The 72,089-nt window shown below is 37.1% G+C and overlaps 1 protein-coding gene and 1 non-coding gene across 2 annotated transcripts; both read right to left on the minus strand.

The window, feature by feature from the left end:
- Positions 1–3,171: 3,171 nt before the first annotated feature.
- On the minus strand, positions 3,172–40,836 carry FAM241A (family with sequence similarity 241 member A). The gene is made up of 2 exons (XM_055342531.1): positions 40,486–40,836; positions 3,172–5,373 (listed from the first exon to the last, which is right to left on the minus strand). The coding sequence occupies exons 1-2, from the start codon at positions 40,663–40,665 to the stop codon at positions 5,128–5,130; spliced, it is 426 nt and encodes a 141-aa protein (XP_055198506.1). The 5' UTR covers positions 40,666–40,836; the 3' UTR covers positions 3,172–5,127.
- Positions 40,837–53,383: 12,547 nt separating this feature from the next.
- On the minus strand, positions 53,384–53,487 carry LOC129521275 (U6 spliceosomal RNA). The gene has a single exon (XR_008666789.1). It is a non-coding gene; the product is annotated as a U6 spliceosomal RNA (small nuclear RNA).
- Between the last annotated feature and the right edge of the window lie 18,602 nt (positions 53,488–72,089).

Consider the following 72,089-nt stretch of genomic DNA (forward strand, 5'->3'; position numbering starts at 1 on the left):
CTTAGCTTTCTGCTGCAGCATTAGGGATGATTCACGCTCAGGTACGTTGTTGCTTTAGCAATTTCCGAACTGGATGTGGCAGTAATTAGCTGATACAGAGAACATGATATCGGGAGTCAGAAGAGAGACTCAGGATGCAGGGTTGTGAAAGAGTATTATTTATTGGAAAAATAACAAAGTACTTTATATACATGTTATTTAACATATATGATCTGGGCGACTAAAACATTTTAGAGCGGATTTATTCTGCAGCGTGAAATACCCAAGCTTAGATACTTGAGAGTTCCTGATCACAACTTCTGAGTTTTTTTTTTTAAAATTAAAATTTAGTAGATAAAAGTCCATATTGAAAAATACTGGAAAAATATGAAATTTAGGTAGCATCAGTGACCATATGCATTCTAAAATATTCCTTCTGAAGAAATAGTGATTCCACTAAGTACAACACTGAAAATACATAGTCTCCTAAAAATATGCAAGTGTATAGTAGTAATACTGCATATGCAAATAATAGCAATATTCTTCCATCAAAAGTGAATAAACCTCATAAATGATAATTTATACATCAATTCACTTTCTTTATGCACTATAAGCATACTTTTGGAGTGAAAGAATTCTAAAATACAACCAATGCTAAATTTTTGTTAATGCACCACAGGAAGTACATGAATAAATGAAGTTGATTTATTAATTTGCCAAATATTTTGAGCATGTATTATGTGCCAGGCATTGTGTTAGACAATGCAATTTATGAACCAGATAGAAATGTTCCCTGCCCTTGTGGAGCCTATTGTCTAAAGGAAGAAGCTGCCAAGGGTGCCTGGTTGGCTTTGGTAGGTTGGGTGGTGGACTCTTGGTTTCCGCTAGGGTAGTGATCTTGGGTTGGAAGGATAGAGCCCTGCCTTGGGCTCATGCTCAGTGCTAAGCCTGCTTGGGATTCTTTTCTCCCTCTCCCTTTGCCCCTCCTCACTCCTGTGCATGTGTGTGCAGGTGCCCTCTCGCTCAAATAAATGAATAAATCTTTTTTAAAAAAGGAAGAAACTGACAAATAAGCTATTACAATACAGCATGATAAGTGCTGATAGGGGAAGTGCTGGGTTCTCTGAAAACACACGAAATATCAAACTGGACTTAATCAGAGAAATTTTCCTGGGGGACATTATGTCTAAAGGTCTTAAAGTTGTGGATATGTTAGTCAGTTTGGGGGTGGGGTTAAAGAGAGAAGCTAAAGCAGGTACAGAGTTCTGGAAGTGAGTAAGCACATCTCTCACAAGGAACTGAAAAAAAAATTCAGTAAAGCTGTGTTGGAAAGGGACAGTAGTAGTACAGAGAGATGAAGCATGCAAGAACCAGAGGGACCTTGTAAAATATATTAAGGAGTAAGGTCTTTATCATAATGGAAACAGGAAGCCATTGGAAAGATTTAGGCCAAGGAGATCAGAATCATGATTTAGAAAGAGTATTCTGATTATAGAGTGAAAAATGAAGGCAGGGGAGATCAATTAAGATCCTGTGATAGCAATCTAGGGAGATGATGGTGGTATGAACTAAGTTAGTGATACTGGGAATCACTGGGAGAGGCATAAAGATTAAAGACGTTTTTTAGGAAGTAAAATAGACAGGACTGACTTGTCAACTGGTTATATGTGGGCAGTGTAGGAGACAATTGTTATTTGCTGAGATTGGAAAAATAGGAAGAAAAAGAAGGTTTGGGAGAAGGATGCTGAGTTCCTTTTTATTTTATGTATACCAGATCTGAGGTACTAAGGGATAGGCAGGTACAAATGTTGGGCAAGCATTGAATGTGTGGATTTTATATTCTCAACTGAAGATACAGATTGCAATGGTAGCTGAAGCCATTGGGGTGGTGACATTGTCCAAGGCAATGTGTAGGGTGATGAGAGAATAGGCTATGTTTTCCTTATATTCTCCTTGGCCAGGTCTATTACTGGAAATATTAACAGGTATGAAAGTCTTATTGTTTTCTCTTTTCTGACCTTCTGAAGCCATGAATTGCCAATAAAAACATTTAAAATAACCTGAAATCAGTAAACATTTATAAAATAACTGGTAATATACTCTACAAACCATATAAACAGCCCTTGATTGCTCAATACCTAGCTTTGACTATTTTGAGCTTTCTATTTTACAACAAACCTTTATGCTGTAATATGCCTTCCATCAGTTCTGTAACTGTTTATTTCCTGATCATCTGGATAGCCTTTAATGAATGTGCAGCTCAGTGACAGCCCAGAGAGATTTTCTCTGATCAAAACATGTGATTATAGAGATGTGTTTGTGTTGGTTAGAAGACAACCATAATTCATAATTACCACATGGAAAAGATCCAAATACAGTTTTGGATGGATTGATGGGAATTTGCCTCAATATGCTTCCTTATATATCTGTGGAAGTCAAAATAGGGATGTGACCTCTAGAGTGGCTAATAGGTGGCATGCAGACATATGTTTAACAACTGGCTTGCTAGGAGAAAAGGACCCTGATCTATTGTGTTTGCCAATTTTGGTAGCATAAATTCTCCCCTCATAGACCATTTCAAGCTACCAACTGATGCCACTGAAGGAGGACTAGGGGGAAAGTATGTGTAATTTTTATTTGCAAGTAAGTGCAAGCTGGCTCCAGTACACTACTGGACCAAGTATGATTTGACTGGTGGCCAGGAATGGGAAAATACCTTGCATATCACAGCTTAAGATATGAGAGGACTGAATTCTATAAAACACTGAGTTTCTACTTTAAGGAAAATTAACTTATTCATCTCTAGCCAGTTTATTTGTAGATTTTAACCTTTTCTATTTTAATTGAGAACTGTGATATGAATTATGCATACATTAATAATCTAATAATCTTAGCATTGTAACTTCTATGTCCTTATTCATAAGGAATAACAGTTTCTAAAACTGGCTTGAATCTGAGATTGAAATGACTGAGAACCATTTTCCATCTAATTTCTTATACCATGAACCAAAGAAATGACCAGTTTCTTTTCATTTCAGGGCACAAGTATAATCTACATTCTAATATATTTCATAAAAGAAAATATATTATTTCTATAAAACAAGCAAAGTTTGTTTTTTTCCCTACCAAAGCAAACAATTTGATGGTATACTGCTCTAATAAAAATTTTAGAAAGAATAGCAGCAAAATATCTCATTTCTTTATGTGATTTAATATATACCCTATTAACAGCAGAGTGCAGATACATAGTATTGACAGTATACTTTAAGTCATTACTATTCAAACTTAAACATCTTTTTTCAATATTAGCACTGGTGGAATCAGAGCTATTATTATGCATACTGTATCTTTTTTATATTCCAAAGGAAAAATTAAAATTCTTGGTAGCATTGGAAAAGAGTGCACTTTTTAATATTTAATGCAGATATATAAAATCTCATTACTTCTATTAAAAACCTCTCAATTCTACTGTGCACGAATGAAGACACCTTTTCAAATAGCTTGCCCTTATGCCAAATTCATAAAGGTTTCTATCAAAATATTTCAAACCCAATAAAAACACAATGATATAGTACAAAGTCTTTCTCTTTTGTCAAACTTTAAAAGGTCTGTATTTATACAAATTCACAATACTTTTTAGTGCCCTTCAATTGGTATTTTTGTTCAGGGGTTATCTGATTTTAGAAATTTAAGTTGAACATTTTTCATCAGTTTTCTGCCTCAGCATGGAAGACACTGAGAACATATAAATTTTTAAAACAGGATTGGGTAAAAACTTTTCAAAGCAGAATATTAAACACTTCATATACTTTAGTAACTGCGCTACCAAAGATAAAAATACCGAATTGTCCCATTTCCCTCTTATAACTTGAATTTCTAGATAATTATCTTTAATACTCCTCCTTTGTCTATATAGAAGGACTCTGAGACACAAGTGTACAGATTTTAGGCTCTTTAACAAAATCCAAAATATCACTAAGCCATTTTCTACTTTTAAAGTGTATTCAAAGAAATATAAAACCCCAAAGTGCTGAATTAAGACAAATTAATAACATGACTGGTAAATTAATGATTTGGCTTTAGCCTTAGAGGAATACTATTACATTGGCTGTTAAATTTCATTAAGCATTTGGTTATATACCGTAGTACTGTACTTTCCAATAGAGATGTGAAAGAAAATGATTTTTTTTCCTTAAAGGCATAGTAAAATATTTCAGCCATAATACAAATCAATTTTTTGGGGGGAAATATCCATGCCAAGATAGGAAAGAGATTTTTTTTTTAAATCTTAGGATAATTGTTATAAAAGAACTATAAAATGTAAATTTCTGGAAAAAATACATGGAAAATGTTTCTCTAGAAAAAAAATACATAACTTGTTAGATACAAGAAAATATAGCATTACCATGGGGTGCAGCCAGCAATAGACAGGCTTATGAGACCTAAAAAATTCACAAAAGGTAATTAGCACCAAAATTGTCTAAAACTTCAAATGATGTACTGAAGTGATTTGAGGCCCAAATATTGCATTATAAAAAAGTTACATATACTTTTCATCAGTGATAATAAATATATCCTTTTCAATCTTCAGAAAATGTGCTAGCTTTACTGATTTTCATCACAATATTAAGGTAGTGTATCATAATCACCATTTATATTGGTTTGGCTGAGCAGGAACAATGGACATCCAAATTATTTCTCATAATAAGGGGTTATTTGGTGGGTGTGGTTGGGGGCAATTCTCCCATTAAAACTTATTTTTTAGCTCCTTGTTTCATCCTTTTTTCTTCTAAAATGTTTTTTGGAATTCTTTCAAGACCTATATTGCCCAGTTTGAATTCCATATCCCGCTATTTTCCCTGCTCACTTTTTGGTGGTGTTAAGATTTGGCATGGGAATAAGGGAGGGGTGTTTAAAAGTGGGCACAGATCACAGTAGTAAAGACTTGAATAAGCTACAAAATATATTTTCAACCCTGTTATAATCAAGAGTTGAGTTTAACTTTAAACAACATCCACTTACAAATTACAAAACAGCACACAATTTGAAACAAGGCAAACTTCTCGGCTTCCATGTAGTGAAATATATAACTTCACTAATCACATATATGGCTACCAGATGTCAAACAACAGCTTATTCGGCCATATTTTACTGTTGCACATAAATAATGACAAGGCAAAGAACAGCAACTAATCCAAGAGCTTGTAGGCCAAGGAACCACAGCATAATCCAAAAGAAAATGACTATTACTGGTTCCACAATTCTTTCTCCAAAATACATCCTTGTGAAGCCCATGTCGATGAGGCTTTTGTTCAATTCACCAAAAAGTGTTCCCAACTTTTTGTAGTCATCTCCAACAGGCTCGCCAGTGTGGTTTTGTGATTCTTCAAAATCCTTTAAAACAAAAACAAAAACAAAAAACCACAAAACAAACATAAACATAAAATGAAAAATAGGTGAAGGTCTGTAAGAATAATGACTATCTCATAGTTCTCTGGGCTGATAATCATTCAGTAAATATTTGGGAATGTTCCTTTTGATTGACCTATAGAACAACCATGTCTGTGCCTACCTTTCAGGAATATGGAAAGCACTGATTTATTGATTTCTGTAGAATCGACACTGGACCCTCAACTACCAGAACACTGATTTAGAGATTTGGAAAGGAGCTGATTTATTTCCATTCATTTTCTAGTTTCCTGAGATTACAAAAGAGGAATTGTGTTCATACTGCCCTTATCCTTTACCATGATTTCAAAATAACCTTCCTACCAACCTCCAAGCCAGGGACCCAGAGTGCTCCATCTTGTGTAAGTAAGCTTTTTAGTCCATTCCCTTGACAGCGAGATTTTAAGGAATGTAGCCTCAGCTGACTTGAGAGAGTCTTGTTGCTAAGTATTGAGCAATCCTTAAGCCATCACTGCTGTGATTGTTCAGTCTTAGCCCTAACTAGGGAGACCTCAATGTAGGCCCTTTCATAGTTTCTTGTCCAAATTCTAGAAATGTCCTAAGTGCAGCTTATTAATCTCATCAAGAGAAACATAGTTTTCAAATAGGAATAATTTTGTACAATAAATCCAAAGTCAATCTAGGATCTGCTCCTAAGAAAATGTCCAAAAAAAAAAATCCATATGTACCCAATACACACACCAAAAAATGTTTACTATTTCCAAAAAAGTTTACTATTTCTATTACCTCTCAATCTTATTACAAGTAAGGCCTTCATGCCAGTTACTGAGCTATTGTCTCTCAGCTTGAAACCAATCCTTAAAATTCTACAAATATTTCTGGCTCCTGTTCATCTCTGCCAATAGAGGGATCAATGAGACATTGCACAGCTGGAGAAAAAAGAAGGGATTTGCTCTTGTGTACTTCTGGTGGGTTTGTTGGTGCTGTCAGTTTTGTTCTAGCAATAGTTCTTCTTCACTCTGGTAGTAGAAATTTCTTCCACCAGCAGCCACTGGTTTCAAGTAGGGGATTTCCCAACACTTGCAGAATCAATCTCAATGTGCCATCTTGAGACACTAGATCCAATTTGTGGGCACCTATTCCTCAGATATCTTGTTCTTAGTTCTATGGGGTTCCCCCCTCTGAGCACAGAGACACTACTACTGGGTGAGAAATGATGGATTCTTGAAAATCTGAGTTTCAACTCCACAGGGCCTTTCCCCAATCTTCTCAGTTTTAGTAATTCCAGCTCTTTTCTTTGCTGCCCCGGCATGTTTACTGAAGACCTATTAGCTCACTGTAGGTACAAGATGGAGAATTATTCATATAACAAAAAATCTTTAGGTATAGGGTTTGACATAATAAAAAGAAAGTCCTAAATATCATTAAGTATGCTATCTATGCCAGAAGAAAGTAAACTTAGAAGACAAAAGTCACCTGCCAAAAGAGCCAATGAATTTGAGCAAGTTTTGAGGCATTCTTCAAATATATGAATCAAACTGAGATTCCTTTAGTAGAAACCAAAGCTTGATCATTTCAGTCATCAATATATAAAAATATTTTTCCTTTAAAAATGCCTATTATCTAGTCTACATACATACAACTTAAAGTATTTATTGAAGGAAGGAAAGAGTGAAAAAATCTAATTTTTGTTTGTAATAGCAGATAAAATGATTTCAAGAGGACTTTAAGGTGATCATTCCCCATAGTACAGCAAATTAATGTAGAACAGGGGATCGTTGATGAAGTAGTAGAAAAATAAGACATCATTTTTAAGTCTATATTTTAAGCCACAATTATTATTGAACTATATTTAAATATAATTTTAAAATTAGTTTTAGACTTGCATTTCTATCAAAAAGAGTGGGGAAAACAAAGAGAAGTGTAGAGAGAAGTGAAATCCAGGGAGTTCAAATCCAGGCTTCGTCACTTAAACTGAATGACCCTGACCAACTCACTTTCGTGAGCTTCAGTTTTCTAATCCATAAAATGGATTTACATGATTCCTTTTGATACTGATAATTTTGTCTTGAATTATAATGTATTTGTTAACCCCTTTCCTTAGTTTTTGTGTTTCATTTCTAAATTATTTTATTCTTCACTGATGTGCTATGATTGGGTGAATTTTATGTTTTTCAGCTTCTCATAATTTTATGTGTTCCATGATAATATTTTACATTATAAAAGAAAAAAAATCTTGTTTTTGGCTGAGATCGAACCCTTCTCTCTTTAGACAGAACCTGAAGACTATTTGATTTAGTTTGTATTTCTTCTAGTGCCTCATTTCTTTCTGTGCCTCCAGTGTCTTGCATTGTTGATACCATTTCTGGCCTCCTTTTTCACTTTTTGTTAAAGTTTGTTTTCTTTTTTACTTCTTCCAATCTCTTTTAATCTATGTACTCAATGTACTTGGGGTTTTCTATTGTTACTTAGGATTTTTTTTTTCAGTATTTTTGTGGTTGTAGTACAAAGAAAGTACCCTAATCTGATATGGTTCTTTCTGAAGATTTGCTTTAAGTTTTTCTACAGATTGCTTGTCGGTTTTTCAGGGAAGTAGGTGTTGCAAGACTTAATGAAAACAAGGAATTGGTTAACTCTTAGAGGCCAGGTGGGGAGGCAGCAATGGATCACATCACCTCAGATCCCCTAGAATACCTGCTGGGATTGAGACTGTAAGTGGAAGACCCAGGAAGGGACTAGTCTGGGCAAGATGTGGCTGCTACAGCCTCCTTCTTTTTGTAATAGGAAAAACTTCAAGTGCACACAAAATTAAAGAAAAATAGTACGATAATCGTCTATACACCTATAACTAGATTCAATAATTACTAAAATTTTGCTGCTTTACCACAGCACTTCTTAATCTGGGCAATCTAAAGGAGAGGAAAAAGTAAAAATCATTAGAATAATGCCTAAGAGTGGCATATCTTCACAAATGAAATTCTGTGGAAATATCCAAAATATCTAGCAATGAATTAGATGGGTTTCAAACAATCCTAAAGACAAGACATTTAAGAACATGGAAAAAAAACAGGCAGCATTTTTAAATCAGTGAGATTAGTCTCATGACTGTATTTTCTATATGCAGCATATCCACCCCAAGTATCATAACTTCTAAAAGGTACAAACATTGGTGTGCTGGTAAATGTTTAACAGTAGGATGTGTTGAGGCGGGAAAGTAGGGGGTGGGAGTTGCAGTGGATGGATCTCTGATTTAAGTTGTTTGCTGGTTCCGTAATTTTTTCCAGTTTCCGCAGCTGGTCCTCTCGCTGTGGTCATTTTCAAGCTACTTACAAGTAACTTGCAAGGTTCTTGAAAATTTAACAATTGGCTCTTGAGGTCTGGTAAGAGCTGCCATCAGTACTTCACTGTAGGAACAGTAGTTGAGATAAAGACCTGCATGGTTATAATTGATTAGTTTGATCAATTAGTGCATTTACTGAGGGGCTTTTTTTAAGTTTGCAAAGTTGGTAAGTTGGGATAGTTAAATAGAATTACTGCAATACAGGGGTGCCTGAGGCATCTCAGTTAGTGTCTGCCTTTGGCTGGGGTCATGGGATCGAGCCCCTCATTGGGCTCCCTGCTCAGTGGGGAGACTGCTTCTCCTTCTCCTCCCTGCTTGTGTTCTTCTCACTATTTCTGTTATCTCTCTCTCTCTCTCTCTCAAATAAATTAAATTAAATAAAGGATTACTGCAATACAACATATTGAAATTAGGAAAATTGTATTAAAAAAGAAATGACACCACCAGATTCAAAGATCAGAAACCTGAGGCATTCATGACTCCTCCCACTTCCCCTCCCCTCCACATCTAGCTCATCAACATATCTTCTTTATTTTACCTTCTAAATATTTTCTTATTGTGTATATTGCTATTCCATCTGCTGCTGCAATCCCCAAACAATCTTTTAACATCTCTTACCTTGACTATTCCAGTAGTTTGCTAACGGTCTGGCGTTTATTCCTTGGCTCCCCTACCTATTTAACACATTGCAGCTGAAGTGATCTTAAATTGCTAATCCAATTACTCCACCTACACCCTGCTTTTAGGATAAAGGCCAAAATTTTTAACATTATCTATGAGGCCCTGCTTAGTCTGCCTTCTCTCTGGATCTCTGGCCTCACTGCATCGTCAGTCTCCCTCTGTCTTTTTCTGTTTCAGCCACACTTCTTGAACAGGCCATGCTTTTGCCTGCCACAGATTTGCACATGCTATTTTCTCTGCCGAGCACGCTCTCCTCCCTCCCTTGCTCAGTTAATGCCTGCTTCTCATTTAGTCTCAGTTTAAGTCTCAACTCAATCTCAGAGCATCATATAATGCCCTGTCAATGTTCTAAATCGGTGTAAATGTGTGTGTGATTATTTGATTACTGTATCTATCCCTCTATCTCAGGATATGGACAGTATCTATTTTTGCTGACCATTAATCCTCTAATATCAGTATACAGCAGGGGCTATCTTGGGAATAGCAGCACATAGAAGGAGCTCAATAAATATTTGTTGAAAAAACAGGAGAAAATTTATCATGTGTCTGCAAGCACTGAAGTTAATACCTTGATAAATTTTCTACCTTGCTTACTTCTTGCCAAACAAAAGATGTTCTTTATTTTCAAAGCATTTTTATTATAGTAATTTCAAAACAATGTATAGGTTTTTTTTTTAAGACCCCGAATAGCCAGGGGAATTTTATTTTTTTTATTTTTATGATAGTCACACACACACAGGGAGAGAGAGAGGCAGAGACACAGGCAGAGAGAGAAGCAGACTCCATGCACCGGGAGCCCAACGTGGGATCCGATCCCGGGTCTCCAGGATCCAGGCCAAAGGCAGGCGCTAAACCGCTGCGCCACCCAGGGATCCCAATGTATAGGTTTTAATGGAGTTAGCAGTTTTGAAAATGAAGCATGTATTCCCTCTTTCTTCCTTTTTCTTAAAGATTTTATTTATTCATGAGAGGCACAGAGAGAGAGGGGCAGAGACACAGGCAGAGCGAGAAGCAGGCTCCATGCAGGGAGCCCGATGTGGGACTCTGGGGACCCCAACATCATCCCCTGAGCAGATGCTCAACCACTGAGCCACCCAAGCATCCTCTGCTTTCCTCTTTCTTATTAGAATCTCTTCCAGCCCACATTCGTCAGGTGAGGCAGACCCCACCTACAGCTCTAGAGATGACAAGTCTTAAGAGTAATAAACTTCTTTCCAGAAGCTGACTTTGGAAAAAGTACGTGATCCACGTTGGAACAATAACTTTTGTGAGTCTTCCTGGAAAAGTCTTCCTAGCTCTTCTGACACAACTTTGGAAAATGATTCTTCTCTTCTTCTATTTCTCCAATTTATTGTATTTGTATTAGTTTCCTATTGCTGCTGTAAGAAATACTATAAATTTAGTGGCTTAAAACAACAAAATATTATCATTTTATAGTTCTGTAGATTAGAAGTCATGTGAGCAGGATAGCATTTCTTTCTAGAGGCCCTAGAAGACAATCTATTTGCCTATCTTTACTAGCTCCTAATGGCTGTCCACATGCTTTGGCTCCTGGCCCCCCTCCTCCATCTTCAAAGCCAGCAATGTTGCAGCTCTTCTGACCATTCTTCTGTAGTTAACTTTTCTCTCTGACCACAGCAGGGAAAAGTTACCTGCTTTTAAGGACCCATGTGATTAGATCTAGCCTAGGGGGATAATCCAGGATAGTTTCCCCATCTCAAAATCCTTAAATTTAATCACATCTTCAAAATCTCACAAATTCTAAAGATTAAAATATGGACACTTCTGGGGAGGCATTATTCTGCCTACCACAATATTTTATTATAAAATGTCTTTATATATCTATTTCTTGTCACTAGCCTTGGTAAGAAGGGCATTGCCATTAAGGGCAAGAACCACGTCATAAATTTTAACATGAGTACTCAGTCTATTGCACTGTCCTTGGCCTATTGTAGGCTCAGAATAAGTATTTGTTGAATGAACAATAGAAGTATTTTACAATAACAGTATGTTAGGCAAGCAAAACAAAACAAAACAAAAACCCCACAAAAAAAGCCCACAAAACTTACATGTAACATCAAATATTTTATTCCTCCATGAGTAAGATGTGAATTTGTCCAAATATTTATAAATAAATTCCATACTAGATTACAAAATATGGTAGCTGCTAGCTAAAATTTACATGCTTGGGGCGCCTGGGTGGCTCAGTTGGTTGAGGCTCTTGGTTTTGGATTAGGTCATGATTTCGGGATTGTGAGATGAAGCCCACCCCTCAGATCCACGTGAGGTATGGAGCTGGCTTGGATTGTCTCTCCCTCTGCCCTCCCCCCCACCACTCATCCACATACTCTCTATAAATTTTTTTTTAAAAAAAATTTACATGCTCAGCTCAATTCCTAAACTATTGGTATTTTTTAAGAGTAGAGAGTAATACAGAGTTGTTCTTGAGTACTTGACTCTCTCACATGTTTGTAGTTTTCAGAGTAATAGTAATAGTGGTACTATTATCAATGAGTGCCTCTTATGTGCCAGGCACCGTGCTTTACAAGCCTCATCTTGTTTGATCTTTTCACAAGCTGTGGAGGCATTATTATTTTCCCTCATTTGCAGATAAGGAAACTAAATTTCATAGGTATTCAATGTCTGCCATTGACCCATTCTTAGTAAATGAAGGAGCTTTTACTCCAAAGACCACACTATTCATTTATATGTATACTATACTCCTGCCAGTTATTATTATAGTATTAATAGCTAGTAGCTGTCTAATGTTGCTTAGTTTTCAAAGAATTTTTACATATCTGAGCTCTGCAAAAAGAAAAACTATGTAAGCACGTTTTCATTTCTTACAGAATGAATACATTTAACAAAGTGAAATGAACATTGGCATGTTTTTTGCTTTACATCTTTACTCACAATTTACAGCATATTGGAAGTGAGTTTATTAAGCAAAAAATTACTAAAAAATTTTTAATCTTATATAAAAATGTAAACAAGGCAAAGCTATTTGCAACAGTTCAGGGATTTTTCATAGTCCTTTCAGTATTGACTAGATTTCAGATTCAAATGTGGAAAAAAAGATTCCAAGCAAGAATGCAGAGATATACTTGGCAGAGTTGCAATAAGGCAACATACAATAAAAACTAAAAAACCAACTAAACAGAACACTTCATATGTAAAGGGATGCAGAAATTCAGATGGTGCTTTTCCCTCTACTTTAACATTAACCACTTTGTGTATTTGCCAAATTTTATTCTTTGTATGTGAGGTCCTGATGAAAGAACATTTGTCAAAAGCTCAGTTTCCTTCATGACCATAGAATAATGCTATGACCTGCACACTCAAGTGTTCTTATAAAGATAGTGATATTATTATTTTTCATCCATGATTAAAGACATACATAAAAATAAAAGTGTTATAATTGATTCAAAATTTTCTTAAAAGATACAAAAATTAATGAGAAATTAGAGGTGAGCCCTTACATAATCAGGATTTTTAAGAGACAAGTATCCTTAAAGGTAATTAAAACAAAATCTCCTACTTTAGAAGCAAGGAATAAGAGGTTAAGTCACTCTGCCTGATTATTGATAACACAGGCTTTGGAAGCACCGAGAACAGAGTCAAATGTTGCTCTGCACATATACAAGGCAAATTACTTAACCACTCACCCTCAGTCTCCTCACAAATAAAAGGAACATAATGATTACCTAACTCACAGAGTTGTGATAATAAAACAAATGGATAAAAAGCTTTTAGAGGGATGCCTAGGTGACTCAGTGGTTGAGCATCTGCCTTTGGCTCAGGTCGTGATCCCAGAGTCTTGGGATCGAGTCCCGCATCAGGCTCACCACAGGGAGTCTGCTTCTCCCTCTGCCTATGTCTCTCTCTCTGTATCTCTCATGAATGAATAAATAAGATCTAAAAAAAAAAGCTTTTAGAATACACATATTAATCATTCAATATATGGTAAATATTATTATTACTATGTTTTTGATAGATTTATATTTGTGATTTTTACTTCTTTTTCTATTGTGCCATGTTGCTTGAGATAACTAATACGTTAGTGATCATCTTTCTTATGATAATTAAATTCAATTGCATTTTTCTTCTAGTGTTATGACATTTAATTATATAGAAATTGAGGTGGGATGTTTTCTGTGGAACATCCTTACCTATGACACAGTCTGTGCATATTAGTATGGGAAGACCTCTGTTTTCTCACTTTAAGTACAGGCTGTATTATATAAACAGGCTTTTGCTAAGTGGGTGACAATTTAAAATGTACTTTCAACTGTTCTCCTGTTTGCAGTATTACATTTGTATTACTGCACAGAACTTTATGTGCAGTATTGGAAATCTGCTGTTTTTGCCTGTCTGGCATTTATTCCACCATTTCCTACTTAGCAGAAATTTGATTTAACTTTGGAGAAACCATCCCCCCATCCACTCTCAGTCCCTGTGTTTTGGTTGAAGATGTTCCCATTCCCCAGTTCGATTCCTGGCCAATTGGAATATTCCATTTCCTTGGACATATGATTAGTTAAGGAATTAGCATGTAACCCAAGACAGGCCAATGAAGCACCTCTACCTAAGACTTTCGCTGCAACTATTAAAAAAGAGACATTTTTCTTTCACTGCTACTGGTTAGCTGGTAAGATGTAGGGCATATTATTACCATGAGGGGGAAAGCTTGCTATTAATGAAACCAAGAAATGATATAGTTGATATAGTTTCAATACCTGTGTCTAGATACTGCATCTACCTCTGGTCTTTTTAATTACATGAGCCAATAAATTCCTATTTTGCAAACTGTAGCAGGAATTGAATTTTTGTCCCTTGGAACCAAGAGTTCTGACTACAGATAATGATGATGATGACAATGATGATAAAAATAATAGCTATTATTAACTGGATTTTACTATATGCTGGAGATTATGTTAAGTACTTTATATTCATTATGACATTTATTCTCCATTTTTTACAGAAAGTATTGTTAATTTCAAAGCCTGTGTTCTTTGTTCTTCACTATAGTGCTCAACTACTTCCTCACTAGTTTGGATTTATTGTTACTAGCAATAACTAATATAACAAATGCATTAATAATATTAAAAACATCAATTAATGAGGGTTATCCAAGTGGAAATTTTTAGATATAACTTTCTAAAAGTTGTTTTAAAAAACTGAATTAGAAATACATGGATAAATGGTTATTGTAATATTCAGACAACACAAGAAAATATAGGATAAAAACTAAAATGCTGATTTCTCCTTGCTACTTTTGGTTGGCCTTCTCTAGCTATCAAGGAGAACCAGCCACAATAAAGTAGACCAAGGAAACTGTTACTGGGTAGGTAAATATATATATTTTAGGGATACATCTCAAGATGCATACCAAGCAAGAGGACAATAATTTTTAGATGGCACATACTAATCTGTGAATTGAGATTTTTATTGAATGAATGAATGAACTAATGAATGAATGAACAACTCCTAAATCTTCTCACTGCAACCTTTTCTCCTTTCACCTTGGTTTTTTTTTTTTTTTTAAGATTTTATTTATTTATTCATGAGAGACAGAGAGAGAGAGAGACAGAGACAGAGACAGAGAGAGAGAGAGGCAGACACACAGGCAGAGGGAGAAGCAGGCTCCATGCAGGGAGCCCGATGTGGGACTTGATCCCGGGACTCCAGGATCATGACCTGGGCCAAAGGCAGGCGCTAAACCACTCAGGAATCCCTCCTTTTACCTTGTTTATTCAACAACTCCCATTGAATGTTTTTCAACCTCATTGGGCTTGTGGTCCACTGATCTCTAACTCTTCTCAACCCACTAGCCCAGTCCATTCCTTTCTTCTCTATCCCCATTCAGCTTGAGTTCTATGGCCCAGAATTTCAATAAAATTTTACACTCCATTGTCTTATTGGGCAAAACCTTAATTTTAGGGGAACTTAACTATTTTCTCTGCCTGAACCTGAGTGGTGCTAGAGAAAGTCATACCATTGGGTATATTGGTACCACTAGTTTCTTACCATTAACCCCCAACAGATCTCCAAAGACCCTGCATTCCTACTCCATTTCTCTGCTCAGCTTATTTTTTCTGCTCTCTCCACAGACTATTTCAAACTTCTTTCTTTCAAACCTCTGCTCCTCTCTTTCTCTATTCCCCTCCTCCAGCAAATTACCTGACCTTCTACTTCCCAGGGAAAAGAGAAACAGTCAGAAAGCGCTTCCTTAACTGTGATACTAAATGTAACAACCACTTCAGTTTATGTCTCTCTTCCCTGAATTCTCTATTACACATAAAGAAATGAGGAAGTGTTCCTTCTTCTCTGTACAATTCCTCTTACCTATCTGTAGGATCTTCTCCTACCTTAGATTATCCATCTTCCATTATCCTCTGTCTTAAATATATTCGATCTCTCCCCCTCAACTGGCCCCTCATCAATACTTATACGTGCTTAGCTCTTACTCTTCTATACGAAACTCCCTCCATGGTATATCCTCTATTAGTTCAGCCTTATATTTTCTTCTCTTTCGTAGCCCAACTGTTTGAAACAATTCACTTGGCTGGTTTCCATTTTTTCATGGTATCAAGAACTGTAAGAGACTGATTTTATTCTACACGCAAGCCAACAAATTAGCCTATTATAGTTTCATGGACGCTTGCAGACAACATAAGACGCCTGGGTTGGAGGCAAAGGACTTTATTCCTCAGGCCACGTGAAGCGGCATGAGTTTCATTTTGAGATTGGTTCCCCTTTCCTCCTAAGTCCCACAAGGTGACATAGAGTGGCACAGGTAGATGCTGCAGGCAGTAGGTATGCATCACAGCCAAGGAAGTCTGAACTTCGAGAACTCTAATCTTTTATTATGGGCTACAGGCAAAACCTACCTGACCTTTGTCCCAGAGGGAGACATTATCTTTATTATACTGGACAGCAAACAGATTTGCTCTCTGTTCCAGAGGGAGACAGTGTCCCTATCTTCCAAGTCTGTTCATTTAACAAGTGCCCTTGAAAAAACAGTCCTGAACAAAAGCTCTTAGTTCAAGAGATCCAGGGAGAATTACTCCATCCATTCACAGCTTACCCTACTCCAGTCTGTCTCTGTCCCCAGTACACCACCAAAACAGCTCTTGAAAAGGTTGCCAATAAACTGTCATATCAATAAATTAAATAGATATTTTTTTCAGGTCTCATTTATTCCACTCTTAAATTGCATTCGTGATGACCATTTTTTTCCTTTTCTTTTACGTTTTATGACATTACATTCTCCTGGTTCTACTTTAATCCATCTGGCTATGCCTTCTTAATCTCCTTTGTGGATTCATCATCCTCAGCCTAGCTATTAAATATTGGCCCTCAACCTCTGGTCCTAAGCCCTCATCTATTTTCACTCCACATTTTCCCCCTAAAAATTAGTTATATTTACTACCAATAAATCAATTATGTAAATATATTTTTTTTTAAATTTTTTTTGAATTTATTTATTTATGATAGTCACAGAGAGGAGAGAGAGAGAGAGGGGCAGAGACACAGGCAGAGGGAGAAGCAGGCTCCATGCACCGGGAGCCTGATATGGGATTCGATACCGGGTCTCCAGGGTCGCGCCCTGGGCCAAAGGCAGGCGCCAAACCGCTGCGCCACCCAGGGATCCCCCAATTATGTAAATATTATGTCCAGCTCAGACCTTTCTTTTGCACATTAGACGCATATATTCAACTGTCTTCTTGACATTTACACTTGAATATCTTGAATATACTTCAATATTCAACACATTCAAAGCCAGACCCATCATTTCCCTCCTCAAAACTGGCCTTCATTCAATGAACAGATTGTCAGGAATGAAATCCATCTTTAATTTCTACAAGCCAGAATCCTAGGAATGATCTGCAGAAGCTTTTCCCCTCATTTCCTACATCCAATTTATCAATAGGTCCTGTTGATTCTAACATCTAAATCCTAAATATTTCCTTAATCTACCTAATTTTTCCTACATGATTCTACTTGCTTTTCTCACTCAGCCTCATTTTATACTTTGTTCCCTCCTTCACTTTCTTTACTTTCTCCTCCCTATTCCAATTTGCATCTCTCATACTCACTTGCTTTTCTTGAACCAAAGCTTTTTTTTTTGAACCAAAGCTTTTTAAAGTTATTTCCTCAGCTCAGTATGTTCTACCTTTTTTTTCATCTATTAACTCCTATTTATTCTTCAGATCTCAAGAAAGTCTGTCCTGACTTCTGCTAGAAAAATCTTATTAAATGCTCTTATCATACCACATAGCTATCCTCACATCAGATGAATTTTGTGTTTTGTTTGTGTGATTATCTAATTTATGTTTATCTTTCTCAATGGCTTATATGTAGCAAAACAGAAAAATCATGTTTTTCCCCATTAACTTTCTAATTCTCAGTGTCTGCCATATATTAGGCACTTCCATCTAGATTACAAGATTTTATGAAGTATTCTCTGTAACCATTCTACTAATTCATCTTACTTTCTAACTGTCCCATAAAATAAATCCTATTCTGTTTTTTTAAAGATTTATTTATTTATTAATGAGAGACAGACAGACACACACACACACACACACACACACACACAGGCAGAGACATAGGCAGAAGGAGAAGCAGTCTCTTCGCAAGGAGCCCAATGTGGGATTCAATCCTGGATTCCAGGATCATGACTGGAACCAAAGGCAGGCACGTAACTGTTGAGCCACCCAGGCATCCCAGTAAATCCGATTCTGGTCACATCCCTCTGTTCTCTGCATCCTCCCCACTCACATTTAAGGCTTAAGGTAACAACATTGTATTAAACACCTGCTATCTCTGTTTCCTATGTTATTCTATTTAAAATCCAAAATAACCTTATGAGGTAGGTGTGTTAAGATGTGTCTGAGACTACTCAAACAGAGATCTGTAATAATATGTATATGGTACATGGAAGAACCGGGATTCAATTCTGGACTGATTCCAAAACTATGGCACTCTACTGGTTAGGTAACACTATTCCCATTTTAAAACTCAGTATGTAGAAGTTTCACTATAGCTTAGCCACAAAGTATGCATTGAGCATTTATAAAGCCAAAACCTAAATTTTTAGATAAGACAGGAAATTTGGGGACTGGGACAAGGATAGCCTCTTAAATGGAGGAGATTTCCTCTCCATGAGGATTAATGCATGAATACTGAAGATCGGTAAGATGTAATTGAATAATAGTCAAGATCCCAATTACTGCATGCCAAGGAAAATCAATATGTGAGGAACACTAATAAATTGTACTTTATCAATTAATTAAAAGATTGAATCCCAGAATAATGTTTTCCTTACTGCACTAACCATAGCACCTGGCAAGATTATGTACTTTAACGGTTCAAGGGGCTTATTTTAGTTTGTATGCTCCCTCCTCACAACACACACACACATGCGTGCGCATGCACACACGTGCACAACCCTTGTCTTCTATTCTAAATCTTGTCCTCTGTCTTTGTAAGTGAACTTTCCTAAGTAGGGAAAAGGTACCAGTTCCTAGTCATAAGCAATTGCAAGGAAGTGTCCTCAGAAGAAGATAAAAGAACAAGCATTTATAGATTTTTAAGTATCTTTTGATCTTTGGCTGGTATAAAATCTGTCTTCTCAACATCTCTCCCTCTCTGGTTCTTTCTATTTCTTCCTGTGGATTTGAGTTACGATTTGGTATCATTTCCTCACTCTGATACAAGCTCTCACAATACCACTGCCTCTCTTGTGCTGATATTATCAAGTGAACTACATTTCAATACGTCTTAGACTCAACAATGCAATTATATATATTGTTTTATGCAATTGCTTTTTAAATCAGTTGAGAAGATGTATGTACTTATACTATCTTTTGGAGTTATCTACATAATTACCTTTACAAATGTTCTTTGTTTTTGTGTGGGGGGTTCAAAGTACTCACTGGGGTTACACGCTTTCATCCTCGTAACTTTGTTTGATACTTGTAAGCCAGATCTGCTGGCAAAACATTCTCAGTTTTTGTTTATCTGAGAATATGTTTTACCTTCATTTCTAAGAGATAATTTCACTGGAAATAAGACTGTTCATTGACAGGTTTTTACTTTTAGCACTTGGCATGTGTTGCCCTATGGCCTTCTATTTTCCAGTATTTCTGATGAGAAGTCAACTATTAATTCTTACAAGGGTTCCCTTGTATGCGATGAGTTGTTTTCCTATACTGCTTTCGAGATTGTCTTTTTCTTTTTGTCCTTTCAACATGTTAAGTATGGCATGTCTGCTGAAGTGGACTGCTTTGTGTTTATTCTATTTGGACTTCATTGAATTTCTTGGATGTGTAACTTAATGCTTTTCACTAAATTTTAGAAAAAATTCAGCCATTATATCTTAGAATACTTTTTCTCTCCTTTTCTCTCCTCTCCTTGTTATTCCCATTATTTGTACATGATGTGCTTATTCATGTCCCACAAGTCTCTGAAGCTCTACTCATTTTTTCCCATTGTTTTTCTCTCTGTTCTTTAGAATGTATAATCTCTCTTGATCTATCTTCAAATTCACTGATTTTTATCTTCTACCAGCTCAAATAATTTTTACTTGGTTTATTATATTTTTCATTTCCATAATTTCCATTTAATTAAAAAACTTCTCTTAATATTCACTATTTGCTGCGACACCATCATTATACTTTCATTCTTTAAGCATGGTTTCCCTTAGTTCTTTGAATGTATTTATACTACTGCTTTGAAGTCTTTGTCTGCTAAGTACATCATCTGGGACCCATCAATGGCATTTTCTATCTCCTTTTTTCCCCCGATTTTGGGTCATACTTGCCTATTTCTTTCCATGTCTCATAATTTTGTGTTGAAAATTGGGCATTTTAGAGAATATATTTTAGCAACACCAGATGCTGATCTCAGGTCCCCTTCTCCGCCCACCCCCCAAGAGGTGAATAGCTGTTGTTATTTGCTTGATTGTCTATTTGCTTAGTGACTTGCCTGAACTAATTCTGCAAAGTCTGTTTCCCTGCAGTGTGCAGCTTCTAATATTCCTACTCATATTTTCCCCTGCTATTTTTATATTTTAGCCTCATTATTTAGGGGTTGCTCCTGAGTTCGCACAGCCACTGGTTCATGGTTGTGCCTAAGCCTCTTTTGCCAGTCAATTTTACTCTGGGCTATCGGCTGTGTCTGTGTGTTAGACGTTGCTATCCTAGTTCAGGGATTTTAGTTGTTTGCCCTGCATGCAGCACAGGACTAGTGATTTGGAGGTTCCCATTCTGGTTGCTCCGAGAGGGCACAGCCTTGGACATGTGCACAGTTTTCCAGAATGCCAGGGATGATTGTAATATTATTTTGGGGCCTTACTTCCTAGGAGTTACCTCTGGGTCTGAGTAACTTACTATTGTTCGAGAAGTGTCTGATCACAGGCTGTGCTGAAGCCCCTTGTTCCTGTGAGGCTTCTGCCCTGTGTAGATGGGTCTGTGTGCAGCTTGGAGAATGCTTTCAAGTCTGCCCCACATCCTGCTCTGATTGCTCCTCAGTAGGCGCAGCTTTGCACATGCACATTACCTTCCTGATCATCACAGTTGATTTTGATGACAGGAGGGTTCTTCTGGGCTGACTCTTACCCTGGTTCTTTCTTTAAAACTTTTGGCTGCTCTGTTGGTTTGATGCATTATGGAGTTACGCAGGCTCCTCTCAATTGCTCTTCATTGCTCCTCTCAATGTTTTATACACCCTTAGGCATGAAATTCTACACTCCTTACAAATAAAGTCATTCTTTACTCATATGGTCTGTCTTTACCCCTGGGCAGAACCTCTCCATCAATGCACTGGAGTTGGGGATAGAGACTCTCTTTTTCCAGTGATAGCCCTGCTCTACAAGTATACCCTGAAAATGGGGGAGCAGCTCTGGTCTTGGGTTGCCTCATTTGGTGTGGAACCCCTACCCTATGGTGAGTTAGGACAGGATAATTAGGCCACAGTGTTCTCAGCTTGCTCTGCTGAGAGAGTAGGGACTGGCTGAAGAAAGTTGGGTCCTCTCAGTCATGCCTATGTGGAATAGAGTTCCTATAACGTGGGGCTGATGGGGGTAAGGGGGGCGATGAGAAACAATGGTTTCTCCTCCATAGTCAAACTACAACTCTAAGCAGCTAGGGGGTAGGGAGTGAGGAAACTTCATCTTCTTTTTGGCCTCTTGGCTAACATGCTAGGGTTAGAGTTTCTGTAACACAGCACTGTGAGGGGGACATAATGAGGGAGAGATAATGGGTGGTGGCTCAAATGCCACAAAAACTCACTGTTCTGATATTTAGTAGATTTTCTCTAATGAATGTTTCTTGATATGCTGTATGCCCTTAGGATAATTCCCAAGGACTGAATAATTGCTGTTTTTAAATAATTTTCACCAGTTAAATTGTTGTTTTGCTGGGGGAAAAGCCCACTGAGTTCCTTACTTCATTGTTTTGGAAATCCTGCTTTGGTTGTTTCTGGACATTAATTGTTTTTGATGATGAAGTGAGGTACAATTCCTGTAAGAATAAATTGGATGATCCTGGATGGTGGATGGCAGGGTTTTGTTGTTTTTGCTCTTTTTTTAAGAAAGAGAGCAAGAGAGCAGGATGAGTGGGTGAAGGAGATGGGGGCAGAGAGAGAATCCTAAGCAGGCTTCATGCCCTGCGTGAAGCCTGACACAGGGCTCGATTCTCACATCCCTGAGATCATTACCTGACGACCAGTCTTTCTTGATTCAGTCCTGGGATCTTAAGCCTTTGAAGAGTGTTTATTATTTTTCATATGTCCTGTAATGGTCAAATTCTGAGTACAAAAGCTCAACTTCTGAGGATCCATTGAATCAAATGGTTCTTCTACTAACACTTAAAAAAAAGTCTTTATTTACTTATATTTAAAGTTTAACAAATAAAAATCAATAGGTTTCTTCCTTTCTCAGTTCCTCTCACACCTAACATTAAAGAGGCAATGTTCCTTCTTTGTTTAGCAGAGTCTAGCAAGTATTTTAGCTGATTTAATTCATTTTTAAAGGAAAATTAACCAGAAATTAAAAATCTCAGAATACTCCTGTTTTTCTCTAGTTGCTATCAATACATTAAATGTCACACCTAAATCTGTTTTTTGAAATAATTTTTAGCATAATTAAAACACTTTTTAATTATTATTTACAACCCTTGGAAATGTTTTTAAAAGATGCAGAAATGTCAGAAGTAAATCAAGAATGCTCTGAGCATTGTGATGCCTGGGTGACTCAATCAGTTAAACATCTGACTCTTGATTTTGGCTAGGGTCATGATCTCAGGATTGTGAGACTGAGCCTCACATCAGGCTCCAGCATGGACCCTGCTTAAGATTCTCTCTCCTTCTACCTCTCCCACCCCCTCTCTAAGAAAAAAAAAATGCTCTGAGCATTAAAATCATTGCCCTCTTCCCATTCCCCACATTAAATCCCTGGTAGCCCCCAAAGAAAATAATAAGCAAAGAAGAACATATACCAAATACATATAATAATAAAACTACCTTAAGTTATCATACATATTCAATGTAACATTTATAATTATATTGCTGTAAAAACACCTTTATTTATAGAACCAATTCAATGAAAAAAACATTTTTCTGGCGTGTACCTGGGTGGCTGAGTCAGTTGAGCATCTGACTTTTGGTTTCAGCTCAGGTCATGATCTCAGGGTAGTGGGATAGAGTCCCACATTGGACTCTGCGTTCAGCATGTAGCCTGCCTGAGATTCTCTGCCTGCCTCTCCCTCTGCCCCTCCCTGCCCCTTGTATATGCATACTCTCTCTCAAATAAATAAATCTTTTTTTAAAAAATAAATCTTTTAAAAAAATTCCCAAACCAAACATTTTTCTGGTGCCTGTATTAGATAAATGAAACTCTAAGAAGCTAAAAATTTAGTAAGGAGATTAACATTTATGTAAAAATAAGTATATTTTAAGGCAAAATATGTGTTTAAGAGTTGCAAAGTACTTTTGACCTTTAATTCAAAAAAGGTCAATTTGGTTAAAAAAATTAAATCAGGAGAGTTGGCAAAAAACCACCACTACCAGCAACAAAAACAATCATTAACAAATGCTTTCAAGTATTTAAATGATGTTAAAGAAAATTATATGGTGCATTTAATTGCTTTTGCCTTGTTATATAATAGAACAGTTGTGTATAGCAATAATGTACTATAGACTGATTCTGTGGTTATCAAAAATATCTTTACTTCAGCATTTAATCACCTGCAAAAACTAATTTTTTCTTTTTATTTCTCTTCATCTTAAAGTCTGGCCCTATGTAGAGACCCCCTTATAAACAACTAAATAATGTTTAAGTGAAGTTTTTAATGAATTTCACAACATATTTATTAATTTAAAAAATCTTAACATTTACTGAATATTACTTCGATCTTCAAAACATAAACGAAACTGAGGAAGAGGGATTATGTAATTTTGTCAAGATCACCTGGTAACTGGTGGAGTGAAGACATACATTCAGGCACTCCGCTCTAAAGTCCATGTTCTAAAGCCCTACACTATATGCTTTCTTATAGATATAAAATCAATCTTGTAATTATTCACATTCTATTTGTCTTAATATATCAATTTTTATCAGCAGTTCAAACAGTTAAACTTGTCTGGATTCACTCAAGTTCAGCAAAAATTAACGTTAAATTATTAAAAATGGTTTTGTGGTGTTTACCTTTGCTTTACTCTAGAGTATAACCCCTGGTCTCAAGTGTAATACTATTTGACTAGGATTTAAAACCTGTCTTTAAAAAAAAAATAAATGTCAAACCAATCTCCAATTCTTTTTTTTTAAGATTTTATTTATTCATTCATGATAGAGAGAGAGAGAGAGAGAGAGGCAGAGACACAGGCAGAGGGAGAAGGAGGCTCCATGCCGGGAGCCCGACATGGGACTCGATCACGGGACTCCAGGATCACGCCCTGGACCAAAGGCAGGCGCCAAACCGCTGAGGCACCCAGGGATCCCCCCAATCTCCAATTCTTAATCCCACCACTGCCTCCTACCTCCAATAAAAGAAAGCAACATAAACATAAAGACTAAGCACATAGAATACTTAATGGGCAGATTTTTGGGGTTTCATTTTTCTAACTATATTCAGTTAAAAAAGAAAAATGTATCTTATTTGGACAGAAAATAATCCCCTTTTATTCCCTCCTGCAATTGTCTTGCCTTAGTAGTATGAACAATAGTACTAACATAGTAGAATGTGCTCCAATTATCACAGGAAGACTGTCTTTATAAATAACATAATTTCAAATGAATTATGGAGAGACAAAAATGAAGGAAAAAATGATAGGACCAAGCTGGGAGTCAGTTTCAGAGGCATTTTTAGACTGAGGAGTTTCCCTCACTTCCAAACCCTGGAATTCTTTTTCATTCAATCCACTCCACCACTATCCCACTCAGCCTCTCAAAAGAAAGACATTTTTTTGAAAAAGATCTTGTTACTTTCTTTCAAAAGGGTAGGAATCTCACATTCCCAAAACACCAACAAGACACAGTATCATATAGAGATAAATAAATACATGAAAACAAATAAGAAATTAGTAATTATAAATTACAAAAACAAACAAGCAAAACCTTCTGGGTCAGTTACAGATTAAGCCTTTTTGGGTTTTATTTTCTCCTTGCAATCTAGAACTGCTTACCATTTCAACTATAAATTCATAGTCCCATGTTCTCTCCCACTCCCTAACTTTTAGTAGCCTCCAACTGCTCCTTTTTCTAGTCTGTTAAGGTAAAAATTGTGCTCAGATGCCTCGTTATAAAACACTGTTGGTTCAGGGATCCTGTTACTCTTTCCATACTCTCAAATCCTTTCAGCTGCTTCTTGCTGTTAATCCCATTCTTCCTATTTATCGTTCCAAACCTTTCCTACTCTTTTATCTTCTCCTTCCTAAGAGGTATCATTATTTCTTTTTCAGGTTAATCTATATTCATAATTCCAAATGCTCTCACTCATACATCTAAGTACAAAAATGGATTTTATACTGTAACAGAACACCTTCTTATTCCTAAAACAAAAGAAACAAAATAGAGATCCTGATTGGAATTATAACACTTATATTAGGCAAGTCATACTTCCTTTAAAAAACAAAACCAAGAAAGGCAAGGATGTTACAAAATTAGAAGCACTAGTCAGAATCTAAAGCACCATCTAGATGAAGATGGATTCTTAAAAGTACTGTTCTTAAAAGATCTATTACTGAAGGCTGTTGTTCTGGTTGCTGGAATCCACTAAAAGAATCATCAACATTATGACTTCATGAATACCTCTTTTAAATCAGATTCTAAAAGAATGAAATTTTGCCATTGCTACAATGTGGATGGAGCTAGAGGGTATTATGCTAAGTGAAATAAGTCAGTCAGGAAAGGGCAAATACCATATAATTTCATTCATATGTGGAATTTAAAAAATAAAACATGAACACGGGGGAAAGAAAAAAAGAGGGAGGCAAACCATAAGAGACTTTTTTTCTTATTATTTGTGTTTACTTATTTATTTGAGAGAGAGAGAGACAGAGTGCTTGCACATGGGGGTGGGGAGGGGGGACAGGGAGAGGGAGAATCTCAAGCCAACTTGGTGCTGAGCACAAAGGCCAACGTGAAGCAATCCCACAATCCCAGATCATGACATGAGCTGAAATGAAGAGTCAAAAGCTTAACTGAAAAAACAAAACAAAACAAAACAACTTAACTGACTGAGCCACCTAGGCGCTCCACTCTTAGCCTCAGAGAACAAACTGAGGATTGCTGGAGGGGAAGTAGGTGAGTGATGTGTATAAAGGAGGGCAATTGTTGTAATGAGCACTGGGTGTTATATAGAAGTGATGCATCACTAAACACTACTTTTAAAACTAATACTACGCTATATGTTAAGTAACTGGAATTTGAGTAACTTAAACATTAGGAAAAAAATCAGATTTTAGGACAGGAGTTGTTAAGTTTGTACCTAGGCCACAAAAGTATAGCTTTATGAAAATTTGAAAATTCTACTTAGGTTATTAAATATCTTCTCCAAAAATAAATAAATAAATAAATAAATAAATAAATAAATAAATAAATAAATAAATAAATAAATAAATATCTTCTCCATGTTACATTTGTAGAGTTAAAGGTAAACATGATTGTTATGTCTAACAGAACTGTGCAAATATATGAACCATTCTTGTTGGAATTAAGTTGCCTTTAAAGGTATCTCTTTATCATTAATTTCTTACTAAGGTCTATAATGAGATTTTTGTCTCAGTCTCATAGCAAAGTTAACAGTACGAATGAATATGACAATTTTTCAAAAAGCTATGAAAATGCCACTCATATAACAATGCTTGGAACTTGTTTATTGTGTTGTACAATAATAGCTTCTTGTTTTTACACTGCACTTTTTGTCAAATCCCATGATTTGGATGATATTTTTCTTTGCAGTTCTGATTTAACCATTGTGGAGCAATTCTTTTAAAAGGAAATGCCTATTATATTATTAATCAACCATTTAGATGAAGTGGGGGGAAAGTTTGCTCTTCATTGTTTATGGCACTAAAGAATCTGTAGGAATCTGGTGTTATAAATAAGGAAAAGTATTTGGGTTATTACATTTCTCCTGGAAGAAATAGTTTGAAAACAGTGTATCTACATAAAGCTACCTTATTTTATAATGAAGTATATATAATACCTGTTTTAATTTTAGGTAAATGGTGATAGAGTGAAAATGACTACAAGTTTTCTGGCCACTATAATAAAGTCTGTAGTTACATTCTAAAGTCATGATCCTCTCCTCTCAGCTTGTTTTGCACCTGCATTTTATGCAAGATGTGTTATGCCCTACTTGTGGCAAACCTGCACAGACCTGACTGATTTGCCAGACTGACAGCTACTTACTTTCAGGAAACCACACTCTGGTTCTTGGTGTGTGTCACGTCCTCCCTGAGTACCTCTAACCTTTGATTACTTAACTCCAACTCCAATAATTCACGATCCTTGACTCACAGAACAGCCTGGCTTGTAAAATAACCCCTTTAGTCAAATTAGTTTAACTCAATAAATAATAATTGAATGCCTACCATGAGCAAGGTAAGTGCTGTGGAGTACACAAATTAAATTATCCATATTCCCTCCCATTAAGCTGTTTAATATTTAAGGAAGGATATGTACTCAACTTACCATATTAAAATACCACTGCACTCTCCCTTACTAATTAAAATGGCCTTCACTTTTATAAAAGATTCATAGTTTCCTTTTATTTTTCTGAGCATTACTCTTCAGCTCAGGCAACTCTTCAGATTTCTAGACTTTTATGCTCAACTCTGTATTCAACATTTCCATGTAGATGTCTCTTATAGGAATCTCAAACTCAACATGCTCTGTACCAGATTCATAATCATTTCCCTAAAATTGGTCTTCCTTCAGGGTCTCCTATCTCAGAGAATGGAACAACCCAGAAGTACAAGCAAGAAGCCTGTTAGTCGTTCTAGATGTCTTTACCTCCTTTGTCTTTTTTGGTCTACTTTTGTTGGCTCATTTTCCTTTGAGTTTATGTTAGAAGTCTTCAGAGACTTATCTGTAGGCCATCTTCTCTTACTCTATAGTCTTTCCTGTTGAAGATTCCATGTACTCTAATGATTTTACTACTGGTTATATGGTGCATATGCTGAAGACTCTCACTTTTAAAATCACACCCTGGCCAAGAGAAAAGTATTAGCAAAATATTTTTAAGCTCTTTTTTTTTAAATTTTATTTATTTATGATAGTCACAGAGAGAGAGAGAGAGGCAGAGACACAGGCAGAGGGAGAAGCAGGCTCCATGCACCAGGAGCCTGACGTGGGATTCGATCCCGGGTCTCCAGGATCGCGCCCTGGGCCAAAGGCAGGCGCTAAACTGCTGAGCCACCCAGGGATCCCTATTTTTAAGCTCTTCAGTAAAAAAAATAAAATAAAACAAAAAACCCTGTAGTTTAATTTTTATTTTTCCTCCATTTTTAAAAAAGATTTTATTTATTTATTCATGAGAGACACAGAGAGAGAGAGAGAGGCAGAGATACAGGCAGAGGGAGAAGGAGGCTCCACACAGGGAGCCTGACATGGGTCTCGATTCTGGGACTCCAGGATCAGGCCCTGGGCTGAAGGCAGCGCTAAACTGCTGAGCCACCGGGGTTGCCCTTTCCTCCATTTTTAAATGGAATCCCTCCCCCATTTTTATTTGTTTATTAGTCATTTGTTCAATAAACTTACTAAACACACACATTCCAAGTGTTTGGTCCTCCCAATACGCCATTAGGTGAGTGTTGTTAGACTTCAGAAGCCAAGTGACTTCCCCAGAATCAGACAACCAGTCAGGATTTGAGGCAGGAGGCTTCTGACTATAAAGCTGAGCTCTTTCCAATAAACTGTGATGCAAACCTTCATGTAAAAGAATTGAAGCAGGCATTAAAAAAAAAAAAAAAAAGGAAATACTTAAATTCATTATAAGGTGTGATTATATATATGATACTCCTTAAGAAATATATTTTTTAAGAGACGAAGTTTATAAGTCCATAATTAATTTACTTTTTCCTCTCTTCTTTCCACAAAGGATTTGAATTTACTTACAGTAGGAACAAATGAAATAATAAAAAACGGAGAACTGGAAGGTAGGATGGGTGGGAAAGAATTGAGAATCTAGATTGGGGAAAGATAACTTACCACAATTACTAAAACCAAACTTTAAATTTGGTTCTACCCTCCTAGGAAGTCAAAGCAAAAGAAGGGGCACAGCCAAGTAATTCTCACTTCCTTTAGTTCTCTGCTCAAATATCACCTCAGTGAGGCCTTCCATGATCACCTTATTTAAAACAGCAACCCTACCCCATAACCACACTCCCTACCACCTTCCCTCCTTTTATTTTTTTCCATAGCACTTATAACCCTGTTACTTGCTCATTTATTCATTGTCTTCCCCCCTACTACAATGCAAGTTTAATGAGGAGAGCAATTTGGGCTTGTTTCTGTTTGTTTCTTTGTATCCTGGGTACCTAGAACAGTGCCTGGAAAATAGTAGATGCTCAGTAAATTTTTTGAATGAATGAAAAAAAAGCTATGGAGAAAATATATGCTAAACAGAAAAATAAGGAACAAACAATATAGAAAACTACCTATAATACAATAACTATAATCAGTTATTAAAGCATCTGATGTTTACTATGATACAAATGGAGAAAGACAGTATCTTCAGTATATGGACAGATTGTTAAAGCAACTGAAGTCTTAAAACAGTAGCTAAGTATAAAGTGTGAAAGACAGATTTCTAAATAGTTAATCATTTAAAACTCCAAAGGTAAAATATTATTATTCAGAAATGGCAGAATTGTTATATCCTTTTAATTATATTACTGTTAAATATGCATACATATTGAATAATGAAGAAGTTTGGGATCTAATTTCCTCTTCATATATTTATTCTCCAGTGTTTTATACTGCATAACTTTATTGATACCAAAGATGGTCATATTAAGTGGTTGACTCTCTATGAAGAAATCACTTTGTTCTTACCCTTTTGTAAATTTAAAAGCTTAAACTAACATACTTCTACACTCCTGTGAAACTCTTGAGTTGACAAAGTTTATTTTATTTTACTAAGTTTTAAATTTTTAATTCCAGTGTAGTCAACATACAGTATTATATTAGTTTCAGGTGTGCAACATAGTGATATGACAGTTCTATACATTACTCACTGCTCATCATGATAAATGTACTCTTTAATCCCCATCACCTATTTTACCCATCTCCTACCCACCACCCCTCTGGTGGCCAGCAGTTTGTTCTCTATAGTTAAGAGTTAGGATCCAAGCTGTTAAATCACAATTGCAAACATACCCAAATGAAACCATCAAGTATTCAAAAAGATAACACACAATTTCGGCCAAAGCTATTAAACTATATTTATTTATTAAACTATAGTTTATTTATTAAACTATAGCTATTAAGCTATATTTAAAAAGTTGTCTATGGGGTGCCTGGCTGGCTCAGTCAGTAGTGCATGTTACTCTTCACCTCAGGATTGTGAGTTCGAGCCCCTCGTTGGGGGTAGAGATTACTTAAAAAAAAAGCTACCTATTATAGAGGAGGAGAATTGTTACATAATAAAAAATATTAATGAAATAAGAAGAAAAGGGCTATGCATGAACTAATTAGGCCATAAAGTGAAGGATATGATTAATTCAAACTACAGGTTAAAAATTTCTAAATTTTGTACTTTTCCTAAAATCTACATATTTTTTAAGATATGAAGTATCTGGTGACATTAAATACCTCGTATGTGCAGGGCGGTACACTACATGTTACCACAAGATGGAACAGCTTGTCTACTGAAAATAGTCAAAGTCAAATATGTTTCCTTAAAAATGATTCCCCCCCTTTTTAAGATTTATTTATTTGAGAGGGAGTGCACATGCACATGCATGAGCAATGGTGAGGGGCAGAGGGAGAGAATCCTCAAGCAGACTCCTCACTGAGCACGGAGGCTGACAAGGGGCCTGATGCCACAACCCATGAGATCATGACCAAGAGTCCGATGCTTAAATGACTGAGCCACCCAGGCACCCTGACTTTCCTTTTTAACTCTCAACTTGGGGAGAAATAATAATATTTCTATTATATGTTATTACTTCTGAGCACCATGAATAAGGAATTCTGAATTCAATCAGATCGATGAAATTTGCTGGTCATGGGAAATCAAATATAAGTTCCCTGCCTCTGTAGATGGTCTGTGTAAGTTCAAGTGAAATTTTGATCCAGAAGATTAAAAAAAAATCAATTTTTTTCAGATGAACTGAAAAAAGGATTTTAAAATCCCAGAGATGTTAAAAACATATCAAAGAGAATAGTAAAGACCACAAATAGAAATTTAATTTTTAAAAATTTTTTATTTATTCATTCATGAGAGACACACAGAGAGAGGCAGAGACACAGGCAGAGGGAGAAGCAGGCTCCTTGCAAGGAGCCTGATGCGGGACTCGATCCCTGATCGCAGGATCACGCCCTGAGCCAAAGACAGAAGCTCATTCCCTGAGCCACCGAGATCTCCCAAAATTTAATTTTCTTAACACTGTGTTTAGATATTAAGTATTAATGATTTATCCTACATTTTCCATAAAGTTCAAAACATTTGCACTCTGCTTTCTCTTTGATCAGAACACTGATAAGCTATAGTTGATGCTGTAAGAAAACAGCAACAACAAATAAAGCCAATCATCTCCTCCTCCTTTGCCAAGATAGCTGCCAATGAGGTTAAATGGGAAAAACAAAAACAAAAACAAAACAAAAACAAAACACTGTGTATGGGGAAACAGAAGACAGAATACATCTTTTGCATCAAGTTAACTAGAAATTCAGTTTCTCTGCTGAAATGAAACTACTCTTTGCTTGTCTTATCATTTCCCTTAAACACACACACATATACACACATATCTCACACAAACACACAACATACTTAACGAGCCAAAACATGACTAGTAGGGACTCCAAAGTTTTTTGAAGGCTGCTATAGCAAGATAAGATTGCAACTCTAGAGAAGAAGGCAAAAAAATGAAGATAGTGTCCTAAGGCTTGAAGAAGGTGGGAATAAAGATAAATAGTTTCTTTACATATACTTAGGCCTCTTTGGACAAGCTAATGTCATGGTACTTTTATTTTTTTCCTTTAACTTTGCTTTATCACTTCTGTTGAATAGGAAATTGAGAATAACTTGTACAGAGGAAGGTGGATATTCTTTTTCCTAGGAAGAATCAGTGACTCACAATAGAAAAAAAAAAATCAACTGAAGATACCCACTATCATAATTTAGGTTGGCAAGTTAATTTTTTTAAGATAAATATTAAATAGCTAATTTATTTCATTTTTAGATTAGCAAATCTTAATAGTTTATTCAATACATAAGTAATACTTATTCTATAAATCTGAACATTATATATACTAAGTTTTATGATGTGGCTAGTTGAGAGGGATAAGAAGGGAACCAAAGGAAAAAAGGAGAGGAAAAGTGAGGATATAATAAGGAGCTAATATTCGTTGAAGGTCTACTATATGCTAGGTATTTTTTTTTTATGCTAGGTATTTTGTACACAAAATGTCACTGAATTCTTATATGAACTTTAAGAAGTAGGTCGCAATATACTCATTACAATGAGGAAATAGGATCTCTGAAGGATTAAGTGATTAGAATGACAAGGCTGGTGAAATAGTAAAGCCAGAATTCAAACTTAGAACTGTTATACTCCAAAACCCTTTCCATAATGATTAGCTTCTGCAGAGGAGAGAAGGTAGGACACAGGAGATGTATGGAGAAAAAGAGAAAGTAGCTGAGATGGTTAGGGAAGAATAAAAGACTGTGGGAGAATGAGACATTCAATGGGAAGAGAGAGAAAGGAGATGAATAGTAGGAAGGAGGGGTGGAAAAGGATGTGAGAGAGAAAGCAAAATATAGAAAGTTGTTTAAAAGAAGTTGTTGGAAGAAGAGAGAAGAGAAATGATCAGTTGAGGGACTACATGTTTGGCATGTACATTTCAGAAAATAAATAAGTTTTATTATCCATTGAAATATCTATTAGCAGAGTAATTATTTTCAACAACTCAAACCACTGTAACCTAATACATCTTGAGATGGGTTTCTCAAATTTGGCACTATTGACATCTGGGCCAGATAATGTTTTGTCGTAAGGGACTGTTCTGTGTAGTAGAGATGTTTGGCCATACCCCTGGACTCTTTCTATTAGATGCCAGTGGTATCCCCCTAGTCTTAACAATGAAAAATATGTCTAGACATTGCCAGTGTCTCCTGTGAGCAAAATTGCCCCAGTTAAGAACCACTGATTTAGAGGCTCCACTCTGTATAATGATAAAAACAAATAAAAGATGCCTACCATATGCAAAAGTATTCCCTGAGTTACTCTAAAGACTGGACGCCCTTGGGAACAACATGAGGTTAAGTTTAAAGCTGAATTCACTAAGCTCATAATATTTGTTACAGTTATTGCTTGAAAACTTGAAAAGTATGAAAGAGAGCAGATCTTGCTACTCAAAGTGCAGTGCCTTCACCAGTGGCATCAGCGTCATCTAGGGGCTTGTTAGGAATGAAGCACCTCAGCCTCACCCCAGATCTACTGAATCAGAAACTGCATTTTAACAAGAGGCACGGTTATGCTCTTGGCTTTTTTCGATGACGATTTTGGACTTATGTCCCTAGCAATCTTAGGAAAACATCATCCAGTCTCTTCAATCCAGACCTTGGGACCTCCTTTTCCCCAGCATCACACCGACCTGATTGACTGAAACACTATCTAGGACATACCATTCGGCAAGATATGGTAGTGGAGCCTGTCTTTAAATCTTCATGACTGAGGGACTCTTGCACAACACAAAGTTAGGGCTATGGGGTTCTTGGAAGATTGGAGGGTAGAACAGAGGCAGCCACCAGTCTGCAGCTCATGTGTTGTTGCTGATCAGCTGCCTCATCTGGTCAGCACAAAGCAGCAGCATCTGGGCCCGCAGTTGCTTTCCCTTTCCCAGGGTTCTCCTCAAGCTTCTCCAACTCCTCATCCAGATGTGTGTGTTTAGCTATTTGAGAAAAGGCCCTGGCTGCTGCAGGTCATCCACACTGGCAAGAGGGGAAGCAGTGAAAATCAAAGTTCCAGTTAGTTCTCATGGAGTTTCAGCGCATGCTTATGGGTTCCAGGCTGCTCCTGATTCTCTCCATTATCTACATTCATCTTTCCTTCCTAACTGCCTGCCCAGTGGACCTCAAACTCCAACATCAGACTTAGACTGCTTAAACAGTTCCCACAATTGCTTAAGACCAAATTCCTCTATAAGAGAAATAATACACATGTAAAAAAATAAAAGTGTGAAAAGAAGTAGATATAACCAGATAATCTAGTTTTGAACTACGCAGTCTAAGGGAGAGCAGGAGCTTTGTAGAGATTGTTCTCCCATTATGCTGGAGTCCTCTCTGCATATATGAAAACACACTAGCTTTAGAATTTGGAGACCTGGGTTCTGGTCTTCTCCAGAACTAGTTAGTTGTAGGATCTAGAACAAATCACTGGCTTGAGGAACAACTGCTGATTTCTTATACCTCACCAAGAGCTCAAATGTACCCTTCTAGGGAATAGTTAAATGACTTCCTTATATATATATCTACTATGTCGAAGGGCAAATATGGTGAATACTATGGACTGACTTGCTATCCTGTATTCTCTTGCCACTCAAAAGTACAGAATGTGGACATAGCATCAGTATCACTTGGGTGCTTAACAGAGATGCAAAATCTTAGGCCTCATCCCAACCAAGGAAATCACAATTTGCATTTAACAAGAGATGATTTTAATGCACATTAGAACTACAGAACCCCTTCCCTTTACAGTGACCTAAATGTAGAGGCTAGAAAACTTGAAAACCACATTTCTTAGATTTCTTTTTAGTATGGATTCTGTTTGAAAATTATTCCCCAAAGCAATCATATATATGATTATTAAGTGCTAGGGATTGCTGTAAGCACTAATTAACTTATATAATCCTCCCAACAATCATATAAGGTTGATACAATTATTATTCCCTTTATACAGAGAAGACACTGAAGTCTGGAGAGGTTAATTTACTTGCCCAAAGTTATAGTTAGTAAGTGAGATTTCTATGGAACATACTCTGGAAAGTGCTTTTATTTTATTTATTTTTAATTAATTTATTTAAAGAGAGAGCATACAAGCATATGCGTGACTGGGAGGAGCAGAGGGAGAGGGAAAGAGAAAGAATTTCTCCAGTAGATTGCCGGCTGAGCGTGGAGCCAGGGGGGACTCTAAGATCAAGGCCTAAGCTGAAACCAAGAGTCAGACACTCGACTGGCTGAGCCACCCAAGTGCTACTGGCAAGTACCTTTATAAAGGTTTCTTCATTTATTCACCTACATATCTATGAATTAGCATTGATCTGAAAGTTCTAGGTTTCACAAAGGCCAGAAATAAAAATGAAGCATTACCACTTGAAAGGAAGCAAAATCAACCTTATCTATAGACTGGATGATTATATATCTAGAAGATGCAAAAGAATCAAGTCTAAAAGATACTGGTATTTATTAACATAAGAATTAACAAAAGAATTCAGAAAGGTAACTAGTTAAAAACTAAATATATAAAAACCAGTAGCTAGAAACCAGCAGCAAAAGGATGATTTGTGGGGATAAACATCCCTTTCACAAAACCAACAAAAACATAAAAGCTTAATATAGATTTTAGTATTTGTAATTACTATCAAGGATTGTAAAACTAGGGAGAAAATGGATTATTCAATGATTGGGGGAAAAAAAAACAGATTAGCTCCATACCTCACACAATACTTAAAGTTATTCTAAAGAGACTAAATATACAGAGTTTTTTAAAAAATAATAAAACATAGAATACACACACACAAGAAAATATTGGTGGATATTTAACTTGGGATAAGCACCCAAGTGATATTTAAATATTTAATATTTAAAATATTGGTGGGTATTATATTTAATATTGGTAGGATTAAAAAGAACATTCTAAAGATATAGATAGATATGTGTATATATTATGCGTGTGTGTGTATGTTTGATAGACGTGGACGAAGTTATCAAAATAAATTCCTTTAGCTAATAAAAACTTAAGGCATTTCTAAATCAAAAACATCATAAACAAAATGATAAAGTCAAGAGCAAGCAGGGAAAATATTTATAATCAATGTGAAATAAGAGATTAACATCTTATAATAGTGTCAAAAAAGGTCAAAGAACATGATTTTAAAAAATGCAAATGCTCAATAAATACATGCACATGCAAGGTTTAGTAAACCTCTCCAGCAATATTTTACAACATAAGATAATTTTGACCTACTAAATTGGCAAAGATTAATAATCTATAAATTACATCATTCCTTACAGGCATGGATGGCACTCATACACCAATGCTGGAAGTGTACATTGGTGTGACCTTTCTTGAATGCAATCCTTTAGAATGTCCCAAGAGGCTTCAACGACTTTGACTCATTGACCTAGTTCTTTCATTTCTAGGAATCTATTGCAAGGTAGAACTCTGAAGATTTACATGCAAAGGTTTTCATTACAGCATTATTTAAAAAGAAATTTTGAAGCACCTTAAATGTATATTAGCAGGAAAATGGACTGTTAGGCAGCCTTAAAAATAATTTTTACAAATAATTTTTCATAACACAGGAAAATGACACAACATGCTAAGTAGTCAAAACAAGAAAGCAAATTTCATATTATACTAAAACATGTTAAAAACATATGTGTATATACATATAAGTATAGTAATATATGAGAGACAGGGAGAGATTAATAATACCAAATGTATGAGATATATTTTTTTAAATATTTGATATTTTTAAACAAAATATTGCTTGGATTGGAATTTCAAATGCTTTTGTCTTCTTCCTTAGATTTTTCTTTATTTCTACATTTTCCAAAGTACATTACTTCAATAATCATAAAGAAAGGCCTTCGAGCTAAAGATAATGATGATTCTAATGTCAATCTGAGGATAATGGGACCTCTATGCTCTAGGAGGTAAGAAGGGCCATCTTAGGTTATTCAGGTTGTGAACTGCCACATCTAAGAAGATGCTATTCACATTGTAGGCATATTATAAAAGGACTAGAGATGTCTGGCCTTTCAGTAACACAGTAGTTCAGACTCTTTTATATAAAGCCACCTAATGTTCACGGTCATGAACATACTTGAATCATGTCTCATGTACACAATGAACAACACATATGTGGGATAGTTATGCCCTCTCCCTTTGTTCCCTTGAGCATTTTGCCATTCTCCCTTGCTTATCTCTCTTAGATGCCTGACATGTACTTCAAACTTGACACAGTTCCTTCATCTAAAGGACTTGTTCTATTCTTTTAAGTCCTCCTTTCTTAAGATATTTGATTTTAACTAGGCCTCCTTTGTCAATCATCCTACCTAGAGAGACAAAAGAACCTTAGTTTTCCTCAAATGGCGTGGCATTTAAGAACAAGTAGTAAGGGGGAACGCCTGGGTGGCTCAGCAGTTGAGCATCTGCCTTCAGCTCAGGGCATGATCCTGGAGTCTTGGGATCAAGTCCCACATCCGGCTCCCTGCATAGAGACTGCTTCTCCCTCTGCCTGTGTCTCTACTTCTCTCTCTGTGTGTGTCTCTCATGATAAATAAATAAAATATTAAAAAAAACCCGAACAAGTAGTAAGGGAAAAAAATGATGCTGACAATCTTAGTTATTAAGAAAATACCTATATTACTATTTCTGTGCTACTTGAAATAAATACCAAGATATAGACCATTCTGAGCTGGTATCATATCAATGAGCCCAGGGTAGGTTTTGTACAGTCAAAGCTGATACAAGAGACTTCCCAAGATGAGGGAAGGGCATAAACCTTTCTGACAGGAATGGAAAGAAAAATCAGTGAAGGAAAGGATGCCTGTGGAGGAGCCTTTAGCCTGGAGAATAGCTAATGGAAGAAACATGCTTCATCAAATTATCAGGTAATGAAGCAAACAGAAATAGGAAGGAATTTAATACAAAAAATTAGGGGCTGAAAAAAAAATCACTGACAGCTGGAGGAGCAAAAGTCAGATGTCTTCTGGAACTATTGCGTTCAAGAGCACACCACCACAGCCTGGATCCAGACGTAAGGGAGCTTCTGTGGAGGTGGCTACCATCGCCACTGCTACCACCGATGCCACCAGTTCTCTTTCAACATCCATAAGGCTGAGACTGTGGAACACCAAGTAAGTGAGTGTGCCAGGCAGAAAGGACAACAGGAATATGGCCTCTGCCTAATTTCCAGCTAATTAGTTTTAGTTCCATTCCTGTTTATATCATTGTTTCTGTGGAAAAATTCACTCTAAATTCTAAGTAACTAGTCTACAAACCAAGTTTTCAAAAATATTCTATTTTGTAATCTGGAGTCTGTGTGCCCTCAAAATAAACAAACACATACCATCCCCTAAGGAAAAACTAAATGAAACAATTCTTTAGGTTATATTTCATAGTCAATGAATTCATTCACTTCTCCCTCAAGTATTTTTATACCTGTAGTTACCATCATTGCAAGGGAGTGCATAAAATTTTTAAATTTCAGTTGCAGGACTTGCAAAGAAAAGAAGAAAACAAGCCTTGGTGATAATATTATCAACAAATGATTTATCTCAAAAGCTTACTTCTTAGACCAAAGGGTTGTGTTGTCCCAATTTTTTGTTCATTTTTGGTTTCTTGATAAGAAGTTCTTCTTTGGTGCTGATTTGGGGTAAGTGCATATCTCAGGTGTAATTTTCCATTACTATGTATGTAGGCTTAGGGTACATAAATACATTATCTGATAAAAAAAAATAACAGTTTCAACATTTCAAAGGAAATAAATTTCCATGACAGGCACTGAAAGAAGCAGGTGTGCGGGGATATGTTTTCTAGGATATACGTATCATTTATTTTTGTTTGTTTTCATCCTTTTTCTTTGTACCAAATAATTTTGGTAAGACCAGAGATACTAATGATGTGAAATCTACAGAAGTATAAATGAAGCAATATTTTACGTGCTCCCTTACAAACATTTGAAAATTTACTTTGAGAACCTCAATTCTACTGTACCCCCCTCACCACCACCACCAAGGGAGTTCCTTGTAGCTTGCTGTTTTCTTCACTTTTCCAGTTGAACAACTAAAGCAAGAGGAAACTAAGCCCTTTAGCTACTGAGTCATGGTCCAGTTGGATGGTACACTAGGAAGGGAATAGGGAAGATCTCCTAGTGACTAATTATTTGCTTCAGTCACCATGCCATCTCTTATATTGTCATAAGGATGAAAACTTACAATAAATAAAACATTTTTAAAAAAGGATGAAAAATTACACCTCCACATGGTAATGAGCCTGATGCTAAGGCATATTTTGTATGTGCCACACAATGGTATTTCTGTTTTCTTAATAAAATGTTGAAATAGCAGAAGTTACACTTTATCTACTAATGCATTTAGTGATGCTATTGGAGTTTGTGAAATGTGACAAAATGACAGACGGACAATGATGAAAGGAGACAGACATTAATCGATTGTCCCAACAGTATAGGCCGTAGCAAAGGCAAATAATCATGTGACTACTCCTTAATGTGATTCTGAAGGTAGGCTTATTTCAGGTATTTCTGAGAGTTGAACTACTGTTTTTTGCTGGTGAAAATCTACCCTACGTATAATCCAATTTCTTTTTATTAAATCTCTTGCCTAATCTTGAGGACATCTGATATGTTGTAATGCCTATTACCATACTTCATTGAGAACAGATTCTGAGAGTTTCAAAAATTACCCAACTTCTCCTTTTCCCACCGCTGTCCTCTGAATACTTCTCTCCCTTCGGTGCTAACTGAAAGCAATTTTCTTGCTTTTTGACTTTTAAAATGAAGTTTTGATTTCATTTGCGTTCATGTGAGGAACCTGCTCTCTTGGAGAGTCCCAGGCAAGGTATCTATTGTAATACCCGCTCCTACACATGCTTTCAGACACTGACTGCACTTCTAGACATAGACACCCACACCTTCTCAGAGGCGCTAGGTGTGCGTTCGGAACTGCCAAGATGGAGGGCAGGAAGGGAGCAGCTGTCCCCTAAACCACAGCACAGGGGTTTGGACCTGAGGTTGCAAAAAAAAAAAAAAAAAAAAAAAAAAAAAAAAAAGTGTTTACATGTAGGGCTTTTAGCTAAGTGACCGTTATGGAGGGTACTTCCACAGAGCCCGGGGCGCCGGCCTGCGCCCGCCTGCCCGACAGCAGGGGAAGGGCCGGGTTGACCCCGCCAGGCACGCGACCCCGGGGCACTCGCCGCCGCGCACGCACGACCCCGCAGCCCGGCCCGGCCCGGGGCGCGCCGTCCAACCGCTCCTCGCCGCAGCGACCAGCGCCCTACGCCGAGCAGAGCCCAGGCGCCGCCCGCCCGCCCACTTCCCTCCGCCGCCGGGTGGGGCTCGGCAAACCGGCCGGGCCGCGCCACCCCTCCCCGCTCACCTGCTCGCGCTCCTCCAGCGGCCGCTGCCCGCGTCGCCGCGGGCTCGCCCCGGGCTCCGGCTCTGTCCCCGCCGCCGGCCGCTCCGCCAGCGCGTCCCGGTCCTCGTCGCGCTCCCCACCGCCGCCGCCGCCGCCGCCGCCGCCGCCGCCGCCACCGAGCAGATCCCCGGCCGAGCACATCCCGTCGCCAACTCCCGCGGCCGGGACGGCCGCCGGAGGAGCCGAGCGTGAGACGCGAGGCAGCGCCGCCAGCCGCGGGCCGCCCGGAGACCGGCCGCGCTGCCCACACACAGGAGCCTCGGGAGCGCCCCGCGGGCCAGCGTGCCTGAAGCGCCAGCCCGGCCCGGCCGCTCCTGTCACTGGCTCGCCCCGCCCCGGCCCCCGGGGCGGGGCCCACCCGGGGGCAGGGCCACGGCGGGGGCGGAGCCAACGGGGGCGTGTGGGGGAGCCCTGAGAGCGAGTGTGCGTGTTCGCGCCCGCCGGTGAGGCCGCGTGTGTGAGACTATGTACACTGAGAGACCGTATGTACGTGTGTGAGAGAGATTGTGTGTGAGGTTGTGTGTGTGAGACGGAATGTGTGAGTATGTACGTAACAGATTTTAAGAAATTGTGTATGTGTGAGACTGTTAGGAGTCTGTGGGAGACCGTGTATGTACGAGAGGGCGAGTGCGAGGGAGAGAGGAGAGCGTGTGCGTGTGTGTGTGTGTGTGTGTGTGTGACGCACAGTTACACTCCAGCGGGGGGTCCTGTTCTTCCCTGGCACGGAGGCTGTGCCTGAGTGCGCTGCTGGAGGCCTGTCCTGAGTGCCGTCCGTCCTTTGCAAGTAATACACACTTGTCTGTCTCTTTTGTTCCTTCTGTCTTCTGTGTAGTGTCTCTCTGAGGGTGTGTGTCTTTGTCTCTCTTAAGTGTTTCTCCGGTGTGTGTGGATTGTTAGAGCCTTGGAGCCTGTGTGCACTACCAAATGCTCCCGAGGCCTTGGTGTGTATTTCTACAAATGGGCCAGGGTATGTCTGTCTCCCTCAGTGGTTGATAAAGGGGATACTAACTCATAAATCTTTTCCTCACTACCCGTGATATTGTGACTTATAAGAAATATAAACAGTTGGCCCATGAAGGATGCAGGGATTAGGGACACTGACCTGCACAATCCAAAATCCCTGTATAACTTTTGACTCCTCCAGAACGTAATTACTAATAGTCTTGTGTTGACTGGAAGCCATACTCTCCTGACATATATAGTTGATTAGCATATTTTTTTAAAATTTTTATTTATTTTATGATAGTCACACAGAGAGAGAGAGGGAGAGAGAGAGGCAGAGACATAGGCAGAGGGAGAAGCAGGCTCCATGCACCGGGAGCCCGACGTGGGATTCGATCCCGGGTCTCCAGGATCGCGCCCTGGGCCAAAGGCAGGCGCCAAACCGCTGCGCCACCCAGGGATCCCTGATTAGCATATTTTGTGTGTTACATGTATTATATACTGTATTTGAAAAGGATATGCTCCTAAGAAAATCATAGGGAAGAGAAAATGCTAATAGTGCTGAAAAAAAAATCCAAGTATAAGTTGACCTGCACATTTCAAACCCCTGTTCAAGCGTCAGTCCTGGTGGCTCAGCGGTTTAGCACCACCTTCAGTCTAGGGTGTGATCCTGGAGACCTGAGATTGAGTCCCATGTCAGGCTCCCTGCACGGAGCCTGCTTCTCCCTCTGCCTCTCTCTCTGTCTCTCATGAATAAATAAATAAAATCTTAAAAAAAAAAAAGGGTCAACCATATATTTGGTTTTCATTCCATTTTGGGAACAGAGCTCCTAAAACCTTGGAATTTCCTACTTGAGGAGAGCTGTAAACATCTCTTGTTTTGCTAATGAGGACACTTTTGGAATGCCCGTAGTTAACTAAGGATGGGGGCTAGCTGCCTGGAGAATAAAAATGTTGATTAGAGGGTTAGAAATTTTAGTCCCAACCCCTGAACTCCAGGAGGGTAGAGAGGTGTCTGAGTTGAATCAATCAATAGTGGTCACTGATTTAATCAAGCGTGTCTATGTAATGAAACCTTCATGGAAGCCCAAAAGGACAGAGGTTCCGGGAGCTTCTTGATAAGGGAACATGTGAACGGGCAAGCAGAGTGGTTCACACAGAGAACATAGAAGCTCAGGACGCCTTCCAACACATCTTGTACTGTGTACCTCTACATCTGGCTGTTCATCTGTATCCTTTATATTATCCTTCACAATAAACTAGTAAAAGTTTCTCTCAGTTCTGCGAGCTGTTGAACCAAGGACCATGTCATGGAAACCTCCAATTTAGAGCCAATTGGTCAGAAGCACAGGTGACAACCTGGACCTGCAATTGGCATCAAAAGGAGGGCAGTCTGTGGCACTGAGCTCTTAAGGTGTGAGATCTGTGACCTTATCTCCGGGTAGAGAGAGTCAGAACTGAGTTAACTGCTTGGTGGTGTTAGGAAACACACATCTAACTACCCTACCTATTCTGTGGAAGGGAAGTGGGAGGGTGTTTTAAAAGCAAACAAACGAGCTTTTTATATCTTTCATCTGTTCTTTGAGAAAATTATAGACTTGTATAGATAAAATATGAGGCTATTTATCAATGGAAAATAAATATGCCTATGTATGGAGAATGAGTTATTTGGGATCTTCTATTAAAATGTTTTCAGGCCCAGAAAGGGAATTAAAATAGGCAGAAATTTAAAGACTTATTTTAAAGACCTATTTCCTGTATTTAGTAAGCAGGACTATAGAAACTAGAAAATATGCCTTTGAATATCACAAATTAGAAAGAAAATGAATCTGGCTTATTTCCTTTCTTAAAAGCCTTTTAAAACCCAGGGGAAAGTATTTAATATTATATATATAATCAGAAACAAATGTCACCATGGGAAACCAAAAACATTCCCTGATGGGCCTCTTTGCTTTACTCTAATGACAACATTTTCATTTTTGAAGTTTTGCTTTGGCTGTCAGTAGTGTTTCTTATGAAAAGTGGCCTTATAAATTTTTTACTAAAAGCTTTATGATTATATATAGTGGCACAGAGAACATCAGCCTTTTACTGCCAACTCTGTGGAGCTTAAAGCACATTTTGAGGTCCCCCCTCTTTGGGCTTATGTCTGACAACTTGGTAAGTCAAGCGGCTATGCACTCTTCAGTCTGGGTACAGAGTGAACAGAAGTTCCTTATATATATGAGGACTCAGAAGGCACAGGATATATATATATAGCAGGGCAGGTAAAAAGAGTAATACGGAGCTTAGTTTTGTTCAACTTGAGGGTCAGGTCTTAACAGAAGTCCTTTAGTCTAAAATATATTATCTGGCCTTTCAGAGATTCAGGCTTCTTCAAGAACTGTATTCAGTCATTTAACACATATTTATTGAACACTAGTAGACATTAGACCCAGGTTCCTACTCTTAAAAAACTTCCATTCTTTTTCAAATTCTAGTCTGCTATCTGGCAAAATCCAAGAACTTCCACCAAAGGGTGGCCAGAATCCTCTGATCCTAGTCCAGGATTGATGTCCCAACTTTTTCCTTTTCTTAGCTTTGTCTAGCTTTCATTTAGTGAATGAGTTTCTCTTTGAACTATGATTCTTTTGTTCATAAAGACTTTGGAGATTTAGGGAATCACTTCTTTAAAAAAAATCTAATAATAGTATTTTGTGAAAAAGACATTATTCAAGTTACATCCCAGATAACATACTTTCTTATGGGAGGGGAAGGCTGTTTTCACTGGTCTGCATAATATGGATATTATACGTATAAAACTATTATTGCTGGTTTATGTGGCAAATATATTTGCTATTGCCCAGGCAACTATGATATATTGGTCTCAAATTGTGTGTAGTTTAGTTGTGATTTTATTAGTGCATTTACCTTGTGTTTTCACAGTAATTAGTAAGTGGCAAGAAACTGATGCCTGTCCAAGGAGTGGCCTATGTAGTATAAATCTGTCTTGTGCAATTGCTATGGGAACAAGAACTTTTAATCTTTCACTTTCACACTTTTAATATCTTATTTTTAATGTTTTTCCACTCTTTTTTGGATGTCTTTGCAGAGGAAAATGAACAAGTTGGAGCAATCTGTACTCATTTAGTAATATAACCTTAGAAAAAAAAGTGTGGTTATTTGTGAAAACTTCATTTTCAGTTTGATTTTTTTCACATTACTATGATGTTAATTTATTATGTTTCCTGTGCTTTAATATTTGCTTCATATATGATTTTTTTGTATCTGCTTCTTTCCTGCATAGTAGAGCCTTCAGTATGGGGAATTATTTTTGAAATGTTTGGAATCTGAACCAAAATCCCAGAAAAAAGTATGGCTTCTGAATTGATATATGTGAATTTAAAGGAAAAGGAGCTTATTGGAGAACCCTCACTTTCTTTAGCATTCCTTCAGTTTCAGGAAGCTATATCAGAGACATGTTGAACCAATGCTTGCTCAATATTCTCTAGCCTTTCCAGAAAGTCCACTCTGATTTGGAGGAGAAGTTCTCCTTCTTGGAATTAATTTTTATACTCTCTGTTAAAGAACAAAATTCAACTGAGTAGATTTTAAGGATCATATTGGCTTTATTCAGCGATTCATGAATTGAGCAGCATCCAGTATAGCAGATAGAAAGGAGTTCCAAAGAATTGTTCAATTTGAGAAAGTTTTATAGACCAAAGTGAGCAGGAGCAGGACAGAAACATGGCATTTGCTGATTGGAGCAAAGGGAAGTTTGGAGCAGGGTTAGGTAACTTGTGTTGACTGGTTAATCAAGGCATTTGGTTCCTCAGAGAGCCGAGCATAGAAGTTTACTTAAGTTTTGGCTTGCTAATGTGGGCCTAGCTTGAGTGGACTCCAACTAGGGCCTAATTTGGTTACTTTAACACTGTTTTATTTTCTTCCTTTGATGTGACTTTACAACATATACACTGCTGAGTCACTCCCTACAGTAGGAATGCAGATGAAGAGTTGTGTTTAGCTTAAAGAAAAAAAAAAGGGAATTCTATTCCAACTTATTAGTAGAGGGGAAAAAAAGTAAATAATTATAAAGTACCAATTAATATATATTAGCAATTTTTAAAATGTTGAAGCTAATATGGACAGTGCCTTAAGGAAATGTTAAACTCAGTTATTGCTAGTAGCACTGCAAACTGCTAACATTCTTTTTGGTAGTACATGTTTAGAACCATAAAAATATCCATAGCCTTTGGCCCACTAACCCCAGACCTAGGAAATAATTCAAAAGGGGAAAAGGCTGTTTGTATAAAGATGTTCATGGTAGAACTATAGTGAAGAGTTCAAAGAAGCCTGAATGCTATTCAACAGGTAAAAGGCTGAGTAAATATGATACACCAACACAACTGAATGTATAAGGTGTTAAAATGTTAATAATGGAGATTTTGTATCAAATCTGTTTACTACGTATGTTTAAACCTGTAGTAAACATATTTAATATAATGCTAAGTGAAAAAGTACAGCTTGGTAGTAGCAGAGCCACCCAGCTATCCTATATCCCAGGAGCTGGGAATATAAAAAGAGTAATGCAAAAGTTAGCTCTGTCCAGTTAGGGAGTAAGTCTGGTAGAAGTGAAATTATGTAAACCTACTGATCAAATTTGAAAGAGAAAATTCTAAAATTTGGGGGGAGGGTAAAATTCCCTTGTAAAATTAACTTTAATGTTGTAATTTAAAAATAATCATTTTTAAAGATTTGTTTCTATTTTCCTTGTAAAGTGGGATGGATGACACCCAAAGTCTGGTTGATTCAACTTCATAGCTGAAAGTTCTATTACCTTTTGTTGAATAATTTAGTTTTTGAATGGGTTTGATCTTTTATTCATGCTGTTCTCAATAATTTAGAATTAGAGTTGGAAGGAATCTAACAGGCAGTTTAGAGCAACCTCCCACCCAGTATAGGGATCCCTTCTATAACATCCCTGACAGATGGTCACCCTCCTTCTGCTTGAAGGCTTCCAACTATGGGAAACTCATTACTTCATGATGCCACCTGCTCAGTTACTGGATATCTTTAATTGTTAGAAAGTTCTTCGTGTCTACTGAATTGAATCTGTATCCTTTTCTCCTCTGCCTATTGGTCCTTATTTTTTCCTGAAGTATAAGAAAACAGATTAGTCTTTCTTTTCTCAAGATACTTTTTGGGTGTTTTTTTAAAAGGCAATTTTTGTCTTCTCTTTTATTTTTTCAACTGTTACTTATGGATAGATGTAGAATTTTTGGATTTTGCCATTTGTTATCTGTACCTACTTCTTGTGTTAACAGTATGCCAGCTTTTTTTTTTTTTTAATTGATCCAATTCTCTTCTACTCTCAGTCTGTGATTTCAGGGAATATGATTTTATTCCTGAGTCCACGACCAGGGAATATGACCTTTACTAAGTAAATCAAATGCATTTGATCTTCTTTACCTCCCATAGGGATTGGTTAAAGGATGGGCACATGACCCAAGTCAGGCTGATCAGGGTCAATAAAATTTAATTCTGGGACTTTTGTTCGTATTTTAAGAAAAGCAAAATCTTATCTACAGGATTGGTGTGTGATGCTATGAACTTGGAACTACAGGAGAACCATCTTACAGTCTAATAATGAAGTTGACCTAGTGGAATATATGACTGAGAGATGAACATTTTTAGCCAGTTCCTCTAAAAGTTAAGTTACCTCTGTATGCCTTTTTCAGTCATGTTGGCCAATGAATCTATCACCATAATGTTCACTGTGCCCCACACCGCTTTTCTCATAAGCAATCTTGGGATGACTTTGTCACTTTATAAAGGAATTAGAATGATATAGGCTCTACTGAGATATAGAAGAAATGAGTAGTTTTGCTGTTATCAGATTGTAGAAATTTGGACAGTTCATTTAAAGTCTGGTATTGAATTCCATCAGTAAAATGAGCAGATTGAAGTAGACAATTTTAAAATCTTCTTAACTGCTTTAAAATTCCATGATTTCCATATGACTTTGCCTCTAGATCTAGCCTGTGTGTCTTGGCTGCTGTCCTTTGCATTTATTCCAGTTGGTTAAATTGTTCCTATTAGAGAACAACTATTCTCAATTATTCTCAGAAGCAAAAGGATAGAAACAATTATTCTCAATTATTCTCAAAAGCAGAAAGAAACAGTTTTTCTATGATGCATATTCCTTTATCACTCATGTTTAAATTACATGCAGTTATTTTCTGTACCCTCCTTAAATTTTTAAAAATGTTTTAATGAACATGTAAATTGTCCTATTAATATTCTAAGGCATCTATAATTTAAAACCCTTTACTTCAGCAAAAATTAGGTCTGTAACTCTTTTGTCTCCAACTTGTTATTTTGAAAGATTTCAAGCCTTCAGAAAAGTTGCAGGAAAAGTACAATGAATACCAAGAGTTTTCTTCTACATTGGCCAGATGTTAATGTTTTGTCATATTTGCTTTCCTGTGTGTGTTTTCCTGAGAAAGTCTGTTATTCTCAATGTATGTTTAAAATAATGTGTAAAGAAAACTAAGGACTTTAAAAAAAAAAAAACTAAGGACTTCTGAGAGGGGTGCTACCCTTACCTGGGAGCATTTAGAAGGATCTGGAGAAGTGGAGGAGTGGAGGTGATGGAGGGTACAAGTTAACAATTCAAGAGTCTTGACTTTGCCTGAATTCTAATCCTGACTCTCTCTGATCCTCATTTTTCTTTTTTTTCCTAATAATTTTATTTATTTATTTTAAAAGATTTTATTTACCTACCTATTTGAGACAGAGAAAGGGAGAGAGAGCACAAACAGGGGAAGAGGGAGAGGGAGAAGCAGGCTCCCAACTGAGCAGGGAGCCTGACATGGGGCTTGATCTCAAGATCCTGAAATCATGACCTGAGCCAAAGGCAAACATCCAACCAACTGAGCCACCCAGGTGCCCCATAATCCTCAGTTTTTGTATTTGCATTATACGGGTATTATTGGCACTCAAGTTCAAACTCAAAACATATTAATTAGTATTAATGTTATATGAGTAGAACTAACAATATGAGATGTGTGTGATTTTTCATTGCATATGGAAAGCATATAGTTATTTCTGCTCTACAGATGAGCTTGGACCTTAAGCTTCCTAACATAGGAAATAAATTAGTGGTTGGCCCAAAAGGGAATATGAAGCGCTTAAACAGAAATTAAAGAACATGTGTTTTTGGCTGGGCAAGAAATCACACCCCATGCTGAAAGTTTCAAACAGCATCTGCCAATGTGGTACTAGTGGAAGTAAATCCAGATAAAGGAAGAAGATAGGTTTCATCTCGTGCCAATTACTCTTAGTGACTGCCTGGTATACTGTATAAGATGGCTTGTGAGAACATTTTGGGAAAAGAATGACTGCCATGGCAAGGGAAATATGAGCGATGACACAAGTGCTTGTATTTGCCATCTTGGATTTAGATATAAAAGAAAAGGAGGCGTGTTTTAGGAATAGGGAGTGACCTTGACAATTGGCTAATATATACTATTAAGAATGAGTTGAGAGTAAAAATTAGTAGATTTAAATGAAATATTCCATTAAGCCTGTTAGTAAACCAATATATGTATATGTCTGTTCTAGCATTTGCCTCATTATATTAACTCCTTTACTTATGTGTTCCTCTCTCTAATTGAACTATATGTTTCTAGAGGGAATATCCACTGTTTTCCTTTGTGCTTTACCAAGTGCCAGGTATGTAGTAGGTGTATAATCAATATTTGAGCTAATTCAGCCATTTCTAAATTTTGATTAGGTTTGGGTTAAAAGGCCTACTCTATAAAACTCAGCCCATGTCTTTGTCCATTTTTAGGCCTCCTGCTCTGCTTTGTTTCCTATTAAAGCTATTTTTGGGAAATTGCCATCTTGTATTAACCAAGGTAAGACCAAAAAAGGTGTTTGCCAAAGTTTAATCATTATAGAGCAGGAGCAGTAAGCCCCTGATGGTTAAATTCTTTTTTGGAGTTCATGTAGAACAGAATTTAAGTAGGGAGTAGACTTGAGAGACTCTAGAAAGTACATTTTAGGCCTTCTGTGACTACTAACCAGTTCCTTTCTGCTTCTGCAGCACATTGGACATATTATCGATTAAAAAAAGAAAAAAAATTGGGGCACCTGGGTGGCTCAGTGGTTGAATGTCTGCCTCTGGCTCAGGTCATGATCCTCGGGTCCTGGGATCAAGTCACTAATCAGGGTCCCCACAAAGAGCCTGCTTCTCCCTCTGCCTATGTCTCTGCCTCTCTATGTCTCTCATGAATGAGTAAGCAAAATCTAAAAAAAAAAATAAAAATAAAAATTCAGTGATTCCTTACCTTCTTAAATATTCAAATTGTAGGCAGTTGTTAACTCACAATTTCTGAGACTTTTTCCAACTTGCACTTTCTACATATTAATTGACATATAAATAAAATGTGTACTCTGGTGTTCAGCAGCTGGAGAATGATTCTTTCGAGGCATTAGAGGAAGAGGGTCAATAGATTAGTTTGGCCCCACTGCATTGTTTTTTGGAACAAGTGATAATTTATCTATTCAATTGAATTTTGATATAACATTTTAATAGATAAAAGAGGCACTGTGCTAGAAAAATAAAAGTTCTGTTGAGACATTTATAAGTATGTATGGGCCTCATAAAGTTAATTGTAATTGACAAAGGTCAAAATCATCAGGCATGTACACCCTCATGGCAGAGTTTTGGCATCAATAACACACTATTTAGCTTTAATTTGTTCAGTTCATCTGTGAGGTACAATTATCAGGGAAGACAAGAGTAAAAAGTTGACACAGACTGGTAGATATATATTTTCAAATTACACTAATGAGATGTGTGGATCTAAAGGATTTTTGTAACAAAAATGTAAATATTTAACCCTCACATAGAATTATAGCAATTCATTATGTGCAAAACCAGGGGCTGCCTCTGTTTATTTATTTTTTTGTTAGTTGCTTCTTTTCTTAAATCATACTTGAGTATCTTCAGTTTTTTCTGTGCTAATGATGTTTTTCTATTTTGTATCTCTGACTCTTAATATTATCTATGCAGAACACAGGAATAAGGAACTAAGCAGAAACCTTCTGAAAAACTATTAAATCTTTTGAACATTATAGTACCTCTACTGAGGAAAAAAAAATGCTGCTTGGGTCCTCAGTCTGTTTATTTATAATGTATTCACAATTTTAACAATTTTGGTGCAAAAAGATACCTAATGGATTATTTAAGTTCTGTATGCAGTGTGATTGTGTATGGGGTCACTTATGGGAAAAGTGCACAAAGAATATGGAGACCCGTTTTTTTGTTTTGTTTTGTTTTTTTTGAGACCCGTTTTTATTCTTAGTTGCTTTAACCTTTACAAGGCACAACCAAGAGAAAAAGCACTGTGGAATGAAGAAACGTCATAGGGAATTACAAATGAAGTGCTATGTAGTTCAGAAGAGAGGGAGATTAGTTACCTAGACTCCATACCTACAGTATACATATGAAATAGAAAACTTAGAAGAGAGAAGAACTGTTGGAAGCAGGCATGTTATCAGCAGCTACTATTACAGCTGATAAAATAACCAAGAGAGAACTTAGCAAACAGGTATGTGAACTTAAAATGTCCAGGAGTCACTTACTGTAAGGTCAACTTTAAGAAGCTTTGAGGATATCATTTAATCATACAGTAATCTGTATTATAGTGATTCATAGGCTTTTAGAATAGAAGTTCTCTTAAAGGCCATCTAGATTCCATATTTTTATTTTATTTTTTTAAAGATTTATTTATTTGACAGAAAGAGAGAGCGCAGGGGGAGGGCAGAGGGACAAAAAGATAGAATCTCAAGCAGACTCCCTGCTCAGAGGGGAGCCCAACGTGTGGCTTGATCCCCAGACCCTGAGATCATGACCTGAGCAGAAATCAAGAGCTGACCACCTAACCAACTGAGCCACCAGGCGCGCCTAGGCTCCATGTTTTATTAATGGCACTTAGAATAAGTTACTTGCCATACAGTCTTGCAAATGGGTGGAGTCATCCTTGGATCTGTTTTCCTTCCCAATCCTTTTCTATCCTCCCCACCTGCCATACCCATCTAATCAATCATCTTGTCTTTTTGCCTCCATTTTTCTCAAATTTGCATTCCCTTTTCCATGTCAATTTTCACTGCCTTTATCAGAGCTCTGATATATCATACCTGGAATTCTTCCATAGATACCTAAATCCTCTTTCTCCTTCCATTTCTTAACCTTCTTAAAATTATATACCACTTATCCAGCCAAGAACATCTGACTGAAATGCAAGTCTGATAGTGACACTCTGTGACTTTATGTTACAGCAGCTTTCCGCTTCCTGCAAGATGAACTTCGAACTGCTGTCTGCTCCTTCCCTGCTTTCTATCAACTCCTGATACTATATGTATATTTAGGGGGAGACTTAGTACATTGCCCACTTCTCCCTTCTCATTCTTACTCCAAATTCACTTGGCTAATATCTCAATCTTTAGGATTCACCTCAGATGCCGTCTCCTCCAGGAAGCTCTGGCTAGAATAAGATGTCTTTCACTGTCCAGTGATTGTTTTTCATGGCATCCTGTTATTGGATTGATTCACTGTACCATAATTATGTACATCTCCCCTATTTGAATATGAACTCTTTGACAGACCATGTTTTATTTATCTTTATATACCAAAGCCCATTTTCAGTGTTGAATATTAGGACATATTAGATGCCAAATCAATGTGTATTGAGACATAGGCAACTATTACAAATAAAGCTACCTGAATACTAATAGTTAAGCAAGTGTTCTTTCTCTTATAGTCAGTTGATGAAACTGGCTCTGAATCAGAATCACCTGAGAAAGATTTTAAAAAGCATAGGTTTCTGTGCTTTACTCCTACCCTAGATAATCAGAATCTTCACCCCCCTCTCTCTATATATATTTAAGATTTTATTTATTCATGAGAGATACAGAGAAAGAGGCAGAAACACAGGCAGAGGAAGAAGCAGGCTCCTCAAGGGGAGCCTGATGTGGGACTCAATCCCAGGACTCCAGGATCACACCCTGAGCAAAGGCAGATGCTTAACCACTGAGCCACCCAGGCAACCCTCTATATTTTTTTATGAGGCATCCCAAATGATTCTTTTCAGTCAACCTACCACCTGATCTCACGTTAAAATTTGTAAATCATTGCACAATGTTTCTTATCATAAACTTTTAAGAATAAGCACATTTAAGAAGTCAAAATGATATACAGTAGATTTTAGAAATATTTGCATTCAAGATGGTTAATTTTTTTAGAGAGAGTGCACACACGGGTGCGGGGAGAGGGAGAGAGAATCTTAAGCAGGCTCCATGCTGGGGTCCCACTCAGGGCATGATCTCACAACCCTGAGGTTATGACTTGAGCTGAAATTAAGAGTTGGGCACTCAATTAACTGAGCCACTCAGGGGCCCCTAGATGGTTAAATTTGTTTTAAATCTGTGTTAAAGGATATACTTGCAGCTCTCTGAAAACTCTGCATACCTTAATTCAATCACTAATGATTCTGGAGAGACAAACTTTTAATTTTTTTTACATCACTCAATTTATTTTCTTATAACCTAGTGCCTTTGAAAGGGATTTATTTCCTCATAGTAGTTTTCTTTGTGTGACCACAGTTGACCCTCAGACAATGCAGGGGTTATGAGTGCCAAACCCTGTGGAGCCAAAAATCTGCATATAACTTTCGACTCCCCCAAAACTTAACAACTAATAGCCTACTGTTGACTGGAAGCTTAACTGTGAATAGTCAATTAACACATATCTTGTATGTTACATGTATTATATAGTGTGTTCTTACAATAATGCCACCTAGAGAAAAGAAAATTATAAGAAAAAATGCACTTATCACACTATAAATAATCTGTGTTTAAGTGGGCTTCTATAGTTAAGTCCATGTTATTCATGAATTTGTGTGTCATCCTTGCACAGGGGCCATGCTAATCTCTGTTTTGTTCCAATTTTAGTACATGTGCTGCCGAAGTGAGCACAAACCCATGTTATTCAAAGATCAACTATACTTAATATCTTTTGCTCCTTTCTCCATTTATAATTAAGAAAACCCCATTCCTTCATGCCTCAAATCTCCTTTTCTAATAAAATGCTCCTTTTCAACTTTTGCTTTTTAAAACTCTTGATGTTTCATTAATCTACTCTGGGGGCTTTGTTGAGTCTCTGCAATGTACCTAAACATTTCCATTTACAGGAGAAGTGGGTCTTGGCTTTCATCTTGCCATCACATTGAACTGATTGGTTTCTGTGGGTTGTCAGGGAGCTGCTGAGGATAGGAACTGAAGTGGGTGGGAATTTGGCTGACTCCATAGTTTTCCATATGCACTGTGTGCTCCTCATGCTTGATCAGGAAGCTGGTCTCTATGGGCAGCCCTGGTAGGAGGAAGACAGCCACTGTGTGGGTGGTTTTGAAGAAACCTCCCTCTATTTTTCCTGTACCCAGCTGGTTTTAAGTTTTTGGATAGTAGTGCTATAACAACCTTCAAGTTTTGCCTTTGATTTAATACAATTTCTGGACTGTGTTTAAAGATGCCTTTGATTTTGGACGTATTTTTTTATACAATTTACAAGTCAGTTCATCTCCAGCTTTGGCTTTCTATTAGATACATTTTGCACAAATGTTTACTTTTAGCTTTGTGTAATTTTGTATACATCCCAGTTTGATATGACCTCCCGATGGAAGTTTATACTACTCTCAGCATAATTGTAGGAGGAAAATAAATTGGTTATAATTTATGTTAGTATTAAGATTTACGTGAACTTAAGTGCTAGATGAAAGGCACAAAAACACTTAAGTCTTTTCTAAGATATTTCCTAAAGTTTATAGCTTTTAGATCACCAAGACTCTAGACTAATTTAATATTTACATCCTCTGATATTATTATTTTTGTTATTTTGCTAGCATCACGCACTTGCTTAAAAGATCTTCCATGTTGTTGAGTGCTTAAAATCTCACAGGGAAAAGAAAATCTCACAGGGAATACAAAGCATTTATACAACTAAGAAATGTTTTGGAGCTGAGAAAATGTCAGAATGAGTTAGTGGGACATCCCCAGGGTCTTCAAAGACTTCTATTCTGAAAAAAAAAAAAAAATTCCTTGTCCCAGACCTAAATTGGCCGATTCATGTAAGGAAAGGAGGGCAATTACAGGCAGATACCCTATGGTTGTTTATGTTTGTTAACTATATACTTACTGTATAGTTCTGAGCATATAAAATGGCATAGTCCTCAACAATTTTATTTAAGTGTTGGTGAAGTGATTCACTTTCGTTATTTAATGAAATGCCGAAATTTGGCTTGTTGTATCCATATATCTCCAGGAAAATCTGCATTATAATCTTTCATGTTAACTTACAATATTAGGTTTCAAAATTGTTAATTTTATTTTTAACTTTTTAAAGATTTTATTTATTCATGAAAGACACAGAGAAGCAGAGACATAGGCAGAGGGAGAAGCAGGCTCCTTTAGGGAGCTGGATGCGGGTCTTGATCCCAGGGTCCTAAGCTAAAGGCAGACGCTCAACCACTGAGCCACCTAGGTGCCCCTCAAAATTGTTAGTTTTAAAAATTCACTATAGTCTATGACTTTCTCTCTGGTGGTATTTAGGTAATATAAGGTGGGGTCTTTAAAATGGCATTAGTAAGGGGAACCTGGGTGGCCCAGCGGTGGTTGAGTGCCTGCCTTTGGCTCAGGGCTCAGGGCGTGATCCTGGAGTTCCCAGATCAAGTCCTACATCAGGCTTCCTGCATGGAGCCTGCTTCCCCTCTGCCCTCTCTCTGTGTCTCACATGGATTAAAAAAAAAAAAAAAAAAAAAGAATGGTATTAGTAGGAACCATATGTTGGGCTAATGTAGCTTCTCAATACTAAAAGCAATTGACAATTGAACACCAATAAAAAATAAATTTATTATTAAAAAATAAAAATAAAAGCAATTGACAATTTCACATTTAAATTTTATTTTAAGATTTAAAAAAACTTCAATAGGACTTGATTTTAAGTACTACTTATAAAAATATAGAATAATTTCTAGGTTGTCATTTTAAAAATCCTTTCAGATGGTGTCACATCCCTCGCGATTGCAGCTATTTCATATTCAAGAATATAGTTCATTATGAATTACTCCTTCGATGATTGGTCTCAACAGACTTGATATATTTAATATGTACTAACAGTAGTTGAATATACTATATTCTCCCCATCTAAACCAAGAGAGTGGCTTTTATTATTTACCATGATAATAAGCAATGAAGTGATTGTGAAAGAGGGATCTTTTATGACACCTAGGAAATGTAATTTTTTTAACTTCAGGGGTACTGGTGAAATGACAGCTAAGTTCAAAGCAGGGACATTACTTAGTAATACATTAGCTTTAATTTAGCAGCAATGGGGATTCCTGGGTGGCGCAGCGGTTTGGCGCCTGCCTTTGGCCCGGGGCGCGATCCTGGAGACCCGGGATCGAATCCCACATCAGGCTCCCGGTGCATGGAGCCTGCTTCTCCCTCTGCCTATGTCTCTGCATCTCTCTCTCTCTCTGTGTAACTATCATAAAAAAAAAAAAAATTAGCAGCAATGAAGAGCCAAAGCTGTGCAGTCAGACTGAGTTTTGACCTTGATTCTGTTATTTACTAGCAGTATAACCTCAGTCAAGTATTTAAGTTCTGTTTTCCTTGTCTATAGAGTGGGACTAAGATATGTACCTCTTTGTGATAATTACATAAGAAAATACATGATGTGCTTATTAACACAGTGCTTGGCATATAGTATATATGCATGTTAGTTATATGGTTGTCAGTAATAATACATTTTAACAATTTATGCTTCAAAATTAGGTTTTGGTAGATTGTAAACCATTAGTGACTTTTAATCAATTAAGCTTATTTGCCTTTTACAAATATACTGTGATTTTAAAAATCTTTTTTTTTTCTAATCAGGAAGATTAGAAAACTTTACATAGAAACATTTCTGATAAAAAGCACTTCCATTTTGGATTAATAGGATGGTAGAGCTGGAAAATTAAAAAAAAAAAAACCTTAAGAGAGCATCTATCTATTCTACCTATGGATTTACTGGTAAGGAGACTAAGTCCTATATATTTAACTGACTTAATCCACTTGAAATATGAAAGGAAAAAAATCCATAAATTTGGTCATTTTTTTATGGTGATGGACATTAGTTCTTTGTGAAAAATGGAAAAAATGAGATGGTTATCTGGACAATAGAAGTCTGATATATTAAATATTTAATGATAGTATTTTCTTAACAGATGATGATTTGTCTTACTGTAATTATTAATGCTCTTTTCACCCTCAAAAATGTCTCCGTTTGGACAACACATTACACAATCTTCCACTTTAATTGTATTTATACAGGCAGAGAGTAGCAACCATCTAGTAGTTTGTGGACCGGGTAGATCCCAAACAGATTATGTTTTTTCTCTGGTTCTAAAATTTGGAAATGACTAGAATCTGGACAATTACTCAACACTTTCTTAATCTTCTGAGTGCAGTTCTCTCGAAGAGGAGTTATTAATTGATGGCTTTGTGGGGACGAAAAGATCTATTAACCTGCTGAAACTATGTGCAAAATGGTGTGTGTGTGTGTGTGTGTGTGTGTGTGTGTGTGTATTTTTCTGGGAAAAATTTCTGCTCATATTTTCAAAGGTACTATATTGCTCCAGAAGACTAAGGAGCATTGTTTTACCTTTTATTCCATTCACAAGTAACTGGCCCTGTTGCCCTGTTACACTTTTTTTTAAAGATTGATTTATTTATTTGAGAGAGAGAGAGAATGAGCAGGAGAGGCAGAGGGAGAGGGAGAATCCCAAGCAGACTCCATGCTGAACATCATCCAGGTACCCTACCTTGTTACACTTCTTAAATATCAAGTCTGTAAGAAATAGGAGGAAATTAATGTCATATAGTGCTTTTATAATGAATATAGTTCTATATTCTGGTGAAATATTATTAAATTGACCCACATAAAATGTTGACAAATTTACTTGAATGTGAGGCGCCTGATAGGAGAGCCCATCTACAGGAAGAGAAAAAGCTGACACTCGAACAGTGGGTTTCTGATATGCATTTGGGCCAGGGTAATAGAATTCTTACTAAATTTTGACCTGAGGAAATTGCCATTTCATATGGTTTAACTGATGACCTCACGGGTGAATTTAATTCAATCACCTGTATTGAAACCTTCTTCATGAAATCATTATACTATGATCAAGAGCTATTCAAGGAATATAATATATAGAGTAGATATCCTTTCCCATTTTAGGAGAATTTGGAGAAATTTAAATTGGGAAATGAGTCAGTTTCTATTCGATGTGACTTAGTGGTATTCTGACACATTAGTCAAGGAAATACAATTCTGATGGGGGAGACAGACATTTAAGTAATATAATGCATAGCAGAATAAAATAAGCATTAAACAGAGTCTCAAGTAACACTGTGAGTACACAGAGGAAAGGCAGGGTTAATTTTGACTGCAATGATCAAGGAGAGCTTTGTGAGTAGGCAGTGATCTTTTATGGAGAGCAGATGGACATAAAGACTCAAGGAACTTGATTTACCATGTTTTTTTTCTTACTGGTTTATACTCCCTATCTGCTCTGATCAAATTATTTTTTCTTAGCCTTTATACTTTTTCTTAAAGGGGGAAGGGAAAAAATGGTTTCTTAAGATGATTAATAGGAGAACATGTGCTTTCAGAGTGCAAAGCACTCAGCTCCCTAGGATAAAGAGTCTAAATATATACCTAAATCCAAACATAGATAGAAGAGTATCTGCTATGTTTCAAGGGAGTACACTGACCAGCCGAGGGATGCTTGCTTTATTCTTTGTTGTTGTCTTTTAAGTGCCATGAGTTTTTGAAATGATAACCATTAGAAGAAAAGACAGTACAATTGCTCAATTTTAAATAACTGCCTAACTTGGGAACAAAGTCCCAGGAGACGGCTGGCGGAAATAGCTCATGCTTTTTTTAGCTGCCTGTATTTTAACTTTACACAGAGAAAAATGAAATCTATGTAATCAAAGTATGCATAAGTATGTATATAGAAATCAGAAGGTCAAGTTGTCAAGTGGGTAAAGATTCCTTCAAAGAATACATAAAAATTCAAATATGATATAATAGGGCAGCCCAGGTAGCTCAGCAGTTTAGCGCCTGCCTTTGGCCCAGGGTGTGATCCTGGAGACCTGGGATCGAGTCCCACGTTGGGCTCCCTGCAGGGAGCCTGCTTCTCCCTCTGCCTGTGTCACTGCCTCTCTCTCTCTCTCTCTCTCTCTCAAGAATAAGTAAATAAATATAAACAAATAAACAAAAGTAACTTTAAAAAATATGATATAATACACATGCACACAGGGTTAGAATTATATATTTTAGCCTAGTGATAAAAAGGCATGGGTTTACAGGAGAAAAAGAAAAGCATAATATATAATTCCACATTTAATAAAATTTTTTGTTAGAAAATAATCCTTATTACTATTTATTTAATTCATGAACATTAAAGGCCTTTGAAAATTTGATTCTAAAGCTAACTTTCCAGGGAGACGTGTAGATGCTGGAGGTCATCTATCCCAATTTCCCTCTTTCACAGGTGAGCAATTGGAAACCCCGAAAGAGATGAAGTGGCTTGCTTAAGTTTTCTCTTCCATTGGTTATCTAGCCCCATAGTCTCTCCTGTCTCAGTTGTTTTCATGAGTTTTCAAAGTTCATGACAACCATAACTGTAATTAGAAATGTTAGTAAGAATGTCTGGGGGCAGCCCAAGTGGCTCAGCGGTTTAGCGCTGACTTCAGCCCAGGGCGTGATCCTGGAGACCCGGGATCAAGTCCCACATCAGGCTCCTTGCATGGGTCCTGCTTCTCCCTCTGCCCGTGTCTCTGCCTCTCTCTCTCTGTGTGTGTGTCTCTCATGAATTAAAAAAAAAATTGTCTGAAACTTGAAGTCAATCATTGTTACATTCCAGTTTTCTATATATCCTCATTGTTCCAAGAAAAGAAAGAGAAATTTTATGTTTTCAATACAGGTTCTTTGACTGTAACTGTACTTGGAAAGGAAAGAAGAAAATGGAAGTAAGTATTGAAATCTTAGCTCTCAAAATAAATAACAGCTTTATTGAGATAATTCACATATCAAAGTTCATGATTTTTAGCATGTGCACTATGTTGTGTGTTTATCACTACTACCTAATTCTAGAGCATTTTAATCTCTCCCCACCATATCCATTATCAGGCATTCCCCATTCTCCTTTCCCCTCCAGCCCCTGACAATCACTAATTTACTTTTTTTCTCTCTGAATTTTTCTATTCTGAACATTTAATATAAATAGAATTATATGTAGCCTTTTGTGTGTGACTGCTTTCACTTAGGATAATGTATTTAAGACTCATCCATGTTTAGCATGTATCAATTCTTTATTCCTTTTAATTACAGCATAAGTATTTCACTGTGCAGTTATAGCATGTTTTGTTGTCATTCATTAAGTAATGGACTTTTGAGTTGTTTTCACTTTTTGGCTATTGTAAATAATGCTGCCATAAACATTCATGTACAAGTTTTTATGTGGATGTATGTTTTCATTTTTCTTGTATATGCCTAAAAATGGAATTCATGGTCATATGGTAACTCTATGTTAAACATTTGAAAAACTATGAGATCATTTTTCACCATTTTACAGACCAACGATATATGAAAGTTCCAATTTCTCCACATATTTCCTAATACTTATTAGTGTCTTTTTGATTATTGCCATTCTGGTAGGTATGAGAGAGTAGATCATTGTTGGTTTGATGTGCATTTCCCTAATGACGATGATATTGAGCCTCTTTTCATGTTCTCCTTGCAATTTGTGTATCTTTGGAAAAATGTTTAAGTCTATGCCTAGTTTTAATATTAGATCATTTGTTTTATGTTGTTGCTTCGTAAAATTCTTCATGTATTCTGGATACAAGTCCCTTATCAGATACATGATTTGCAAATACTTTTTCCCATTTTGTGGGATGTCTTTAACTTTCTTGATGATGTTCTTGAAACACATAGGTTTTCAACTTTGATGAAATCCAATGTACTTTTTACTTTAATTTTATTTTTTAAAGTATTTTATTTATTTACTCATGAAAGACACAGAGAGAGGCAGAGACACAGGCAAAGGGAAAAGCAGGCTCCCTGTGGGGAGCCTGATTCAGGTCTTGATCTGATGTGTGTGTGGGGGAATCATGCCCTGAGCTGAAGGCAGACGCTCAACCACTGAGCCACCTAGGTGCCCCAATGTATTTTTTTATTTTGACACTTCTGCTTTTGTTTTCATAGCTAAGAAACTATTGCTTCATCCAAAGTCAGAAGATTTACTCCTATCTTTTCTTCTAAGACTTTTATTGTTTTGGTTCTAAACATTTAGACCAATTTAAAGTGAATTTTTCTATATGATGTGAAGTAGGTCTCCAAATTCATTCTTTTGAATCTTTGCATATGGATATTCAGTTGTTGCAGTAGTATGTGTTGAAAAGATATTCTTTCCCTTTGAATAGTTTGGTACCTATGTCAAAAACCAATTTTTCCACAAACTTCATGATGTATTTTTAGAGTCTCAATGAATTTCCATTGGTTTGCATTTTTATTGTATTTTATTATAATTTTATTAATTGTTATTGATCACTGTAGCTTTGACATAAGTTTTGGAATCAGGAAATATGAGTCCTTCAACTTCTTTTTTTCCCCAAGAGTGTTTTGGCTATTCTGGGTCTTTCACATTTCCATATAAATTTTAGGATCATCTTGTCAATTTCTGCAAAAAAAGAAAAGAAGAAAAAAAGACAGCTGGAAATTCTCAATATTTACTAAGGCATAGTTTATTGTAAAAATTAGGCACCACAGAGACTACAAAGATGAAACATAGTTCTTAGTCTTAAAAGAACCAACAATCTAGGAATTACACAAATGTGTCAGTTATCAACTTATTACCTCTTACCTTCAAATTTGTTCTTCAGTATATGCTGAAATGGACAGAATTCTTTTAAGTACCTCTTTTTTTACAGTAAGCATGATGCCAAGCTTTCTCAGTAGAGACTTTTAGGAGGGTGTCTCCTGCTATTTCCAGCTGGTGGAGTGCATGAGGACATCTGGTGGAGCTCTGCTTTAGCCATATGCCTGGAATGTGTGATCAGTAGGTGATCTTGCAGCTTCAGTCTAGCCTGGTAATAAGATTCCCATAGCACCCCCCTCCTTGACGTAGAGACTGGTGTCCTGAAGGCTTCCTGCCCACATCAGTGCTCTAATTCCCTGTGCAGGCCTGCATGTGGATTGTCAGGAGCCTGGAGGATTTTCATTCCAGGAGCCATCACTCCCTCTTCCAGCCCCTGTGGACTGCCTGTTCCCAAGGCCCCCTTCCGTTGTACACACCCACACCTCTGGCTGCTGATCAGCTATCCTCAGAGGAATACCTCCTGTTCCCCATCACCCCAATTAGCCCTGGCTAGGGCAAACTAGTGAACTCCTTTTTTATCCAGTGGGCTAAACTATGTCTTCTCCAGTGAGATCTGAACCTCAGCCTTAGGGAGAGGAATCCTTTTCAACTTTGTTCTTCCATGGCTACTCTCCCTCCACCCTAAGCTACCACTTAGCTTCCTTATACTTGTTCCTAAATATTCGTGTATCAGAATTTAATAATTATTTATATTATACACTCTCTGTTTAACCCACTGTGTTACTGGGCCTATACTGATGCAACACATAACATTTTCAACTCAGTATATAGAAATAGTGTTTAAGAGAGGCACCTGGGTGGCTCAGTTGGTTAAGCGTCTGCCTTCAGCTCAGGTCAAGATCCCGGGACCCTGAAATCAGCCCTGAGCCAAGCTCCCTGCTCAGCGGGGAGCCTGCTTCTCCTTCTCTCTCTATAGCACCCCCTGCTTGTGCTCTCTGTCAAATAAATAACTTTTTTTTTTTTTTTTAAAGAAAAACATCTGAACTTGAGATAAGGATTTGGAGCTCACAGTCTGTTGATAGGATCAGTAAAGAATTAATGGGGGAGTGCAATTTGATGAACTTTGAAGGATGGATAAAGATTTCCTTTTGCCATTGGAGAGCTTATGTTTTTAAAATCATTGCCTCAGATTTCCATTTCAATGGTAAGGCACTTAGAAGTTGAATTATACTATTTATCCCAAATAGCACTCTATTACTTCTGACAAGCTCACCCTCAGTTTTATTATGGTCCAAATGGAATTGCTAAAGAAGGTGTTAGAGATAAGCAGAAGAGACCTTGGGTCTGAGTTGATATCTGACTCTAAATAGAAAGTTTTTACATGGCATCATTTCATTGGAATTTCTTAACCGAACGAGTAAAAGAAAGGCTTTGATGGAATGTTTAGTATGGTTAGAAATGAACACCCACAACCATATGTACCAATTAATTTCCTCTCCAAATGTTTTTATACTGTCGGGTAGATGTGGCCTATGTTTTGGAAGGATTTTTTCCTTTGAAGTAGTCATTACACTGTTTTATTTCCTATATGAATGCCAAGTGCACATTACTTTTTATTTCCCTTTTTGCTTGCCAAAGCCTTTTCATTTTCTTTCATCTCTTCACAAATATCTAATAATACTTAGGATTTATAGATCTATTCAAAGCATGGTCCCTGGACCAGCAGAATTAGCATCATTTGGGAGTTTATTAGAAAAGCAAATTCTTGGGCTCCACCTCAGACTGACTAAATCTGAATCTCTGTGGGGTGGGGCCCTGAGTATGCAGTTTAACTAGCTCTCCAGGTGATTGTTATGCACACTGAAATTTGAGGAGCACCAATTAAAATTTTACTCCTTGCATTTCATCTGAGACACATTCCAGAATTTAAAAAGGATCTGGAGTCTTAAAAGCCTTCTGATCATTCAAATCAGGAGTGTGTGTCTCCTAGATCTGTAACTTCTTGACATCTACTTTCTGCCTAAAATCTTTTACTGATGGGAGCTCACCACATCACAAGGTAACAATTGGGAACAATTCTCCTTATTGGAAATTTCTCTTATTATGTATGTCACCCAGATTGACTTGATTGTACCTTTTGCTCATTGTTGCTAATCTTTCTCATGAGAAGCATGAAATAAATCTGGTTTTCCTTACATAACCCAGATGTTTAAGACAGCTGTCTGCTCTCTCCTATGAGTTTTCTTCCTAAGAGATAATTCTTAGTCCCTTTAATATCCTCACCTGAAAATGGCTTTTGGATCTTTCCTTCTTAGAGTGACATATAATATCAATATTCTGCTTAAAATATCATTCCCGGGATCAAATATAAAGTGCTCCATGGAGTTTGCTCAACAAAGGCTGTTCCACCTGCTGTAGAAGTAAACAAAACACTTCCCTGGGCTTTAGAAATTTGAATTCCAAGTCTGACTTTGTCCCTTTGGACTCAAACAGGTCACTCAATTTCTGTGGGTTTAGTTTTATTTGACTAAAAATTGGGATTACTATTTGGCACGAAACCTGGGGAAGTGCTAATGTTTAGGAAGTAGGCATGACAGGTAGAGCTATTGAAAAGAATTGAAATAGAGTTGTTGGGGGGATCCCTGCAAGGCTTAGCGTTTTGGTGCCTGCCTTTGGCCCAGGGCATGATCCTGGAGTCCTGGGATCGAATTCCGCGTCGGGCTCCTGACATGGAGACTGCTTCTCCCTCTTCCTGTGTCTCTGCCTCTCTCTCTCTCTCTCTCTCTCTCTCTCTCTCATAAATGAATAAATCTTTTTTTTTTAAATGAATAAATCTTAAAAAAAAAAAAAGAGTTGTTGAAAAGGCACTAAGGGAACTGGTAGAAGGTGCTGACACACATAGGTGATTCCCTCTTTGCCAAAGGTGTTCTGTGGGCTCAGCCTGGACAAGTCTCAGGAGCCTGAGCTGGGCTCGAAAGCAGGATGTTTCTTACCCATGGGATCAGAGTTCTCCATAGTGAGTTAGTGAATAATTAGCAGATGCCCTGTACTGATGGTGTGCAAGGTTAGAGTCAGCATACAGTCCAAAATTGGCTTACATAAATCTGCATGAAAAGAGGTTGCTGGTGAAAAAATGAGAAATGGTTCTGGATCGATAGCAATGTTCTGTGCTGTTTATGTCTCTCCATGCTTGTTTCTGTGGATATGCTGCATACTTTAAAGAGCAGAAGAGGAGTGAAAGGTTGAAGCTCAGGAGGACAAAATTCCAAAAAGGGATTGGCAGTGGTATCCTTAGCAATGGTACCAAGAGTTGAAAAAACAGAACAACTCAGGGTGGAAAGATGTTGAACCAGATAGGAAAGCTTTTGTTGTAAGTAAAATATCATTGATTTTAAACTGACCAGAAAGAGAGAGAGAAAGACTTATTTATTCACACCCATTGTCAAGAATAGCTTTATCAGGACTTTGGACCCTTTTCTGAGAATCTGTAGGCTTTGCCATCCTCCTTGTGTTAGGTTTATCTTTAGGCTGACTTTTCTCAGACTGCTAGAGGCCACTAGGTCCCTTCCTGGGAAAGAGAGAATTGAAAGTCCTAAATTTGGTTTTAATTGGATTACTTCTAGATCAGCACCCTAGCCAGGGGGAATGTTTTGCACTGTAGAGAGATGGGAGAGTTGATATTTTTTAATCCCCTCAAGTCCCATCACTAGTGGGAGAAGAGTGGTCTACCATTTGAGAAACCACAACTCCAGGATTTTATTGTCCTCATGCCCTGTGACTGCAGCAAGAAGAGTAGACCTTTTTCTTGCTCCTTCCAGCAAAAGTTCAAGGAGAGCTCTGGATGACAAGGGTTGTGTATTTGCAGCTATAGGGAGATGGGAAAGGTCAGTGCCACTCAAACCACATGGAATGAGTTACATACAGCTATCATAGTTCACACCAGTAGATTAGCCTGATTAATAGTAGTGATACCACTGTTAGAAAACATTCTCCATTTTCTGTTCCAGAAAATACTCTGTTTTCATTTTTATCCTGTGTAGAATTTACTTATATTTTTTTTATAATCTGTAGACTTGGATTCCTAAAAACTCCTCTTCCTTTCATTCTTATGTGAAGTGTCAGTGACTTCTTAGTAGTCTGCAAAGAAATGCCTCCAAAGCAGTTGCTTTTTTTTTTCTTTTTTTAAAAAGGAATTTCTCTTCCAGACTTCTTATTACCAGTCCAATCATAGATATTCAGTAGTGCACTAGAGGTAGCTTCTGGCTCTCTAGATACAATAGCTAAATGTTCAAGTATTTTGTGAGCTGGTTGTTACACCATTAGTACCTTAGAATAGTACAGGGGAAGTATTTACACCATGGAAATTGGAAATGCTTATAAATCAGGATCTCCACACATATCACCTCCCACCCTCACCTCATGCAAGCCAGTTAGCTGTAAACCACTGGTCTTATTACATCAAAGCATATTATTATAAAAGATGTTTCTTACATTATAGTTTATCCTTTAGGAGGTAAACTTTAATTCCAGTTAAATTCACTCTGCATTATTACCCAGAAGGTCTAAAGTTTGTGTTTGAGGATTTAAAAAATAAAGTTATTAGGAGATTAAGTATCTTTCTTACATAATATTGAGTTAACGTTTTTTTCCCCCCATTTTAAAACCTGAAAGTCTTTTTTTTTTTAAGATTTTTTTTTATTTATTCATGAGAGACACAGCGGGGGGAGAGAGAGAGAGAGAGAGAGAGAGAGAGAGAGAGAGAGAGAAGCAGAGACACAGGCAGAGGGAAAAGCAGACTCCATGCAGGGAGCCCAACGTGGGACTTGATCCCAGGTCTCCAGGATCAGGCCAGGGCCGAAGGCAGTGCTAAACCGCTGAGCCACTTGGGCTGCCCTAAACCCTGAAAGTCTTAAGAAAATTAAAAGACAAGTCACAGGTTGGAAGAACATATTTGCAAATAATATATCTGGTAAAGTAGTTGCATCCAGACTGTATAAAGAACACTTATAACCCAATAATTGTAAGACAAATTACTCAATTAAAAATGGGCAAAAAGATGTGAATAAACATTTCATGAAGAAGATATAGAAATGGCTAATAAGGGACGCCTGAGGGGCTCAGCGGTTGAATGTCTGCCTTTGGCTCAGGGCGTGATCCTGAGGTCCCAGATTGGTCCAACATTGGGCTCCCTGCAATGGAGCCTGCTTCTTTCTCTGCCTATGTCTCTGCCTGCCTCTCTCTCTCTATGTCTCTCATGAATAAATAAATAAAATCTTAAAAAAAAAGAAATGGCTAATAAGCTCATGAAGAGATGCTCAACATTATTTGTCAATAGGGAAGTGCAACGTAAAACCACGAGATACTACTACATACCTACCAAAATAGCTATAATAATAATAATGATAAAGTAACAATAACAAGTTTTGTCAGGATATGTAAAAGTTGGAACTCTTATGCATTGCTGGTGTGAATACAAAAAATGATGCAGCTGCTTTGGAAGTAATCAAAAAATTAAACATAGAATTGCTATATGACCCAGCAACTAGAGAATTAGAATCTTGTATCCATACAAAAATTTTCACATGAATGTTTATGCAGCTTTATTTATAATAGCCAAAAAGGTGGTAACAATCCAGAAGTCCATGAACTGCTGAATGGATAGACAAAATATGGTATATCCATCCACACAATGAGATATTTAGGAACAAAAAGGCTTAGCTATTGATACATACTACAATATAGATGAACCTTAAACTTATGTTAAGTGAAAGAAGTCAAACACAGAAAACTACTTATAGTATTTAATTTATAAGAAATATTAACAAATGACAAACTTCTAGAGACAAAAAATAAATCTGTTGTTGCCTGGGACTGAGAGTAGGAATAGGAATGGCTGAAAATGGGTATCAGGAAGCTTTTGTGGGTGATGGAAATGTTTATAAATTGGATTGTGATGGTGGCTGCACAGCCCTATAAATTTGCTAAAAATGATTATATACTTACAACAGATGAATCCTCTGACATGTAAATTATAACCTCATCAAGTTGATTTAAAAAGCCTAAAAAATCACAAATTCACTTATATATTTCTTATTACTAAATGGAAGCAATAAATACATATTCTGGGGATTTGACCTTTCAGTTTTCAGCTTCTTTCATCTGCTGGCTTCAGTCTTTAATGAGGAAAGTGGGTCCACAAAACTAAATAAGTATAGTTTTTTGAAGAAAAAGATAGCTCTCTGCAATTTTAAAAACTAGTTTCCTGAATGAAAATGTTTTTGAGTTATGCTAATAATCCAATAATTGCTCTTATGGAAATCAAAATATTATAGAGACGATTGGAAAATATTGCCAATGACATGTTTACCAAAGCAGGAAAAATTTTAATGATATGAAGACATTATTAAATAAAAACACATCACACACACACACACACACACACACAGAGTAAGGAATTTATTTTCAAGGATAACTTTGATTTTCTTTACCTAATCTTATTCTACGTGCTCCTAAGGGAGGCAATGAATAAAGATTTATCACACAGTGGCAAAAAGATAATCAAAATGTTCCTTAAATCATCCAAGAGAGATTATTATTTATCTTTTCATAATATTTTCAAACATGATGCATTATCATTTCTTTTTGGCATTCATTTCATTATTTTATTTTTCTGATAGTCAGAAAATCATTCTTCATGCAATGTGAATTAAAACCTCCCTTCCTAGAAACCCGCCCTGGGGAAAGTTTTGACTCTGTTCTGAAAATGTTCCATGGCTGACCTGACAGCTGTAATTTTAAAGTTTCTGCTGACTCCTACACTGTGTAATGGGAAGCCCTGAGATGAGTTTGAAGGAGAAAGTTGGCGTGACTTTAATTTTTCCGTATAAGAATATATGACTTTTTTCTTCCTGTGAGGGATGGTGCCCGAGAGAGAAGACCCAGAAGCCTGAACAGCATGGCAGGAAGCAAATGTGGAAAAGATCACAGGTCTTTTAGGAACAAGAATGTAAAACTTTATTTTTTTAGATGCTTATATTTTCTCCAAAGTAAATTTCCTCTTTTTTCCCCAAACTTTGACCATCAGCTTCTCTCAAAAGCACCTGTCAAAGTATATGAATGAGTGGTTGTGTGTGTGGGGTGTGTGTGTGTGTGTGTGTGTGTGTGTGTATGGTTGAAGGAATGGGATGAAGAAAAGCAAGAAAAGGAACTAAGCTCCTTATGTGAACCCATCCAAGCTGCAAGAATTAGCAAATGCAAAATGGTAATTCAGTTAGAAACAGAATCAAAAATGATCAGAAACAAGCTTCCTGAAAATTCCTAGAGATCTGAGGGAAGGGAGGTGTAAGACTCTTTGTATACAGAGGTTTAAAAGAAAGCATCAAAACACTGTATTAATACATAGTGATTCTTCTATTTTCAGAGGTCAGTGAAGGGATGTCTGGTGAGACATATAGTGACATTCTTGAATATATTTCTTCCCTTGGCTATATGAATACTACAAACCCGATATAGGAAAAACTTTGAGAGAAGAGAATTGGCATATGCATATGTTTAAAACTGTAAAACTGTCCTATGGTAATGTTACCTTTAATTTTATGACAATAATCTTAGATGAATGAGGCCAAATCCAGTTTATGCTTTTAGGATACTTGCAGTATGATATATAAATTATATTCACTTCTATGTATCCCCAAGGCTACTCAGTCCCATGCTGTTAGCTGATTTCCCTGGTAAGAAATTCTAGATTTCTAAATAATGTGCTCATACTGCTGTTTCTCAATTTGTCATTTGGGATATAGGTTTTCTCCCGGTACCAATGTTCAGTTCTGGAAACTGTGACTCTTCTAGGCATTCAAGCAGGGAACTAGGTGATTACCAAACTGTTGGGGGATGGGGCAGGCAATAATTGAATGCGAGGCAAAGGCCAGCCCAGGACTATTGGATTCAATGGCATACCAGATAGAGTACAGTGCATGGCACACCCATAAAGTCCTAAATAGACATTGGAATGTGAAGTCTGTCCCCTGCAAACACTCTTATCTGTTCAACCTTGTTTACCAGTAGTCACAGCCACAAGGAAATGGCCTTTGGCACACTGTGGCCTTCCAAATCTCAAGCAAGTGCATCTTATGACAGAACTTAGTTGTATCCAGAGCTGTAGCTTCAAGGCTATTTGGAAAATATGGCCATTTTTAGCTTCCCAGGCCCCTGTAATTAAGGAGATATATTGAAAAGGTGAGCATGTATATTGAAGACCAATCATACTTAGCACACTCCCACATCCAACCACTCTCCTTCCCTTACCTCCAACGTAGTACATGATAATTTAGAGCTAAATCAATACTCGCTGTTAACATTATTATGTCTGTGCAAATGTTATGCACTCTTAAGCCATGCTATACACCACACCTCTTTCTCATGGAATACTTTTTACTGAAGTTAATAATAATTCTCTCATCTTTTCATCTACTAAAGTTGCTAAGATCCTTTTGTTAATTTTTCCAAATATTACATCTCTGTCATATGCTTGTCAGCAACATTTTGACTATATTTAAATGCAACATGAATTGGGAAGTGGGGGTAAATGTGAGGGAGTGGGTGTGTATGTGTAGCTGCTATTCTGAAAGTAGGGTAGAAAAAAGTGGCTGAAAGTCTCAGCTTTCAGTATTCAGATTTTCACTTAATCCTATTAAATTAATTCTATTCCCCACACGGTTCTTTGGTTTCATGAGTCCAGTGCTTCTTTGAGTTATTTTCTAGTCCTTTATGAGTGAGATGGGATGGGGACCTAGAATTCTATCTGCTTTGTATACACACACACAGACTCTGGACTAGGCCCTTGTTTGGTTTTAGCTTGAGCTATACTTTCCCCTGCACAGTGTTCCATGGGAACTCAAATATCCTAAACCTGAGCCTCCAGAGAACAAATTGGCTGTTTACTTGCATATGTCTCTGCAGTTAGGTTACAGGTTACATTGCTAAATTAGTTATCCCTTCTCCATCTTCTTTTTTAATAAATTTGTTGAAATAGTTCTCACTTGCTGTTGTCTATTCTTTGTTTTTTTCTCATACTCCTTCAATTTCCTTTCTTACATCTCCTTTTAATTCTTCTTTTTTATTCATTTTTGTGGGATTTAGGAAAGAGAATAGAAATATGCCTAATTAATTATGCTTTACTGGAAATCTATGTCTTTTCCCCTCTTAACTCATATTTTCCCAATAAAGGCTTACCCTTAGGTAATTAGAAAACCTTAGAAATGTTTTAATACCATATACATACAAATAAATTGAGGCTTAGAAATATTAATTAATCCAGTTAAGATCAAAATGGCAAGAACATAGCAGAGCCAGAAGTAAAAATTTGCTTCATGGATTTCCAGGGTAGCATCAGCATCTGGAAGTGGGACTGGCATTATGGATGCACTATAATATTGATAGAATAAATAAGTGATTTTAATAGATTTTCATCTAGACTTTGAGTAAACTACCCCATGAGGCATACTGGTAGTGTTCTGTGTCTTTACCTGGCTCTCATTTTACAGGTGTGTTTAGTTTGTGAAAATCACATTATTAGATATTTCTTATGAGAGGGAAGGACCTGGAAGACCAGGAAGAATCAGGACTTGGAAATGGAGATGGAGAGGATATTGAATGGATGACCCTTTAGGGAATGCTAGGAGTAAGTCTGGCCTAAAATCAGATCATGGTATAAAAATAGCTATAACTTGGGTCACTTGGGTGGCTCAGTGGTTGAGCATCTGCCTTCGGCTCAGGGCATGATCCTGGAATCAGGGATCGAGTCCCATATCAGGCTTCTTTCAGGGAGCCTGCTTCTCCCTCTGCCTGTGTCTGTGCCTCTCTCTGTGTTTCTCATGAATAAATAAATAAAATCTTTTTAAATACCCACAAAATAGCCATAACTAAAGCAGATAAAAAGCAATTATAGATTTTTAGTAGGTATTAGGGCATATACACTGAAAGGGAAGATAGGAACCAAGATCGAAAGTGTTGGCAGGTTTTCAAGAATATATATATATATACGATTCATTTCTCAAGTCATCTCTAGTTTTCTGATGTCCTTATAAAACCATGGTGATGGTTTATCAAGTGCTCTAAAAGTACTCTACAAGTTTCTCAAAGAAATGAGAGCAAACTACAAAAACAAATGTGAAGCATTATGCAAAAAGACTATTTTAAGAAAAAGTACTGTGCCTATTTTTGTGTAATACTTTAAACCATTTTAATTTAAAAAATTTAAATTACTCAATTCTACTTCCTTTTTGAATGTATAAATAAATGTATATAACAAATTTACTGACAATGTCTAACTGGACCGTAAACATTAGCTTACAACTGATAGCTACATTATTGTTTAAATATTTTATGGATATCTAAAAGCATACCTAAAAGTAATCATATTATAAGTGGTAAAACTCCATGAAATTCTCACAAACTCAACACTGCTGTATCGTGTGGCTCTATTGGGTCCTCTGCTTAGTGTCTAACAAGGTGTTGGCAGGACTAGGAACTTATCTGGAAGCTCTATTTCCCTCAACTCATGACAACACTGGGTCTTATTTTTAAAAAGGAATGCTAGGGGCACCTGGGTGGTGGAGTCAGTTGAGCATCCCACTCTGGGTTTCAGCTTAGGTT

This window comes from Nyctereutes procyonoides, unplaced genomic scaffold (assembly GCF_905146905.1).
Source record: "Nyctereutes procyonoides isolate TBG_1078 unplaced genomic scaffold, NYPRO_anot_genome, whole genome shotgun sequence".
In the NCBI taxonomy this organism is placed as follows: Eukaryota; Metazoa; Chordata; class Mammalia; order Carnivora; family Canidae; genus Nyctereutes; species Nyctereutes procyonoides.

What these genes read in the sequence shown, in the direction of transcription:
- FAM241A (XM_055342531.1), bottom strand. Translation starts at nt 40,665, where the DNA reads ATGTGCTCGGCCGGGGATCTGCTCGGTGGCGGCGGCGGCGGCGGCGGC. An exon ending in CGCTGGAGGAGCGCGAGCAG is followed by an intron (nt 5,374 to 40,485) that starts GTGAGCGGGGAG and finishes TTTGTTTTAAAG; the next exon opens with GATTTTGAAGAATCACAAAA.